This window comes from Haliotis asinina, chromosome 6, assembly GCF_037392515.1.
Source record: "Haliotis asinina isolate JCU_RB_2024 chromosome 6, JCU_Hal_asi_v2, whole genome shotgun sequence".
Lineage (NCBI taxonomy): Eukaryota > Metazoa > Mollusca > Gastropoda > Lepetellida > Haliotidae > Haliotis > Haliotis asinina.
This window is the reverse complement of record NC_090285.1, coordinates 62,514,292-62,586,380: the sequence shown is the minus strand read 5'-3', so window position 1 is coordinate 62,586,380 and position 72,089 is coordinate 62,514,292. Positions and strand designations below refer to the sequence as shown.

At 40.3% G+C, this 72,089-nt stretch overlaps 4 protein-coding genes across 7 annotated transcripts in view; all 4 read right to left on the bottom strand.

Moving 5' to 3' along the window:
- Positions 1-5,410, bottom strand: part of LOC137287742 (alcohol dehydrogenase [acceptor]-like) — a 12,803-nt gene extending 7,393 nt beyond the window's left edge. Inside the window, exons 1-4 of the mRNA XM_067820132.1 lie at positions 5,360-5,410; positions 4,167-4,316; positions 1,930-2,138; positions 1,057-1,246 (exon numbers count right to left, since the gene is read on the bottom strand). Of these exons, the coding sequence (XP_067676233.1) occupies positions 1,057-1,246; positions 1,930-2,138; positions 4,167-4,305 (538 nt within the window). The 5' untranslated portion in view covers positions 4,306-4,316; positions 5,360-5,410. The remainder of the gene's footprint in view (positions 1-1,056; positions 1,247-1,929; positions 2,139-4,166; positions 4,317-5,359) is intronic.
- A 24,274-nt stretch (positions 5,411-29,684) lies between these two features.
- Positions 29,685-49,118, bottom strand: LOC137287741 (alcohol dehydrogenase [acceptor]-like). 3 transcript variants are annotated; one of them, XM_067820128.1, is made up of 13 exons: positions 47,478-49,118; positions 45,985-46,362; positions 45,157-45,311; positions 42,571-42,779; positions 41,602-41,791; positions 41,086-41,214; positions 39,920-40,041; positions 39,509-39,676; positions 36,601-36,751; positions 31,761-31,903; positions 31,224-31,398; positions 30,546-30,768; positions 29,685-29,995 (listed from the first exon to the last, which is right to left on the bottom strand). In XM_067820128.1, exons 3-13 carry the CDS (start codon positions 45,293-45,295, stop codon positions 29,866-29,868), a joined length of 1,779 nt encoding a protein of 592 aa, XP_067676229.1. In that variant the 5' UTR covers positions 45,296-45,311; positions 45,985-46,362; positions 47,478-49,118; the 3' UTR covers positions 29,685-29,865. The 3 variants fall into 3 exon arrangements, with proteins under 3 accessions (XP_067676229.1, XP_067676230.1, XP_067676231.1); XM_067820129.1 differs by having other exon boundaries at positions 45,157-45,306; positions 45,985-49,118; XM_067820130.1 differs by lacking the exons at positions 45,985-46,362; positions 47,478-49,118 and adding an exon at positions 45,464-45,841.
- On the bottom strand, positions 48,806-58,585 carry LOC137287997 (uncharacterized). Its single transcript, XM_067820358.1, has 4 exons — positions 58,505-58,585; positions 55,148-58,170; positions 53,333-54,433; positions 48,806-48,823 (listed from the first exon to the last, which is right to left on the bottom strand). The coding sequence occupies exons 2-4, from the start codon at positions 57,305-57,307 to the stop codon at positions 48,806-48,808; spliced, it is 3,279 nt and encodes a 1,092-aa protein (XP_067676459.1). The 5' UTR covers positions 57,308-58,170; positions 58,505-58,585.
- A 2,398-nt stretch (positions 58,586-60,983) lies between these two features.
- LOC137287738 (microfibril-associated glycoprotein 4-like) lies at positions 60,984-71,888 on the bottom strand. Of its 2 annotated transcripts, XM_067820126.1 has the most exons (5): positions 71,844-71,888; positions 71,103-71,287; positions 70,112-70,879; positions 62,251-62,353; positions 60,984-62,022 (listed from the first exon to the last, which is right to left on the bottom strand). In XM_067820126.1, exons 3-5 carry the CDS (start codon positions 70,481-70,483, stop codon positions 61,367-61,369), a joined length of 1,131 nt encoding a protein of 376 aa, XP_067676227.1. In that variant the 5' UTR covers positions 70,484-70,879; positions 71,103-71,287; positions 71,844-71,888; the 3' UTR covers positions 60,984-61,366. The 2 variants fall into 2 exon arrangements, with proteins under 2 accessions (XP_067676227.1, XP_067676226.1); XM_067820125.1 differs by lacking the exons at positions 71,103-71,287; positions 71,844-71,888 and having other exon boundaries at positions 70,112-70,461.
- Positions 71,889-72,089: the final 201 nt, after the last annotated feature.

Here is a 72,089-nt window from a genome sequence, read left to right as displayed (position 1 = left end):
CTTTTAACCGTGAGTATGTCTTTTATATAAAATCTTTACAAAGTTTTCTACACTGGGAGTTACAATACCATGCAAAAATCTAAATTGAAAATTTAGAAGTATAACATCTTTCAACTTTTTCTATAAAACCTTTCCAGACAGCAGTTTCCGATAAAATGTTCTAGAGCCTTAGCTGAAGACATGAAATCATTTTGGAAAGAGTTTATATTGAGGGAATTTTTATACATATATACGTAGCCGTCGTCTAAGGTCATTTTGCATGAATCAGGTACAATGAATATATTCAAGATCTAAATATGTACCCCTTATCCCATATGTATTCCATATGTATTCCCAAGTCTTGAAAAGACACCAAACCTTAATAGTCAAAATTCCTTTGTTAAGTTATCATCTTGGATGGTGGTTTAGTACAGTATGTTTTTCATACTTACAATACATCATTCCAAAACGGATTTTCAACAACATAATGATAATTTGCGCCACACATTAGTATATCTCTCAATGGAACGTTGAATAAATTACTTACATGCTCCATTTGATGTAGTCAGTTTTATTATCCCAGATAAACATATTCTCTCTAGGGAAGTAATAAATGCATCTGGTGGCTTAGGTAAAGTATTAAGGGTATGCACTAATCTTGAAAGATCCAGTGTTTTAATAACGGTAATTTTGCGAAGCAATGTTAGTTTACTATTTTGCCATGTCGCTAGTAATCTATTAAAATCTTCTTTTTCTCGTGTTGATAACTCACAGAACATTAAAATCTGAAGTAAATTTAATTCCTAAAACTTCTAATTCCATTTTATATTCAAGTCTTGACAAAATATGTGTCCGTCTCCAGCCTTAGAGTCGATCCAGTGACATATTGCAGAAAGTATTTAGCATATTGGCGTAATGTATATTCTTGCTCATGAGTTACAATACCCTATATTCTATTATTCTGTCTTATCATACATCCAAGGATTTCAGCTACACACAAAATAATAAGCAAATATGGTGATAATGGATCACCTTGCCTGCAGCCTCGCCCGTTAGGGTACATGGCATAACTGTTACCTGAGTTTTTTAATCTCTCAATTTGTATGTCTTCCGACTTTTTGAAGTAAGGAAGAACATCTTTGTAACTCCATCCTTCACATCCATTGGCTGCCCAGCTATCGTAGTCATGGCGATGACCTCTGGCATACTGCATAAAATTTAACTGACTGGTTCCTCCCAAGACTTTACCGCGTGGCCATGCTCCCCTCTGAAAAGCAAATGTGTCTTCTTGAATACTGATACATATTATCACTTAATGTTGATAATGTTCACTATTCACCAGTGGATACAGAAGATAATATTTTCTCTTACCGTGTTGTCGCCAACGGAGCCATAAAGTAACTACATTTGTTTCACTCAATGGGAATGAAAAATAAACCACGTGGAATACAAATTAAAGAACCGCTTTAAAGTAACAAACCGCTTGACATACACAAAGAGTTCTCTATAAAAGCCTAATTCACTGTATGGTCCTGATTATGTCATCCAAATGTTTCTATCAATGGCAACATTACCACGGGTTCGCCAAGAGAAGAGCATATGCTTCAATACCTTTGCGCTCGAAACAAACACAAAGCAAGCCAGTTGTTCACTGATTCGTCACGTCTGGAAATGTCTTCCACTTATCTACCAAAATGTTTAAGATGCCTTAATGTAACGTTGCTACCTTGATCTCACAGATGGAATTTTTATCTCGAAATTTAAAATGTTTGTAGAAAGAGTGTTTCAACATCACACTAAGAAACATGGAATGTATTGTAAAAAATGTTCCAAAGTCAATGATTTGTATGAACTGTATTTTGCACGTATACATGATCCAGTAGTTACTGCATCGTGGAAATAGGACATCATTGAGATGCATGCTACCACAGACTTATTTGACGATCTTGCCTTTTCTATTAGCCCTGAAAGGGCGTGTTGCTGAGGTTCGGTCATATATGCCCAGTCAAATTTTCCTTTCTGATTCAAACCCGCCAGGAGAGGAACAGCCAGTGTCTCTTGGTTTCGGTCATCACCACCAGCCTCAATCAGCAGGACAGTCACGTGACCTTTCTCGGACAGACGGGACGCCAGAACAGATCCTGCAGACCCTGCCCCAACTGTGAAGTAGAATATACTAAAACCCTTCACAAAATGTAATTTTTAAAAACAATTAATAATTTTTCTCTTATTTAACATCGATGTATCCGAAATGGGAGTTGCTTGGTGTGGGGTGCTTTCTGTGGGAACAACCATTCCTGATTTCTGGTCATCCGTGGAACCCCACAGCTGCTGCTTACCGCGACCAGGTGCTCATCCCTGAAGTCGTTCCTTTCATGGCGGCTCATGGCCCATGCGTAGAGTTCCAGCATGATAATGTTCGGCCGCATACCGCGATGTTGACACGAAATTTCCTTCAAAACCTTACCTTAACCCAATAGAGCACGCTTGGAATGCACTTGGGAGAAGGCTTCGTGGTCTTAGGAACCAACCTCAGAATTTGTAGGAGCTTGGCGTTGCCTTACAAGAGCAATGGCACAGAATCCCCAACCACGTGTTCACAAGCATCAGGTAGTCGATGAGTAGACGTTGTTTGGCAGTGATGAATGCGCGGGGCGGCCATACACAATATTGAACTAAGAAATTTCGAATTTTTATTCTTGTGTCTTGACATTCTTTATACCCATGTTTTGGAACGGCGGTGTGACCAAATGGAACTGATTGTGGCACTGTCTGCGTATCGAGTACACCACACAGATCTCAGCAATGAAATAATAACAATTTAACCATCTTAACATCCCTTTGTCCTTTTTAGTGACCTGAAGAAAGAATGTGATGTTTCCTTTTTGACTCAGTATACAATGTTACAGTACCTTATACTACGGAGGTCAGACACGGCCGCCATCTTGTTTCCAAATGAAACTAATCGAAATTCATCACATAACATTAACAGAAATACAATATGTGCATATGTGCACAATATGTTTGCCAAAACTAAATAAACTGAGCTGTTGCTTTTGCTCTCTACTCATACTTAATTCGGAAAAAGTATATTTGTTACCATAGAATCTGGGCAGAAATAAACCATCCTCATACACGGAGATCTCAATCGGATTCTGTTTACAGGAAGAAATGATTATTACTTGGTCACAGTGAGCAACGAAATGTAAGTCAGCTGGTGCTCGCCCAGTGGTATCTGCCCTTAAATCCACACTTTGTTCAAAGACAAATTCTAATACGCAGAGGTCAGGTTTCGTGAGAAATAAAACAGAGAAGATTTTACTTGAAACGTTTTGTGAATGTCACTGAAGGAACTCTGATCATGGCATGGTAGCACATGTGTGTTAAGATAAAAAATCTCCACAGATGATGAAATTCTGTTCCTAGTCCAAGGGAAGCAGTTTTCTTACCTTTCTAGCCACGCAGGATTAGAGTTAATCCACGTCGCACTCACCAATGTTCCAGCTACATGTCTGCGGTCTGTAAATAATCGAGTCTGGACCAGACAATCCGGTGATCAACAGCATGAGCATCGATCTATGCAACTGGGAACCGATGACATGTGTCAACCAAGTCGGCGAGCCTTACTACCCGATCCCGTTAGTCGCCTCTTATTGGCAAGCGTGGGTTGCTGAAGGCCTATTCTACCCCGGTTCCAAGAGAAACAATTTGACGTTGCTCTCTCATTTCCCAAATACAGTCCGGATCTGAATCATATTCAAAACATTTGGGGGATGATGAAGGAGAGTGCCAAACTTGAAGATATGACGAAAAAGGTTATGCGACATTGGGACAGTAAGAAACCTCTAACCTCCATCACAGGGTGTATGTCTATCTGCATTAGTAAGACTGTTGCTATACAGTTACTAGAGTAACATACATGAGTCTGTGAGCGAGTTTAATTTTTCGTCGCTTTTATCAAGTCTCCTGAACTACACAATGCATCTATAATGTATAGATGAATCTGCACCCCTACACAAAACCGACTTATATATCAATTCACGTGATCTTTGAAACAGCGTTGATACAACTGAACATAACAGAATGTTGACATTATTTAATCCGACTATTATTGTTTCAACAATTCAGAACTGAACCAAAATGTGGGATACTAGTCTTTTGACGATGAAATTCAAAAATAATTTTACCTATTATGTAGTCATAAGACGTCCTCAGCTCGGGAGAAAGAACTCCTTTGTCGTCCTTTGGTAAGACTGCGACACTGGCGATGATGGCGAGGACAGCAACACTGGAGACAAGGAGCAGTGACGTCGTTGAAAAGTTCATGGTCTTCTTTTCTGAAAGAGGTTTCTCTTTGAGAAACTGAAAATCCTGTCAAAATAGACAGTGTAGCATTTCCGCTGTTTACACAGTAACCATCATTTTATGCTTTTTCTGTTAAAATGTAAAGCCACATGCTTTTCCTGTAAATCAAGCAATTTAGGAACAGCTTTTTGTATAAATGAGTGAGTGAGTTATTATTTAACGTCACATTGGCAATATTTCAGCCTTATCGTGACGACAACATGTTTGATATTGAAATGTCGCCACAGGACAGTAAAACAACTAGAGAATCACAGTTACAATTAAAACTGGTGGGGAAAGTTAAAACTAATAACACTATTTGGACAATATAATATAAAATACGGGCTGTAGATGGCCAACAACTGAAGGTAGATCACCATACGAGGGACCATGGGGATTTACAATACCTTTGCAACCTGCATGGACCCTAGGTGGATTTACACCATCCCCTCAGCCATTGGCGATTATTCTAAAATTTAACCATTATTAAAAACAACAAATATACTGCGGTTAAAAGTTTGGCCGTACTAAATTTACATAGAATGATTTGGGACTTACGTACTCTCTCAGGAGGACAATAATTTTACAATACTTCAAGCCCCTTTGAGCTCGAGGGTACAGCCACTAACAATCTCAGTTATTAATCTAGACTATCAATAATGAAACATTTCATCATTTACATTGTATAATGGAAACTAAGATTCATCCCTGTTGTCACTCTCAACAGACACTTCAGTTTCGGTCTGAACTGAACCCCGTCACCCTGTTTCAAGCCTTTTGGAAAGTTTGGCCGTACACACTGCACAGAAACTGACCGGGTCGTGTTTTAGCAAAATAAGGACATTATGGCGCGGGACCGCCGCACCAAATAAGGCTTTCGTGAACAGCTTGTTGATAAGCATTTTTACATGTTGATTCCCATGGAGAAACTAATGCATTTGTTAACAGTCAGTCAGAACTCGATGTCTAACAAATGAATACATGTCGAAAATACATGGCGCTCTTTTATATCATGAAGTGATCACGTAAGACTCACATAATCGTTGTGTGCTTCTTCGTGTGGACAGCAAACGACGAGATCTGTGTCACAGCCCTCAAGTCTACACCTAACTAGGTTATGTCAATAGGTCAAAAACTAGCACACGCAATGGATTTCAAAAGCAGAAGTAATACATCTCAAGTTCAAGGCCGTATGCAGTCAATATCGAGCTGCCCTATTTCAGCAAATCGTGAACGAATGTAACCTTGGTGGGTCTCCCCGACTGTTGTGTCACTGTTGCTGTTCCGCTGCGGTGTGATCTATGTCAGTTTCTGCTGTAGCAAAACGAGACTATGGTTGATCCTGTAGCATTCGTCTACCCAACTAATTAAAACTAGCTAATGTCTGTATTGAGATGTCATCATGTAGAAATAGGCCATTATATTTGCCTGACCTTCACTTTAAAGAAACTCTCAAGTATCGATACAAGACGTCTTTTAAAGACAGTTTACCTTCATGCTGGACCGGCGTGAATACAGAGATTACTAAACGGGTGTCTGTTATGGCGACGTTACTCGTCATTCGTCACAAGACAACAAACAAGTCCAAACACTCGTATTGATTGCATTAGAAATATATTTTCACAAAAATAACCCCGAGTCCTTCAATCGTTTATGGCACTGTGTGATGGTTTTTCAAAAAAAAGGCATGAAAAATGTTTCTCAGCATTTTGAAAGTGCAAAGAGCAAAATTGTGTTTCCTTGCGTGAGGTTTTCAATATAGGTAGGGTCACAAACCGTGTGAGATTCAAATACGCGTACGTCCGTTTGTTAACATAACGGTTCTCATGGACCCAGTTGTGTCTGTTTCTGACGAACTTGCGAGTTTGTTTTGGTGATTGTACGTACGCTTTGTGGCATTTTTATGAATTATGATTTCTATAATGTTATCTTATCTCACACATAAATGTCGTTTACTGATTGGCTAAGGGCTATTCTATTATTTTTATTGTCCCGCTGCCAATGGCAACTCTTTCCGTACTTCTTTGTAGTGTTTCTTTATCTTGAATAACAACTCATGATGCACGAAAATCACCAATATTTTGCGAATACAAATCGATGAAAGGGAGATAACTTTGCTTTTCTTGTGTCGTCTGCAAAATCTAGCGATGGCTAAGAAAATATTTGCCTCGCATTCCAATAAATAAATTTTGACAAAACATTCAAACGTTGTCCCTGTGAATATTAAGAAGGAGAATTGCAATTAAAGCAAGATGCGAAAATCGAATCCTTTGATTGACACAGATTGGCTGAAGTGTACAACCCTATACCCATGCTTCAAACTGTTAAGAATTAACATTGAGGTGTTCGGTAAGAGAAATACGTTGTTCACTGGTTCCTCGGGATCTACCCATTCGGGCTCAGGGAACATAAACCCATGCATCCATGAGCATGAACAACTTAAAATGGCGAGTGTTTTTTTCGAACACACCATTTTCATACATAAATAACCAACTTAATCTCAATCTGCCGATGGCTGATATTTCACATATCTGGGAAAATTTCATCTGACATTTCTCAGGTCATCCATATTTATTCTCAGTGTATTCATTTTAAAATTCCACCTTGCTATGGAATTTGCAACGTTACAGGAGTGTTCAGAATCTGTTCTTGGATTTAATGGAGCTAAAATTCACAATGTTCATGGACCAGTATGACATCCTTATGGTTGCTCGTAATACCAGCCATTAAGATTACAACACGTGACTTTGATCATCTTCAGATTCCCTTTCTCCACTCTTGTGAAAAATCTGGGTGTCTACTTGGACAACAGTCTCTCATGTCAATTCAAATAAACAGCTGTGCAAAACTATACACTATCATATCTATTTATTCGCTCCCTCATTCTGTCAAAATTGGACTATTGCAACAAGCTAATTGCACGTGCCTCCAAAACCCAGATAAAGTGTCTCCTCAAAATAAATCTGCCTGTCTTGTTGTCCTCTCTAAGCCCTCCTGTGACGTACATTTTATTCTGGATTCATTGCACTGGTGACAGATCCATTGAAGAATTGATTTCAAGATACTTACTCTTGCTTACCGGTGTGTTAACTCCACGGCTCCATCTTTCCTATGTGATCTTCTCACACCCTACAATCCTGCTCGTGCATCAGATCAAGTAACCAACACCAGCAAGACTTACATATAAACTATTGGACAAAGGAACTTATTATCTGATGTTTTGGCTCATTAAGAAGACACCAAGACATATATAATAGAAATGTGGTTTATTATACAAACATTAACCATAAACCAAGAATTAAACAGAATCGTCAAAGTCCAGTCAATAGTAATCCATTCACATAAACAAGCACAAGAAACACGTGGCAAAATGAAATGTTACCCATTCACAGATCATTCACATGATGTGTTTCAAGTCACATTATGGAACTGTCCAACCATTCAGTAGCGTGTGACGATCTCTTGAATCGATGCATGTTAAAACACGTCTCCTCGTAGATGACAACAGGAATTTAGATCCAAGAGAACTTGTTCGACGTGCTGTCTGTTTGCCGTTGGAGATTGTTGTTGTCTCAACTGTTTATCAAGATGATTTCAAAGACGGTCTATCGGATTCATATCCTTATTCCGTTAGTCACCTTTTAGAGGATAAACCTTATATTCTCACAGATTCCAACACGCGATATTGATGTAGTATTGCTAAAAGCGCCCTACAAATGCTCTCACTCACTCATACATGACGAGTCGACATTCGTGAGCTCTGCCATACGTCAGCAACATAAGAAATGACTCAATTAAAATAATCCTCTCACGCGGACTAAGTGGAACGAATGCCGTTTTTAATATTTTAACACAAAGTTTATTGAAAAAGAAATATAATATGTATCCATTTAACAAAAACATTGTCTGTTTAGTAAGTTCAAGATACGCTGTATGTTACATTTCCATGTTGTGCATGGTTAGAATTAAGATAATTAAGATAAACAATATGCAGCAGGTTAGTGTTTTGGAATTTCCATATTTTAGTGAGTCCTATTTTGTATTTTTGATCATGTCCGCCGCCTTCTCTCCTATCATGATGCTCGGGGCGTTTGTGTTTCCTGACACTACGTCGGGCATGATGGAGGCGTCAGCAACTCGCAGTCCCGCGATACCTTTTACTCTGTAAAATATAACATTTAAACAGACATTAGCACGATAGTTAAAACTTAGATTCAACACAGACACTCCAAGTCACAACGATATGACATGACAAATCGTTTCCTTCAGTGACAAGTTACGTCATTGAGAGTGCATGTTTGCGTAACATTACATTCAACAAATGCCTTATATGAACTGTTGGTATGTGACTTTAGACATAAAAAGTGCAAAGTTCGTGGTGGTTGGATGGTACAGCGTTGTGGCCACTGCCCTCATTTAACACTCTCAGTATACAGAACACAATCATCTGCAAAACGCTCCTCGGGTCATCGTCACACTCTGTTACCAGCAGTCGAGACGCAATACTGGCTTTCGTTGGAGAAGACAACAGTTCACCACTCACGGTGACTAAATTCCAGTGATGCGTGGAACGCTGGAGACGAGCAGGGCGATGTCAACAGTGATGATCGGAACCCGGTAAGACCTGCGGCATCGGGCGTTTCTCTGCCTCAAACACCTCCGCATTGTGTCGGCGCTGATTGGTCTCGAGTGATTGCCAATGGTTGTCCGTGCAGTTTCTGTAGCCTTAACGAAACGATTTTGCAGGTGATGACGGACAATCTGCCGATTTTACCTCAACGTTGTCACAGGCGGTCTTCCGCTGCGAGGACGGTCGGCTGTGCTTCCAGGAGGTTTATTGTTCGAACATGAACAGAAAAATGATTTCCAACAAGTCTTACAGTCTGACCAGCTAAAAGTCTTCCTTAAGCTTTCTTCCTCTTTTTACTTGATAATTGTGGCATGTCGCTACTGTCGGACAGTGAATAATTCGGTGCATGTATAATAATGATGACACCTCGGGATGCATGAGCACTGTCATTGGCATGAAATATGCGCAAAAACCTCGTCCAATCATTACTTTAGTAACTGCGTTTTGACGACGTTTTTGTATCAAATACAGAATCAGAGACCAAATGTGCTTGAACAATGGCTACAAACCATGCCTAGCTAACATTTAAAAAGCGAAAAATATTAAAAATTGAAATGAAACATAACTGGCAAAATTTCGGGAAGGGTGACGTTTCTTTTGCGGTTCAGTATATAATGCAAAGTGCCCCTACGTCCTTCGGAATAGAATTCTTAAGTGCAACAGAACAATATACCAGAAATGATTTCGTATTTAGTAAGTTACACATATTTGTCCCCAGCAGATTTAGCTGACGCTCACTTGTTCGCAGGCATGTGACATTACAATTCCAAAATTCCATGTGAAGAGTCAATCTGAGTCTGTGTATGCAGATGATGTGTACGTAATAGTGTCACGTCCACGTAAAGGACGTTACACCAACATCTAGAATGCCGATCAGTAAGACGTCTAGAGGGAGACGTGGCAGTCAACATCTAGAATGCCGATCAGTAAGACGTCTACACGGAGACGTGGCAGTCAACATCTAGAATGCCGATCATTAAGGCGTCTACACGGAGACGTGGCAGTCAACATCTAGAATGCCGATCACTAAGGCGTCTACACGGAGACGTGGCAGTCAACATCTAGAATGCCGATCGCTAAGACGTCTACACGGAGACGTGGCAGTCAACATCTAGAATGCTGATCACTAAGATGTCTACACGGAGACGTGGCAGTCAACATTCAGAATGCCGATCACTAAGGCGTCTACACGGAGACGTGGGGGGTCAACATCTAGAATGCCGATCAGTAAGACGTCTACACGGAGACGTGACTGTCAACATCTAGAATGCCGATCAGTAAGACGTCTACACGGAGACGTGGGGGGTCAAAATCTGGAATGCTGATCACTAAGACGTCTACAGGGAGACTTGGCAGTCAACATCTAGAATGCCGATCGCTAAGACGTCTACACGGAGACGTGGCAGTCAACATTCAGAATGCCGATCACTAAGGCGTCTACACGGAGACGTGGCAGTCAACATCTAGAATGCCGATCAGTAAGACGTCTACACGGAGACGTGGCAGTCAACATCTAGAATGCCGATCGCTAAGACATCTACACGGAGACGTGGCAGTCAACATCTAGAATGCCGATCACTAAGGCGTCTACACGGAGACGTGGGGGGTCAACATCTAGAATGCCGATCAGTAAGACGTCTACACGGAGACGTGACTGTCAACATCTAGAATGCCGATCAGTAAGACGTCTACACGGAGACGTGGCAGTCAAAATCTGGAATGCTGATCACTAAGACGTCTACAGGGAGACTTGGCAGTCAACATCTAGAATGCCGATCGCTATGACGTCTACATGGAGACGTGGCAGTCAACATTCAGAATGCCGATCACTAAGGCGTCTACACGGAGGCGTGGCAGTCAACATCTAGAATGCCAATCAGTAAGACGTCTACACGGAGACGTGGCAGTCAACATCTAGAATGCCGATCGCTAAGACATCTACACGGAGACGTGGCAGTCAACATCTAGAATGCCGATCACTAAGGCGTCTACACGGAGACGTGGCAGTCAACATCTAGAATGCCGATCAGTAAGACGTCTACACGGAGACGTGGCAGTCAACATCTAGAATGCCGATCAGTAAGACGTCTACACGGAGACGTGGCAGTCAAAATCTGGAATGCTGATCACTAAGACGTCTACACGGAGACTTGGCAGTCAACATCTAGCATGCCGATCGCTAAGACGTCTACACGGAGACGTGGCAGTCAACATTCAGAATGCCGATCACTAAGGCGTCTACACGGAGACGTGGCAGTCAACATCTAGAATGCCGATCACTAAGGCATCTACACGGAGACGTGGCAGTCAACATCTAGAATGCCGATCGCTAAGATGTCTTCGTGGAGACGTGGCAGTCAACATCTAGAATACCCATCGATGAGTAGTTAATTACATTCATAATGCAGTTGTCAATCAATCAATGCTTTATTGCACAAACGGTCATAGTCCCATATACAAAAGACCTACATGTATATGTAAGCATAGGAATATGCATGGGTTGAACAGAAATATAATTCAATTAACGAATCAAAGTTTGGCGTAATATCAAAGCATGGTGCATATATAAGGCAATATGAAAATTGGGTAGTGTGATTGGGTAGTGAGTTGATATTTCACGTCACATTGGCAATATCTCAGCCATATCGTGACGAGAACATTCAACAAGGAAAAAGAGCATATGTACATTATAAAAAACTGTCAGTGAGTGATTTAACGTCACGTCGGCAATATTTCAGCTATATCGTGACGGGACTAAAACACTGAAATGGAATATATGTGCATTATAAAAACCCGTCGACAAAGGACAGTAAAACAACTACTATATCACAATTTGAATTAAGTGAGTGAGTGAATTAATATTTAACGTCACATCGGCAATATCGCAGCCATATCGTGACGAGAACATTCAGCAATGAAAACGACAGTATGAAAACCTGTCATCGAAGGACAGTAACACAACTAGAATATCACAAACAGGAATAAAACTAGCGTGGAAAGTTAAAACTAATAGCACTATTCGGACAATACAATATAAAAACTGGCTACAGATTGCCAACAACTGAAGGTAGATCACCATACTAGGGACCGTGGGGACTTACAGTACCTTTACTACCTGCATGGACCCCAGGTGGATTCACACCATCCCTTCAGCTGTTAGCAATTTAGTCACATCTAGCCACAAATCAAAAATACACATATACTACGATTAAAAACAGTGGAAAGTCTAAACGTATATCGAATGTTTTGGGACTTACGTACCCTCTCAGGAGGACAATAATTTTACGGTACTTCAACCCCCTTTGAGGGTACAGCCACTAACAATTCAAGTTACTTATTAATCTAAACTACCCTGAATTAAAATGCAACTATCTACAGAACATAATAATCAAAATTCAGTTTTGAAATCAATTTCTTTTAAAAATGCAAGAATTAAATGAGAACTTATGGAGTTAAGAAGGTCCCTAATTGTTTTTACATTGAAATATTTATCCCTTATGATGGAGAATTCAACGCAGTCAAGCAGGACATGCTTCACTGTAGTTCTGTCATCACAAGGGATGCAAAACGGAGGATCCTCACCTTTTCAAAGGTATTCATGAGTATATCTCGTATGGCCAATACGACATCGCCGCACGATTACCTCTTCAAATCTGGACTGACAACCCAAGTAGTGTTATGGTTAATTATTTACCGTGACAACAACGTAAGAAATCCCCCTGTGAACCAGCAAAACAGAACAAAGACAAGTCATAAACGTTCAAATTCTGTATTATTATGCAACGAGAGCAAGGTATACAAAGTCACAAGTCAATATAACAATGCTGATTACAAATATAATTCAACAGAGACAAAATCTAAGTCAGTGGGTCACAAATATAATATCAAACTCACCAAAGTCTCAGTGCGGGGGTAATGAACTATGCAGAATGTCAACACAGCGATCGGTGTGACAGCAGATAAACGTCAGGCGTTGACGGGTTTTCAAGCGTTGACAGTGATGTAACGCCAGCAAATATGAATGAGTGTCCCTCTCCACACGGTAACCAGCCTTTTTATATATTCTAAGTCATTTCCCGAAAGTTCGGGCACACCCGAGTATGGTCAACACAGTAGAATGAGCTCGAATAAGTCTCCCGGAAGTAAACACATAATAGCAGATATATTCCGGAAAACCAGAATCCTAAAAGTGTTGACCAGCTATTAAAACGAAATGTGACCCATCATGATTATTATTCAAACAAGAAATGTTGTGACCCAGTAATAATTATTAGTCAATAACAAAGTATACAGAAAATGCACACTCGAAACAGTAGGTATAATCAATATACGGTTGTATTTCATGTAATTTTTTCATGCCTACTTGGGTGTCCCATTTCTTCTGCATCAGATCACGGATGTAAGTTCTAATGCTAGCTTTGTAATCAGTGTATGGCATAAGAAGTGGCGTCACAGATTTGTTGAGTGCTGCCTTAGCAGCAAGATCGGCTTACCGGAAATGCCAACGTGTCTGGGTAACCAACAGAAGACTATGTCGTATTGGCCAGTAGCAAGATTATTATACGATTCAATAATTTCAATTAAAAGTGGATGTTTACAAGATAAATATTTAACCGCCTGAAGACAAGAAAGAAAATCTGAATAGATTGTATATTGTTTACGTTTAGGGTGTCTTTGAATACATTTAAGAACCGTTAATATGGCGTTAGCTTCAGCAGTGAAAATAGAGCTATTTCTAGAAGATATCTAGAAGATACAGGCCACTGCGCCACCGTCCTTGGACCCATCAATGTATATAGATTTATAGTTGCTATATTTGGTATTTAATTGATGATATTCTTGTTTATATTGTAATTCATTATTTTCTGATTTTTAAATGAAGCTAATGTTAGGTCAACTTGTGGTCTAACCAATTGCCTAGGAGGAGAAGAAAGAAGACGGGGAGGAGCTATATTTTCCAGCTCAATGCCGGCAGAAGAAAGAAAGGGTTTAATTCTATGTCCTACAGGAGGAACAAAAGAAGTAAGGTTTCTTGTCGTACAAATCCTCATGAAGTGGATTGAACACACAGATATATGCAGGGTTAGATTCATTAGAGTATGATTTAGTAATGTATTGTAAGGATAACTGTATACGACGTTGTGTAAGAGACGGTTCATTGGCCTCAGTGTAAAGACTGTCAATAGGTGAAGTTCGGAAAGACCCAAGACAAAGTCTTAGACCTTGGTGGTGGACAGAATCAAAAAGTTTAAGGCTGCTTTTACATGTTCCACAATATACGATAGAGCCATAATCAATTTTTGAACGGACTATTGATCGATATAGATGTGAGAGGGTCGCTTGATCCCCTCCCCACTTTGAGTAGAAGTAACTTTCAACAAGTCAAGAACCTACAGGCATTTAGTTTTAGGGGACTTAATATGGGGCAGAAATGTTAAGTGGGAGTCAAAGATTCGGCCCAAGAACTTGGCTTTTTCGAGATCGAAAAAGATAGACACAGCATGTTGTTTATTAATTAGTGCGTTTTTCACAAATGATTCCAGTCGCACTAGATGATCGATAGTACTTCTGTTTTCACGGAAACCACACTGTATATATGTTATGAGGTTATTTGTTTCCAAGTACCAAACAAGTCGATTATTTATCATGCGTTCCATGGTCTTGCAAACACAGCTAGTTAATGAAATCGGACGATAATTGGATGGATCCGTATGATCAAGTCCAGGTTTAGGTATTGGTACTGTTTGTATCTGTTTGTTTTAAACATGTCTCTTGGAGACATATCACTGAAGGTGTAAAATCTTGGACTAATAGCTGTAATTCATGTAAAATAGTCCTCAATCCTCTGCAGTTCCACTGTACAATATTACTGGAATAATCTTTTGGGGGTACTTATTGGGGATCTACCCCACACTCTTTTGGAGGGCGACAAGCTATGTGCCCTAGAATGGACGCTTTCAGAAACGTCCGTGTCTTCAAGAGACCCATATTTATTGAACAATTGAATTTTATTTTGTGACCCTTTAGGAGCTCTGTCACTTTGTTGTTTTGAAGCATCAGGCTTAGGCTTAGGTTTACTTTTAGCAGTTTGTTGACTATCAGATGTCGACTGAGACTTTGAGTGTGACTGAGATGATGGTGATTTGTGATCAGAAGAAGACTTTGATGTATTAGGAAATGATTCCTCAGTCTGAGATGATATAGCAGGGTACAAAAGCTGTGGAGAGTCGCAATTTACCCAAGTCAAGGTAGTTTGGCAGCCTGTGGTTGATGTTGTTATTTTAGAGCTAGACTCAGACGATGTTTTTGCTACTGTAGCATAACTTTCTGGAAGATCAGATCTCTTTACCAGTTTTTGCCTCAAAAAAGAGATATTTTAGTAAGTTTGATTTTGTTTATCTCCATTTGTTTTTCCAAATAGGACACTGTTTAGAAAATAAAGAATGGTCGCCTGAGCAGTTGGTGCATTTTCAAAATCACTGTCACAATCTTCTGTTGTGTGTGTTTTCTCACCACAGTGAGCAAACACAACAGACAATGTGCAAGTATTTACACCATGTCCATGTTTCTGGCATTTAAAAGACCTGAGCGGGTTGGGAATGTAAGTGTCAACTTGAATGTTACAGTAGCCTGCCTTCGCTGATTTGGGTGCATTTGGATATGAAAAAGTAGACAGATTCGTGTTCGTTTTGATGGTTTCATTGTTTTTCCGAGTTGAAAAGCGCTTGACATAAAGCACACCTTGATCCTTCATTTTTAATTCTATATCAAGGACCGACGTATCATCAAATAATCACGATCTCTCACGATGCCTTTACTCGAGTTCAAGGTTTTGTGTGCAGAGACCGTGACCCACAAAAGATTTAATGTTCATCAGGTTGATTGCTTGTTGCTTTTCCAGTAGTCAGTTAAGGACGCACCCGAACGTAAGCGTCTAATGTTTTTCACATCCCCAGCAATACCTTGAATACCCTTGGATACGACAAAGGGGTTAAACTTTAATAGTGTCTTGTCAGGAGTCTCAATCACAAAGAAACGCGGCCAATACTCAATCGATGCACACGGTCTGAGGTCAGTATCATTAGGGTCAATTTCAAGAGGACGTTTTGTTTTTTGGGTGGAATTTCATATAACATGGTTAGTGTAATATGGTTCATCATCCGAGCTCCCCACCCACCATGGAGTATCACAAGGACAATGCTAAAGCAGGCGGGCCTCCAGCTTGCAGCACCAAGGATACCCGGATGATATACTCCAGCAGCAGAATTATAAATAATTAATCCACTAGATTGGCCCATGAGCCACTGCCTTCTGGGCATAAGACTCTAGGCAACGTTCAGACCTTCAAAAATACATTCTCAAAACAGAAAAATCGATGAATAATTCAGCCAAGACCTAAATTAAAAGTCCAAATAAAATTTGTGCAATGACATATACATATGATTATATATAATCAAAGCACAGGGCCTGGCATGACCAGTCGATTGGTTGAATTGAGCCCATTCAAACCCGTCTAGGTGAAGTAAGGGTCGAAGTGGTGTGTTAGGCCAATAGAACATGGTTAAAGGTCCAGTCCCGTCCTCCACCGACACGGGACGCAACCCACGACAAACAGGTCGCCCAATTCGGCCGCTCCTTTCGACCAGCAGTGGGGTGCTATGGACCTTGCAGGCCCGGGTCCACACGGGCGTTTGCGAGTTCTTAGCGTTACCCAGCACCCACCACGAGGAGGTGGCTCTCCACGGGTGCCTCAGCAAGATAAAAGCTTCTTAAAGTCATGTGTGGATATAGAATTAGATGTAGGTAAATATTTAATTCTGAGTTCATCATAGACAAAGGTAAAAGAATAGGGCAAAGGTAAAAGAATGGTATTCGTCTTATTGCCTACCTTACAGCGCCTGTAATGCCTTCCTTGTATATGTAATAGGTGAATCCTTAGTGACTGAACTGATGCACCATAAAATAAGTCTTTTTCATCATTATAATTATCTTTAAAATATCAGTTTGAGAAAAGCAGCATAAGGAAACACCCAATTTGCGTGTGTGCATGGTGCTTGTTTTAAAATCAAGCCCCTATACACGTGGATCCGGTTACATAAGGAAGCTCACTATTTGTTGAATCCCGAATGGGACACAATCCAACATGAGTAATAGAATCTCTAATTACTTTGGAAGAGTAATACTGAAAATATTACGTGCTAGATTTGACAACTTTCTAGACAGCGTTGAGTACTCAAGGTCCCGGTTACGTACATTACAAGTTCTTTCAACGACTTTCTTTATGGCCTCTCCAGTGCATGTCAAAGAAACTCCTCCTCGATGTTACAGACTAGAACATGAAGGAGCTGTCCAACATGACACTCAACACGTGTATTTTCAATGTGTAATACTGACTATAATTGTTTAGCTATCATTTGCTCATAAAATCACTTTAGTGAGTGTTTATGCAATGACACAACATGCCAAAAATTTCACGTTTACATGGCTACACTGCTATAAGGCATGGCACAAACAGTTGGCTGATATTGTAATGTCCACTGAAACAGCATATAATTTCTCTGGAGACATCATCTATTTTACGGCATCACTCATTTCTTGGCACATGTTGTCGTTTAAAGGTCACATGCAACTGAAAATTAAAACACATATCACTTGTTCATGATATATTAAATGCACTGGTGATTGTGAAAAGACGAATAAACAAAATTATAAGCATATAAACGCAAATCAAAAGTGCAATATTTTGTACTTGGGTTTACCTCTGTCTGCACCTCTCAGTCCCGCAATACCCTTCACTCTGTAAAATATAACATTTCAACAGACATTCACATTCATGTTAGATGAAGACACGCCTGACTGAGAAATGTCACAGAACAACCAGACGTCAGTGATTTGGGAATCTTCAGCTGTTTCCTTCACCAAGTAATGCTGGTTGGTAAAGAATGAGCGATTGGTTATTTGATGGTTGTTGAACGATATTTGATCATCGATATACCTGAAGCTGACGTTGAACGTCTTGGGCAAATTAATGTATAAAGAAGCAGACCCGCGAGGGGGCAATGCCCATGGAGATGCCTACTTCTTGTATAAATGAAATTGTGGAGGTTCAAGCATTTCCAACATTGTTTTCTCTGTAGACTTCAAATGAACCTGAAAATACATCTATATACGTGTACTTGCAAATACCACATAGATGAGGAAATAATGTTTTTCTTTAAGTTTGCCATGTTAGACAGTTTTGATCGATGGTGAAAGGTTAGCAAATTCAATCACGTCAGTTGAGAATCAACCACTGTAGTGGAGTCATTTGGCCTCCCCATCTTGCAGGTAGAGGTTGGATGGTTGACAGTTGTGGCCAATGCACGAATGAAACACTCCCAGTATGCATCGGTGTCGTACTTCATAGTGGTGCATGTCGGGAAGCGCCTGTCATTAAGCTTGGCTCCTATTTCTTTGAAAGCCTTGGTCTGATGAAGTTTTTGGACGACACGAACTCCTAGTAAACGGAAATGTCTGATGTAATCCACTGCAGATTTCCAGGTATTGTGTGTGGAGACCTGTTCTAATCTTACCCTCACAATATGTATTTTGATAATAATGAATGAACTGAACGAAATACTGTCTATGTGTGAGTTCAAGCTCATAACAGCGGCGCAGCCATATAGTTGGAATATTGCTGTGGCATAAAACTAAACTCACTTACTCACTCACTCATAACAACGGCAAAGTTACAGAGATGACACGAGGTGAGTATGTTATACCCCAATACACCACCTTTAGCATCTGTCATTCTTGAAGGCAAAAGTTTTGGGTTCACAGATTTACCGGAAACAATGACAAAGTAAACGTGGCAATTGAACCATATTGGCATGTATGAGTGCCGCACATTGGCGCTTGCTATTGTGAGCGAAGAGACCACAAGGTGTCCGGAATCAAATGAATTGCGATAGATAATGCGCATGGCCTGTCTCGAGTTCGACAGGTGCAATATAATGTGAATTTATAGCCCCTGATTATGTTTCCGACATGCTACACAGACCACGGGACAGCATTATGAGCAGCGTGTGCAGCTGCGCGCAGAATTAGTTTCATCGCCAGGAACTACATGTGCTCTAACTTCCATCTGATCTACCTTTCAGACACCAAATGAGTTTGCCGTGCACAGCCCACTTTTCTTGAACGAGTTCTCTGTGCCGGCCCAACTTATCCTTATTTGCAAGTATTCAGTGATGCTGTCTGACCTTGATCCTGGGTGAATGTTGTTACCAACATAATGTAAAACAGTAGCTGCTTTAGCCTTTCAGATTCTTAACAGCGGGTGTTGTTTTCACCTCTGATTAAAGTCTTGACGTCATCAGGATGCGACAGGTAGTTAGTGTCGATGACGTGTCACAATGACGTTGAAACACCTCAAGCCGAACAAAATTCTGTTCTCAGTTGCGCAATGTTAAGGTTGCTTGTCAAAATGCGGTTGCCTCGCAATTATGTACACCTCTCTTTAAAACATGGACATTCTAATTAATATCTGAACTGTTGTTTCATACTTTTGTCGGATGTACAGAGGATGGCTGAAGGAATTACACTTCGGACGCACAGCAAAAACAGAAGATGCTGCCTTTAAAGATGTTTCTCAAGTCCCCAGAACTGATAGAAAAACGAGAACGTTGATCAGTTTCCTGCACTTGAATACTTTTTGTCTCATGATACCAGCTTTGTGGTATATTTATATATAATACTTTAAGGAAATACGACATACCAGATGTCAGCACTCGATATTCCAGTAAAGTCAGCATTGAGTCTATTTTCTTTTCCGTAAAGGACACAGGCTTTTGAATTGTCGAGACCATGGGGACGAACAGGTGATCATGTAAGCTTTCACCAACAGGGAGGTTTGCTTGAACTGGTATATGTACATTTAAGGCAATACATAACATACGCTTCATAAAAAGTAGGGAACCTTCAATCCACGACTGTCGAGATTGGGAGATATATGGGATATGGGATACAATAATAATGGATGTTTTGAGAATGCCTCACCGCATAACTTTTAATTAAAAGCAAAGCTGTTCGTTCAGTTATGTCCCTTGTTAGGTGACTGGAGTATGACATGAAACTTTCAGGTTTACTATTTTCAGTGAGTAGTGTCTGATTTAACTCTAAAGAGTCAGACAGTCATCCAGACGATGCGACATACTGCGTATGTGTCTCCCTGTGAGTCTGTTCCATTTATCCTGTAGTGCAAGGCCGAGCTCATTCACCGTAGTCGGTGGCCTTTGACATTGACATACACATCTCCCTATCATGTCCCAGACGTTTTCGATGAGGGAAAGGTCAGGGCCCAATGCTGGCCATGGCATACGGTAGATGTTGTGTTGCTGGAGGTGATCATTGACGATATATGCACGGTATGCACGGGCATTATCATCCTGAGAGATGAACTAACGACAGACCTGCCTCGCAAAGGGGACAACAAAAGGTGTCAGTATGTTGTCTCGGTAGTATTGCCCTGTGACCCTTCCTTGCACAACATGAAGAGGTGTTCGGTCAGTCAGAGTGATACCACCCCATACCATTACTGGCCCACCTCCAAATCGATGGTGTGGTCTCATGTTAATGTTAGCATGGCGTTCGTTGCTTCTTCGCAAGACCCGCCCATGCCTGTGAAGGCAGTCCAAGGTGACTCTTGACCCGTCTGAAAGCATGACACGTGACCAACGACGATTTTTCCAGTGTCATCGACTACGTGTCCTACACCACTGTCGTATTTGAGCCATGTGACGATTAGTCACGGGGTTTACAACAAGGGCTGTCGAGCATGCAAATGAGCTGCATGGATGCGATTCGCAATCGTCTGACCAGAAACTCGAAAACCAGTAGCCTGATTCAGATTGCCTGCTGTTTGATTTGCCCTTTGACCTCGAGTCCTTAAAACCTGGTTACCAATGAAACGGTCTGGGTAGTGCCAGTTTGCAACACTCCAGTTGGACGTGAACGTTCATCATGTTGCATACGCCGCATTGCAAATTCAAACAGTAAAACACTAGAAGCATACACTAATCAATGGGTTTTCTTTCTCCAAACTTCAAAGTTTAAAGGGTATGCAACAGACAGCCAATTGTCACTATTATATGTACTCACTGGTGTCCACAATACAATTCGGACCATACACCATAAGGAGTCACTTGTGGTGATAGCAGTTGCTCGCAAAAAGTAACAATCTACCTTATTTCACCACTGTTTGGAAAGGACAATCGTCCAAGGTGTGTATTATAAAAGCAATTGGTATACGTAACATTATGACGCTCCTTATATGAGCTGAATATGTTAAGTGAGGATGAAATCTGCCGAACTGATGCATAACCACTGTGAACTTCTAACTTCTTTGATAGGCATGTTTAGAAGTTGGCGAATCAGATAAGGAGGTTTACTGAGATACAAATAAAGTGCAACATTTGGGATGTAAATGTTTTGGCAAGAAAAATTCTTCCGAATGTTAGGTATACCAAGTGCTTTGATGATGCACACCTTGCCCCGGTGGTCTGTTTTTTATGCTTGTGGGTACGAATTTCCGTACGGCTTTTCGCAAAATTATGACCTTGATGTTCAACATGGGAATGAGTTATACGGATGATATGATACACAACTGATTACAAAACGGTCAAATGGGCAATTTGTTTTCGCATTTGCACTCACCTGAACATGAAATCAACTCAAAAGCAAAGTTATTGTGACGCACAAACATCAAACACAATACGTTTTAGAACATTTCTGGCGTGAATGAAATGTTGTCACGTGGAAAAAATAAGGATTGGCAGAAGTCCATAAGAACATTATGGTTGTGCCAACCTGAGAATACATGTCATACAGTGCCATGGCGTCATTAAGAGCTTCTGTATAAGCACTATCTGGAACATTGGACGACAGGAGGTGGGTACCCAGTAGGAATGAGCTTTGTGAGGTAAACTTGATTTCAACTGCTACTATCCTGTCACTCGGTGTGTCAATCTGTCGCATAGACTGACATATACCAGAGCTATGAAGAAGCAGACGCCGCCAGATCCACGTCGATGACCTTCATGTTGTTGTGAGCATTTAGAGAACACATTAAAATCACCGTTTATGGATTCCAGGAAATGTTCATTATACGATTGCAGCCAGTGTTCACATACACATTTTCTTAGTTGTTCTGTAAGATACTTTGTTCCGTACATAACTCCTCTCACATTCCACGTAAGTAATTGGAAGGCCATGAGAAGGGAAGTCAATTTTATAAATAATGCCATGTTCATATTAGTCATGTCGACTTATAATCATTTCCGTACCATTCTCTGCTTGGAATCCATTCTCTGCATCTGACTCCATCTGGCCAAAACTTGCTGTCTTCAGTTATCTTTCTGGCATCGTCTTCAGATGCGTTGATACGGATGGTGAAGGTCGGGTTATATCCCTTCCAATGTTTGAGAAGCTGCGTGTGGGTAATGTTAACGCCTCGTTGTTGTGCATAATCACAGATGGCATCTAGCACTGTTTCAAACTTTTCATCAGCGCTGACATATGATAACACTAGTCTCTTATTCTTCATTTTAACTGAACCACGAAATGCTCTTTTGAAGTGTGTATCGAAGACAACGCGACGTTGTATAGGCGCTTTGTTTTGATTGGAAGTCCTCAGTTTCGCCTCTGTTTGAACATGTTGATTACTTGCATGTACCTGGAATGGAGGTGTCACGCTTGGTTGGACATCACTGTCTGAGGAAACAATAAGTGGGTCAGGGTGGAGATCAGTGTGTAAGCTCGAGGTCGGGCTAGCAGATGACTGGACCAATGTTGCATATGTCGAACTCAGCTTGTCTGTTGACAAGTTCGCATTGTCTGCAACCTTGGTTCGGATATTCATATAGTCTATTTTCTCATCAATTGTATTGGCCTTTTTATTGATTGCTAAGAGTTCATCGGAGATTGTTGCTTCTAATGAAGTAAGACTCTCAAGTACAGCTTGTAGATTGGCATTGTTACATGTTGATTCCCAAGGAGAAACTAGCACAGTAGTTACCAGTCAGTCAGAACTCGATATCTAACAAATGAATGCGTGTCGAATATACATGGCGCTCTTTTATATCATAAAGTGATCAGATAAAACTTACAGAATCGTTGTGTGCGTCTTTGTGTGAACAGGAAACGACGAGATCTGTGTCACAGCCCTCAAGCCTACACCTAACTAGGTTATGTCAATAGGTCAAAAACGAACACGCAATGCATTTCCAAAGCAAAAATAATATATGTCACGTTCAAGGCCGAATGCAGTCAATGACAGGTTCAGCTGCCCGATCTTAGCAATCGTGAACGAATTTAACCTTGGTGGGTCTCCCTGACTGTTGTGTCACTGTTGCTGTTCCGCTGCGGTGTGATCTATGTCAGTCCCTGCTGTAGCAAAACGTGACTATGGTTCATCCTGTAGCATTCGTCTATCCAACTAATTAAAACTAGCTAACGTCTGTATTGTGATGTCATCATGTAGAAATAGGCCATTATATTTGCCTGACCTTCACTTTAAAGAAACTCTCAAGTATCGCTTCAAGACCTCATTTAAAGATAGTTTACCATCATACTGGACAGACGTGAATACAGAGATTACTAAACGGGTGTCTGTTATGGCGACGTTACTCGTCATTCGTCACAAGACAACAAACCAGTCGAACACTCGTAGTGATTGCATAAACATTGTTTTCCCGAGTATCGTTTATGCCACTCTGTGTCGTTTATGCCACACTATACTCCTCTGATTTTTTTTAAAAATCATGAAAAATATTTCTCAGCATATTGAAAGTGCAAAGAGCAAAATTGTGTTTCCTAGCGTAAGGTTTTCAATATAGGTAGGGTTACAAACCGTGTGAGATTCAAATACAGGTACGTCCGTTTGTTAACATAACGGTTTTCATAGACCCAGTTGTGTCTGTTTCTGACGAACTTGCGAGTTTGTTTTGGTGTACGTTTTGTACCTACGCTTTCTGCCATTTTCATGAAATCTATTTCATATAATTTATATCTTACCTCACCCATAAATGTCGTTTACTGATTGGCTAAGGGCTCTTCTATTATTTTCATTGTACCCCTCGTACAATGCAATGTCGTTGACGTACTTCTTGGTAATATTTCTTTATGTCGAATAACATTGAACCACGCATAATGCACAGAAATTACTGATATTTTGCGATTACATATCGATGGCAGGGAGATAACTCTAAATATGTTTTTCTTGTGACATCTGCAAAATCTAGCTACTGATACGAAAATATTGGCCTCGCATTCCAATAAATAAATTTTGACAAAACGTTCAAATGTAGTCCCTGTGAATGTTAACAATGGGAATAACAATTTCACTCAGACAATACCTGCGGGGAAAATACAGTAAGATGGAAAATTCGAATCGTTTGATTTTCGCAGGATGGCTGAAGTGTACGATCCGATACCCATGCTTCAAACAGTTCAAAATTAACATTGAGGTGTTCGGGGTTCGGGTTCAGCGAACATAATCAAATATCGAGCGTACATCAACCCATGCCCCCTCGTGACCAGTGATCAACTTATAATGGCGCTTGTTTTCGAAAACAACATTTTTATACATACATAATGGACTTAGTCTGTGGGGCGACTTGCATTTCACATATCTAGGAAAATTTCATCTCACATTTCTGTGGTCATCCATGATTCTTCTCAGTGTATTCATTTTAAAATTCCACCTTGCTATGGCAGCAAGGTTACGGGAATGTTCAGAATCTGTTCTTGGATTTAATGCAGCTAAACATCACTACGTTAATGAACCAATATGAGATCCTTCCAGGTGAAACCAAATGTTTTGAAAAAGCATTAAGATGACATGTCACTGCGTTCATCTTCTGATCAGGGACACATGGGAATTCAAATAAATCAGCTGTGCAAAACTGTATCCGTAATATATGAAGTGTTCACCATCAAATCACCCAAGACGCCACTGCTCTGTTTGTTCACTACCTCATTCTATCAAGATTGGACTAGCTGCAATAGTCTGTTTACACGTGCCTCCAAACCCCAGATAAAGCGTTTGCAATCTCTCAAAAATAAAGCTGCCCGTCGTGTCACCCGCTTAGATACTTACTCTCGCTTACTGGTGTATTAACTCCACGGTTCCATCTAGGGCTCTGACGGGTACTCGAGTACCCGGCGACGGGTCGGATACGGCAGGACTCGAATCCGATTTCCAGGACTCGAGTATCCGATAAAGGGAGATAACTCTAAACTAAACGTGACTATTCGCGCAGTCATGGATGAAAAAAGATCGAACGTGTGGGCGCATTTTGATCTTGACAGTTCCAAACGAAAAAACAAGTGTCGCCTTTGTGGCATTATCTTGAGCTACGCTGGGAGCTCAACCAGTTCAATGAGACAACACCTTAACGTGAAACACAAGTTCGTCAGTGTGGACGTTTCTTCCCAAACTCCGGTCAAAAAGCAGGCCATACTGACGCAAGGATATTTTGGTGGTTACAACCGAAAAAAGCTCGACTCAAAAACACGCAAGGCCAAGCTGATGTGCGTTAGAGACCTCAGACCTCTGAACCTTGTTAAAGGTAAAGGTTTTCGTGATTTTTGTCACTCACTGAATCCCAGTTATATCGTGCCATGTCCAAAGACCCTCCATAATTATGCCGACACAAAAACCCAGCTTAAGGATATTCTAAAGCAGTCCTCTGGCGTATCTTTGACAACAGATATGTGGACCAGTTGTGCTACCTATGGCTACATCACCCTGACAGGGCACTACATCACAGACGAGTGGGATTTAAAATCATGCATTCTTGCCACTAGACGCGTGGAGGATCGCCATACAGGCAAGAACATCGCTGATGCCTTGGTATCCATCAAAACGGAGTTTGAAACTGAGTATGTTTGTGGTCTCACAACAGACAACGCAAGCAATATGCCTGTGGCAGCGAGGGCAACTGCCTTCCCACACGTCAGATGTTTCGTACATACCCTACAGTTAGCTGTCCACGATGCACTGAAATTGAATGCCATTGAGAACGTGATTATTCACGCACGAAAACTGGTGAGTTATTTTTCGAAATCTGTGCTAGCTACGCAGGAGCTTGAAGATGTACAGAAGCGTCTTAGCAAAACGGTGAAGCACGTAGTCACTGTGTAGTCAGATGAGTTGCACACGTCCATTGTAGCAGTTCTCCATGATGACAAATTCAAGAAACAAAAACATCTCAACCTCAAAGACAACCAATGGCTTCTTGTGGAGCAGTTGATAGTTGCCCTCAAACCACTTGTTTCTGCAACAGAGGTGTTGTGCAGCGAGGAGTTCCCCACTGCTGCTGGAGTGTACCCACTGGTGTTTGCCTTAGTCACAAAACACCTCGTTCCGTCCGATTTGGACACTCGCATTGTGGCTGACATGAAAACAACTATAGCAGATGGACTTAAATCCCGCCTTATCACAGCTGACTTATGGCTATCCCCAACCATGACAGCTACAGCACTGGATCCGTTTTTCAAAAATCTTCGTTTTCTTGATGAAGAACAGCGGAGAGGAACACAAGAACATGTTGTGACATTGTTAAGGGAAACATCTGGAGAGGGTCAAGAACCCACACTTTCCACTACACCAGCCACCGAACAAGTAACTGTCAAGCTGGAACCAGTATCACCAATGAAAAAACCCAAGTACTGTGAAACGGAAAAGGCTATGAATTTCCTCTTCGGAGACATAATTGAGATTGCCGATGACCAAAACGCTGACTTGTCTTCAAGAAATGCACAACAAGAATACCAGGATTTCCTTACTTCTGCTTCAAAGGTTTCTAACGTGCAAACAGTCAAATGATTCAGTTGAAGCTGGTGGAAAGAAAACAAACACTGTTTCCCAAGAATTGCAACCCTTGCACAACGTTTCCTCTCTATTCCGGGCACTAGTGTACCATCAGAGCCGGCATTTTCTGCAGCCGGGCTTACAATCACACAACAAAGAGCTTCACTCCACCCCGACACGGCTGATGCTATATTATTTCTGAACAAAAACATGCGTACTTCTTCCGCAAAGCCAGAATCCACAATTGCCCCAATGCCGGATTCTACAGCTTCTGAAACTGAGCGCGCTCCTACAGTCACAAGAACATTACAGGACTTTCCCCCAGGGAAAAGTGAGCCAGAACAAAAACAACAGAACCCGTCTCTTCCCGATCTGCGAGAAGATTTGCTTAACAATTAAAGATGACTCATTTGTGATGCGTGGATTTCCAAGTTGTTTTCCAGTTCGTTGTGTTCAAGTTAAATAACAGTAATATAATTTTTATTAATATTTGTATACCAATTGCCATAGGGAGATAAATTTACTTAAATTAAGTTCTGATTCAATCAGCGTTGACGCATATTGAAATGTCTAACATACTCAGTTGTCAAGTATAATGACACATTTTCGGGACATAACATACAAATGTAAGAGAGATTGTACTCCTGAAATACGAAGTGCATATATTATTTTTTATTACTACCTAATTATTTGTCGTTACTTCAGGGATATGACTTTTTCATTTAAATCGTTTCATTCTTCGACAATTTAACCAAATTTGACTATGATGATTCATGATTGATACAATGTGTTATCTTCAGTTTATTGAATTTCTAGTTTCAAATTACGTGCTTTCATCAACACGTACAAATGTGTTAAATGCTGTCAACTGCTGGTGTGGAAAATTCATTTTGTTACAATGCGCAATCTTTTTAAAAAAATCGTTTGGTTTAAACGAAATGTGCTTTAATAAATGTTTTTGACAATGGCTTGTTTTTGTTTTGTTCTCTGTATGGTTGGTTGAAACTCATTGTTATCCCAGTTTTTCAAACTCTCGATTGTGTGTGGTAATAACAACGTGTTGCGAAATGTGACCGTATGCTTCACATAAACTGATTTCTGCTATGGGCTATTTTTGCCATTGAGTCAGCTGAATAATGTGGCTCTGCATAGACCCATGCTAGTCAAATAAGTAAAATGATATTAGGTTTGTGTTTCGTCAAATTTGATAACCACGCGTTTTAAGGAAAGATTTCATGTAAGTACAGACGTTATAACATAAATGAGTCATTCTTGGTTCAGCTACTTACGACACACGCACATAGCTCTCACTAAAAGTGGTGCTATAATTTCCAAGTACTCGAGTCCGAGTCGGGGTTTATCCCTAAGGTACTCGAGTCCGATTTTTGCTACCCGTCAGAGCCCAAGCTCCATCTTACCTGTGTGATCTTCTCACACCATACAATCCTGCTCGTGCCTCAGATCAAGTAACCAGCACCTGCTGGATACTCCATCATTTAGCCTCAGGACATCCGATCGCTCATCCCAACTTCTGTTAGCACGAACTAGCCCATCATTTCGGAACATGTTGAATCGACTTTCGTTTGGAAACAGGACTCTCACCCAATCACGTCGCTGCCACCAACGTACGAATTGAGCCCACTGTAACCTGCGTTGTCAAGGTTATTCCACGAAAGGACCGGTGAACTCTGATACCAGCCATACAGGTATGTTATAGTACGGTTCTTCAGCTGATGGGGTATCCCAACGCCGTCGCCCCTGCTAATGTCACCATCAGGAGTCGGTTTCGCAAGTATGTCCTGATGTAGCGGTCTTCAGGAGCTGGCATGGCAACCCTTGATCTACCCGTTATTGGACGGTCTTGTGTCAGACCTGTCTGTTGGTAACGGCTCAACAAATTGCTGATTGTTGCTTGGCTTCAATTGAAGACTTGCAGTGTGATATTATGAGGCCTCCATTCTGCCTTACCATTGGCTCTTTCACGCTTGTGAAAATGTGGGCATTTGGTGATGTTCTCTTTGATACTGCGTGGTTGCACTATTCCACATCTGTATTTATGCAACAAGTGTGCAAGGCTATTTTCAGCACAGGGCATTTATGCTGCTTTTGGAATTTTACAATCACTTAATCACGGACTTATGCCCTGCTTCTCGACCACAGAATGTGTTGTGGCTAATGCTGCATGGAAACATTTCACTTTATGGCAGTATACGTCATTTCGGAAACGTTAATTTAAAAGTCATACGTTTCTATTGCCCGGTAGTTTATAAGTTTGTAAAAATCGATGTTTTGTCTCTTTTTGCCACAAATGGTGTTTTAGAAGTGCTCATCTTCATTTAAAACTAGTAATAAAGAAATATATACCGTAACATATACCCGAACATAAGGTTATCCTCGATTTTCAATTTCACTTCCGTTCCTTTCTGGTTTCACTGGGAGCAGGAATTTGCGACATTGCGAATAAGGTGTCAATTTTACACTGAACAGATGGGTACACCAAGTCCGTGGTCCAGAGTACTAGTTGCCCGACTTTCATTTGGTTGTTCGGTTCTTGTTTAATGTCGCACTCAGTAATATTCCCGCGGTCTGTAAATAATCGAAACTGAATCCGATATGATCCAGTGATCAACAACATAAGCATCGGTCTGCGCACTTTGATACGATCACATTTGTCAGACGAATTATTGAACCCGACTACCGGATTCCATTAATCACCTTTTACGACAAGCATGGTTTGCTGAAAAATGCTAACCCGCCCTACAAATACGCTCACTCACTCAAACATGACGAGTCGACATTCGTGAGCTCGGCCATACGTCAGCAACAAAGGAAATCACCCAGTTAAAATAATCCTCTCACGCGAAGTAATTGAAACTCATGCCCTTTTAAATATTTTATTGTATCAGACACAAAGTTCATTGGAAAACAATATACTATGAATCCATTTAACAAAAACATTGTCTGTTTAGTAAGTTCAAGATACACTGTCTTTTACATTTCCATGTCATGCATGGTTAGAATTAAGATAAACAATATGCAGCATGTTAGTGTTTTAGAAGCATTATTTTGTATTTTTGATCATGTCCGCCGCCTTCTCTCCTATCATGATGCTCGGGGCGTTTGTGTTTCCTGACACTACGTCGGGCATGATGGAGGCGTCAGCAACTCGCAGTCCCGCGATACCTTTTACTCTGTGAAACATAACATTTAAACAGACATTAGCACTTAAGTTAAAACTTAGATTCAACACAGACACTCCAAGTCACAACGATATGACATGACAAAGCATTTCCTTCAATGGCAAGCTACGTTACTTCTCTGTCATCTTACATTTACCTTACTCCTATATTGAGACAAGAAAGTGGTGCATGTTTGCGTAACATTACATTCAACAAATGCCTTATATAAACTGTTAGAAGACGAATTGGGAGTTTAACTTATCAGGCAAATAGGTATGTGACTTTGCACAAAAACGTGCAATACAATTCGACTACCCAAACAGCATGGATGGCAAAATCACCTTCTTCCATCAGCCCAGCACTGAATGCAGATAAGTTAAATCCAGAAATCAGAAAATTGCTGGTCTCTGATACAGGAAAGGTATGATACCCTATCCTTATATTACATGCACATAACACGAATCCTGTGATTATTTTGGGTTAAAGAAAATATGGACCATGTCGTATAATTGTATCTGTACAAACTGTCATAAATGGGTTAACTGCTTCAAAATTCATTCACCTCAGTTGTGGATCAACCACGGTAGTTGGGTCACTTGGCTTCCCCATCTTGCAGGTGGTGGTTGGGTGATACAGCGTTGTGGCCACTGCCCGGATGTAACACTCCCAGTATGCATCACTGTCATACTTCATAGTGTTGCATGTCGGGAAACGCTTGTCATTAAGCTTGGCTCCTATTTCCTTGAAAGCCTTTGTCTCGTGTAGTTTCTGGACAACGCGAATTCCTGGTAAACGGAAATGTCTAATGAAATCTGATCCAAAGAATAGTTCCAGGTATATTTTGGATGTATATGTTCTAGATTTAATCTGACAATATGAAAAACAGATTGAACGGACACAGATACATTATCAAATCGCTCGTTACAGTGATAACGGTGGGGTAGCCAAATGATAATGGGTAATGATGGGTAAGCAACCTCTCGTCACGTCATACACCTGGGTTCGACTCACTCACTCATTCACTCACTTACTCACTCACTCCACTGATGGCACCTGGTGACATTGACATGGGGGAAAGCATGGAGAGAGTCCTGGTTGTATCCTGTCAGCCATGCTGTAGTCTGGAATATGGGGGACCAACTTACATGATCCCTTAAAATGATGTTTTATAGGCTTAAGTACGCTCTTAAATGTAACTGCTTTGCTCTTGGAGGTTCTTGTGGACTGATATTATTTTCACCTCTAAGTAAGACCCTCATGTCATCAGGATGAGACAAGTAGTTGGGTTCAATGACAGGATACTCGAATGGGTTGGTGCTTCTTAGGCGGATTGTTCCAACGCTCTTTGGACGGAGCAGAGTTGGAAAGATCGTGAATCCTTCTTCGGCTGAGGTCCAACCGAAATGTTCGACTATCTAAACATAAAGCATACAACATGTTTGTATGTGTGTCTGTTTCTATTTGTGTGTGTGTGTGTGTGTGTGTGTGTGTGTGTGTGTGTGTGTGGTGTGTGTGTGTGTCCAATTTCCGGATGACCTGCTCAAATGCGCTTTGTTTGTGCTCATATTTGTGTCATATTTTACTACGTTTGTGGTATACCAGATACCGTCACATGGTGGTATACCAGATACCGTCACATGTTCATGTCTTTGTGAGGCATTTACAAGTTGATTGGAGAAGTAGCAATGTATGGATGAACAACTTTTCATTAGTGTGCACTAGATATTGGTGTATGTTCTATAAGAGTAGTCCAAACTATAATGTAATATAACCTTACCTTTTGGTCAATGTTAAACAGACGAGCCAGATGACTATCCATGCACGAACATACGAAATGAAACTGAACATCTGGACTTGGCTCATCGGATTTGGTCTTGACAAATGCCATGGCTTCCATACCACCGCTTGATGTGCGGTATCCTGCAAAAGGAAGCAAATAACTCTGATCTGAGTTGCGATAGTGATAGTGTATTGCAACCAACTGCTTTAATACTATTGCAATAGTTGATTTCTCTTTGAATTTTCTCATTTGAAGACATTTCCAAAATGAATTTATTCTCGCGAGAGTGTGCGTTTCTATAATTTGTATTATCATTCAGTAAGTGATAGTTATTATTGGGTCACAATGTTAGAATTTTGAGTGATAGTTATTTAGAGTCACATTTCGTGTCACGGTATTAGTATTTTAGCGGCATGACTTCAATGTAGCACTTTAGAGATGCTTCCCTTCAGCATGTTTTGACTGTTGGTAAACACGAGGCCGGTCGAGAACGTTCTAAGTTTATGACCATGTGGTGGCACAGTGCTCGAACGTTCAAGAATCAGTGGTCATCATTCGGCCTACTTACATCTGTATGCCTCTTCGTCAATGTTCAACCTACATTCAAGACACACTTGCTGTGTATCATTTAGTGTAACGGTTTCATGACAGGAGCACATGAGGTACTCCATTTATTTTTTTGGTGGTCTTCGTGTGACCTACAGGGAACAATGTCTTTCAGTTCTGGTACACAGACATCACGTATTTTAGCGGCACGCCTTTTAAGGTAGCGCTTTAGAGTTGCCTCCCTTTGGGCAGTCTTCCGTACATGAGTATGTGTTTTGGCTGTTGGTTAACACCAGGCTGATCGAGAACATTCTATGTTAATGGCGATGCGGTCGCACTGTGCTCGAATGATCTGCGAATCTGCGAGTGTATATAAAAGCTGGTTGTTGTGTTCTCTGTATGAGTATGTGTTGGTAAACACAGGCCGATCACGAAGTTTCGATACTTCGCTGGAATGCTCAAGAATCAGTGACTGTGTATATACAAGGCTGGTTGATGTGTTGACCCCATGCTCTGTCTCTCTCTCTCTCTCTCTTTCTCTCTCTCTCTCTCTCTCTCTCTCTCTCACACACACACACACACACACACGGACTTTCACTTGGAATGACTGGAGTTCTGTACATCATTCTGCCTACCGCCTTCGACTGGATCAACAGCATCAGCCTAAATCCAACATTGACACTTCTGTGCCTGACCACTCGCTGTGTAACTTTTAGTACAAATCTATCTAACTAAAAATCATGATAATGGTGATTTGATATTATATTTATGACCCATTATTTTAGATTTCACTCAGTTGCATTGTACTAAAATCTTCTATTGTGAATCGTTGTAACCTGCTAATTGTTTAGCTCAATATATTATTGGTGCTGGTTCAGAGAGGATTTCCTATACCTTTTGTCACGGCACATTATTAACGGTAACGCTATAGTTCAAATGAAATAGGCACAAGCTGAAGTACTATCGTTCAAAGTAAACTGAAGTAATAACTGACAAGAAACGTGAAACCCCGATCAAGTTTGTTTGAGTTTTAAGAGGGACAAGTAACTCCAAAGTGAACGAATCTGTTACTTCATTTATTTTGCTCTGCGCATTTATCAGCAGAAGCCAGTTACTAAGCTATCGACTGTCACACATACTATCGACAGTTTTTCGCTTCTTCTATCAATTAATTGCCATCGGGAGACTCAATAGTTGCAATCACTTGATAGTTTGATGCACCATTAAGCCCTACCTGCTACGGAAAGTGTGCCACAGTGTAAAGAATGGAATGGAACTGACTGTACATTTTGTGTATATGTATCTCAGTACCCCATGTCGAGATACCACATCGCAGTTTCACCTTGTTCATAAACAGTATATGGACGACGACCCCACCTGTCCTTGTTTCATCCCTAAACAATGACAATCAGGTTGGGTAACAACTAGAGTTACCGTTTTGACCAAACTGAAGCCCTGACCATTCATTCTAAGAGTAGACGCTCCTTCAGCTCGACTTTGGAAAAGGTCAAAGGTAGTCTGAAGTGTACCAAGAATGAATATACTTTTGCTTGACCTGATTTGTAGCATGTGTCTCTCCTTGATGAATTAATGCTTTTGACCATAAGACTAGGAATTTCTTCTCTAACTAGCAAACACATTTCCTGAGACTGAAATATACCCTCAGGTATATTGATGAACTGACATCTTATTGATGAGTAATTTTATTACTTTTCATGATGGACTTCCTATTTCGCAGCTTGTTTGTCCGCAACCGCCAAAGAAAACATTATTCATTTGCTAGTGATGTCACTCTTCTTCTGCCCAGGGATACTTGGTGTTGTGGTCATTTGACAAGAACATACATAAATTACATACGTAAATCATTAAATGACATTATGATAAATGAAACCCCGTCATTAAAACTATTCATTTCGATATATAATTTCCTTAAATGGACCTGTTCGACAACAGAGCACAACTATCTCCCGCGAGCGGAATTTCAACCAATCAGAGGGGCGCTTCTGTCATCTGAGGCATGCAGAATTATGTGAGGTATGTAGACTTCATGTACATTTCCGAGAGTAAATTATTTTGATTTTCCAACTTGATGAAAACACACCATTATCTTTCTGATTTTCGACCTAACTTCAGCCCGTGATACCACGATTTTACAAAATGGCGCCGTGCTGTCGCAAACATTAGCCCGTCTGAGAATATATGCTATTTAGGTTTCTTTTCACCGAGTTACAAAATCAAAACTACTTTCTACTGGTACTAAAATATATATTTGAAGGACAGCAGGATTTTGCGTGACATAGTTTATAACATGACAACTTCACTTTTGGAAACGAGATAGGTGTCAATATAATACTACGTACAATAGTATTGTCACTTCGACGACAGCCTCGTTTCCGAGGAAGAATTCATTATGTGACAAGTTGTGTCTTGCAAACTCCTTTTGTCATCAATCACTTACTACAACTAGTATAGTAATTTTTTAACTCGATGAAAACAGAAGAAGACTCGTTCCCTACTCGATGCTTGTTAAGTGCAAAAATATGAGAAACCAATCAGAACGCAATGAATGCTGTGCTTTGATGATAATAATCCCGACTACTTAAAGCGTTCATGGCATTAAGTTACGATTTTTTTTAAAAAAAAAAATAGAAATAGAGAAATATGTATCGTCATATACAAAGTACTGAGAATGTAGGTAACAAAATTGAATTTTTTTTATAAGTATCATGCGATTGACGGTGACAGACTCAAATACACGCACACGCGTTTGTTGACATAAAGGCTCTCATTTGAGTGTTTGTTCCGACGATCTTGCGGTTTTGCTGTGGTGATTGTACGTGCGCTCTCAACAGTTTTAGGAACGGTAAGTATAAATTGCTTGGAGTTTCAAAACAATATTATAGTCTGTGTAACTAATCAACCGTAATCTTCAACACTGGGCATATTTTTCACATCTCAGAGATTACTTTAGTCTGGATTCAGTTAAAATTCCACTTCAGGTATGCCCGCAAGGTTACAAGAATATCCGGTCTGAGAAATATTTTAAAGGCATTTTGGAGTTTCTGCTTTGGTAGTTAATGTAGCTTTTTGAGTTTTTTCTATAAAGTACATTTTACTTTCCATATTCAATAAAACAATTCCCATTTGTGATTTAACAAACCTATTTAGAAATATAATTGAAATTATTTTGGAAGCAAAACCGAAAACAGCAATACAATGAACGAGCACTCCGGTGATATTAAGTACTATTAGAATCGATAGATTTATCGTTCCTGTTTGAAGCAATATGACGCCAATATAAAATCCTTCAAGAGGGCACGAGTCACTATTCGGCTTGTCCCGGAATAACACGAGTTGGTCACGAATGGGGTCAGCTGCAGTGCTCTGGCGACAGAGTTACGTAACCTGTCTGTGGTTTCGTTAGCGGCGAGAGAAAAGCAGACGACATTTAGGAACGTGTAGTCGCGCGTTAGTAATTAACCACAAGTTGTTGGTTTTCGTGGGTTTTTTAAGAATGAATTTGGTTTTCCATTTAAGACTAACCACAAGCTTTCCATATGTAATGGCTAAAAGAGTACAAAACAGAAGTTTATTCTTTCTTTAAAAGGCAATTACCGATGACGCACATGGAACCAACAGATGCTTAAGTCTCCCGGTTGATAAAACAAAATGCCGCTATTTCCAATGAGATTGTGGTCGAATTGTTGATGAAGAAGATCCATGCTTTTGACACACACAACTCAGTAGTTAAGCAAACTTACAGCCAACACTCCATCTTAAAGTATGCCAGGATGGAAAGGAATTATTTAAAATTTCATTCATTTCACAAGGAAGGAACCGAAGAACGCTATTTATGCCGTTTTGTGTCTGACCTCACTTCTGCCCGAAATCTTAATGAGAGCATGTGGCCCATCTCAAGGATCCGAGTTGTGCCCATAGTCCGTACACGTGATGATGGGGGCAATATTGTGTAGAGGACAAAACTGTTTAGATCACAATTTTTACATAAAGCTATTTTCTCATGCTGACAAGCTTTTAGAAACTGGTTTTAAGTTCACACTGTGCCTTTTAGATGTCTGTTGACAAAGTCGTGGGACTGTCCTACTTTAACTAATGGCGAAGGATGCAGAGGCGTTTTAAATAATGGAATTACGTTTGTGAACATGAAAACTGTTTGACTCTATAACGTGTAAACATCCCTATATGTCTTTGTTTGGAAATGGTCTATTTAATGGTTTACTTGGTGATGTGCACTATCCTTCAATTGTCCCGTTAAAGAAAACGTACATACCTGATCTGAATGCATAATATTCGAGTAAACTAAGGAATGATTCCTTTTTCTTTTCTGTGAGGGAAAGAGGCTTCTGGATTGTTGACACCATTGGGAGACACATGTGGTCCTGCAAGTTTTCACCAACTGGGAGATTTGCAATAACTGGTATCTGTAAATCAAAGACAATATTTATTAAACATAACAGTACTATTTCCATAATTGTATGAAGAGTGTTTCAGAAAGAGTGTAAGATTCCGACCGTACCATTAACAAGAGTTCATGTTAGTCACAATCAAACAATAGTGGTGATATCAAGTCTTCGCGAAAAGGTGAACATGTCTCTCCTCAGCTGTGGTACAACCCTTTCTCAAACACATACCAAGAGTGGAAACTCTTGTTTAGTGGAGGTTTAGTGGAAACCTCACTCGCACCTTGACCAATGACTCGTAGTAGTTAGAGACCCATAGATCGTCATTAGAATTGATCATCAGTGACCCATGCTTGTCGTAAGTGGCAACTAACGGGATCTGGTGGTCAGGCTCGAGGACTTGGTTCATACATGTTATCAATTCCCAGTTGCGCAGGTTGATGATCATGCTGTTGATCACTGTATTATCTAGTTCAGACTCGATTATTTACAGACCGTCGCCGAATAGTTGGAGTATAGCTGAGTGCGGATTAAAACTAAACTCCCTCCCTCGCGGGATCGGTGTCACTGTCACTGACTTGGTTGACACAGGCCATCGCATCCCATTTGCATCGTACGATGCTTCCAAAACCATTTAGGAGTAGTATCAGCTTTTATGTGACTCAGTCCACTCTTTCTCCAATTCAAAACATGAAAGCAAACGTATAGCGAAATTCATGTCCCCAAAGTCATAACCATACTCTCTGATGTAGTGTAACAAACGATCATAGTGAGTGAGTGAGTTAAGATTTAACGTCATATCGGCATTATCGCAGCCATATCGTGATGAGAACAATTCAATTTATATCAATACCAAAATCAATAAATTGAGAATGTAAAACCCTGTCATCAAAGGACAGTAAAAACACGAGATACGAATACAGGTATATAACTAGCATATAAACTGAGATATGAATATATAACTAGCACATAAAACTAAAAAAATTTAATGAAAGAAGACAATACATTATAAAACATTATACAACGATCATAGAACCAGCAGGGTTGGTGTCTAAGATAACGCTCATTACGTACCGCACGTGCATTCGTTTCACTGTTCCAACTACTGAGCTTACCCCCTTGTAATACAAACCAATAATAGCGATATGAATCTGTGATTGTTTGCTAAACAACTTTTATACTAACTTGAACAAAATTCCGAGGTTTAGATATTCAGTTGTGATGACTCGCAATCATAATTTCACTTCATTGGATTTAGGTTTTGTTTAAAGTGACACTGATGGGCACGCTTCTACTGCAAATACACTGTAGGAAAAGTGGCAACACTTCATCGGGTAGATGCAACTGGGAAGCAGGGCTGTAGCAGATGCATATTTGGATACAACAAACATTTAGAGATAACAAAGGTGAACCCGAACAAGGGAATCCAGAAGTTAACTGGCGTCGATTGGTGCCAACTTGTCAGACTGCCTTAATCTTCACTCATTCGAAAAATTAACTGACATTCAGCACCCTGTCAAGCGCCATATATAACTCCTCAAGTACAAAACAAAGATGTCACCTTTTCTAACCACAGCATAATCAAGACACTGCGACTCCTCAGCATGAGACTCGAAGTACATTATTTTTGAAATTATGGGATATTCAAATCATGGATAATCCAGTGATCAACAGCATGACCATCGACCAACACAACTGGGACATGATGACATGTTTTAACCAAGCCATCGCGCCTGACAACCCGATTCCGTTAGTTGCCTCTTATGACAAACAGGGGTTGCTGAAGACCAATTCTAACCCGGATCTTCACGGTTGGCCGAGCGGGTAGCAGTGTCGGTAGAAAGTGTTTGTGAGCCTGTTCCCAAATTTTCAGGAGACAGCAATTTACCATGATCTGGGATATGAACAGACAATGCCGTTCATAAAGTGATGAAACGTAACTCATGACATGTCTGATTACACATTCTCAGCGAATACAGATTCTGGTACATGTACGTTTTGGGTTTAGTCCTTCCCCGAACTTGAACGCGTACCCTCAGAGTCCTGCATTTAACCGACAGCATACATACCTGACTAACGCTCTGGACTACTGATTTGACTGTCTTTGTCCCATTCCCTCCACCTCATGACTATCACTATCAGTGGCTTTAACATCCATTGTTCATTAAGTGGGATCATCACCATTAGACAGTGTTTAACATCCAGAGGTTCACAAAACAGTCGGAATCGCGTATTCACTCTGTTTTTAGCAGCTTTCGTTTGAATAAGGAACAGGTTTTCTCACTTTTATTTGGAATGTGCCCCGAATATCATGATTACGTTTGCACCATTTGTGTTTGACGAGCCTAGACAATACACAGATGTCGCACCATATGTGATTAAGACACTACAGTAATGATCATGTCTGTGAAATTTCATTATTTTCAAATCATAAGCAAGATAATGTCACTTTTCTACCACCTCTGCTGTGTCAGAAAACGGTATCAGGCTATATAAGGTTACAGTTTCTTTAAATGTGCTCTATCTCTAAGTTCCAAAAATACTCAACGTTATTTAATTACTGTGACAGATATTACCTTGAGAGCTTGACCAGATTCACGTGCCCTTTTCATGAACGTCTTGAGTCATCACTTATCTTCAAAGGTCCATTCGAATAACTTAAACAGCTATTGACCTATTATGTCAAATGGTATTCTTCTGATCACTGGTTATGCTCTTGAATTAACAATATTTATATGGATTCAATGAGTCAGAATTACTGATGCATATTACTCTCACCTTCATCTCTTCCAAATGTTTCTTTGGTCCTATCCCTGACAACAACAGCAGCTGTGCTGACCCAATTGCACCGCCTGACAGGATTACCTCCCCTGATGCTCTAACTCTGTAGAAGCGGCCATCTCTGACGTACTCAACACCAACAGCCTTTTTATTTTCAATCATCACCTGTAACAACATAGGGTATTATTTGACAAGTTCTGTTTGTAATTGCGGATTACCTTTTGCCTATTTCCTAAACTCGGTTGAATGATAAAAATCATTGGTTTATTTTTATCCGGTGGGAGCAAAGAGCGAATGAATTCGTTCGCATGCGCTGAGCAGGTAAAAGTAGACACTGGCTGGTTCCGGATTGCACTCAGCGAGTCAAAAATGTATGAATGAATGAATGAATGAACAGACAAACACTACCTTTGTGACGTGACTGTTGACCAGAACGTGCAAATTCGGCCTGTCTATCACTGGCCACAGGAACCTCTTGGAAACACTCATTCGTTCACCATTCCCGATTGAAACCTGCGATCTGCTAAATCCTGAAAAACGTCACACTGACCTTTGTAGTGTATCACAGTGGGTGGCTGACCACTGGTCTAAGAAAGCAAAGAAAGCAAAGAAAGCAAAGAAGAATTAACAGCAAATCATGAATGAGTTTCTGCAGTTGTAATGCTTATGTTGTTACCAGTAGTTGTGTTAGAGGGTTGTTCAAAACATTTCAAAACAACGTTCAAAATATCAAAATGTCAAGAAATTGCTAAATATGGTATCATTTTTTAGAAACCAGTGTTCCGAATCTAATTATGTGATCAAAATAGCAAGTCACCACGGCATTTGTTTGACAAAAGGCACCCCCTTGTGGCACCGTCTCTAAAAAGTAAATAAAAGTTTTCTTAAAAGTAAATTGTTTCCTTTTATTATTCGAGATGTGCTTTTATAAAGTTACTTCAGTAAAGTAGTAAAATCAGTTATCAAGGCAGTATGTAGGATTTGAAACATTATATTAGATTTAAAAAAATGAATTTAAAAGCAAAATATTGATTCATCAATGAGAAAAGACTTCTTTATAAACTGAATTTGTATATAGACTAATATTCAAAATTAAGAAAAAATATGTTACAAGAGTATATCAGCATTATATCCATTTAAACAGCACACAAGAATTATATTTGATAAGGGGAGATAAATCTTATCCAGGTTTACCTCAGGATAAATACTTGTGTGCCAAAAATATCATGAAGTATGATTAGAAGTAAGAAAAAGACAAACAACAGCGTAACATAAAGACGCGCTCCTGTTACATCTTTCGGAATGCATACAAACCACGGTAACCAAGCCCTTTAAATGTATTTACGAATTTAGACCCTTCGTGGTTAAAAGGAACACAATATTCCAAACACACAAACTGTCTCAAACACAGAACAGCAAGAACTGAGAGACTGGCACGCAGAGCTATAGGTAGACAGACGCACAACCACACAAACAGTTCGGTGAGGACATCCGGAAACTGACGATAAGACAAGACAACTATGCAGACACAGACAATCGTCACGTACACCGCATCATACACTTCATACACTTGCCTTCCTGGTTTTCTCCATTGAAGTCTGTTTCTTTGTACCCGAGTTCAGTCCCTGCCTTGACGAAGTAGTCAGCGATCGGAAATGCGTTCACTTCAGTCACAACCAGCGGACCACCGTGACCATGATATTCTTGAAAAGGATAATTCCTAACCGTCACGTTACTATCTACATTGCAAGCGTCTTTAACACACTGCCAATGATAGCCCGAATTACACAAACAATTACTCATGTGTAAAAGTAAAACCCAACAAGGGCACTACAATTGGACAATATTCACTCTTTAAATACAAGTTTGCGATTATATATTTTCTACATACATAAAGCAGATACGCTGTGTAGCGTGGCAATCTACGGCCTGTGTTTCTTTGGGCCTCCTGTGCGCGGATACATTGTGACATTCCGTGAACGTAAATTGTTACAGTTTCCTTTTGAAATATAAGATGCTCGATAGTGGTACGTTGTTGTAATATTAACACGCGGGATTTGTAATTTGTATTATAAATGTTTTCAAATTACCTGATTGTTTAAATCTCTCAATTTGTATGTCTTCCGACTTTTTGAAGTACGGGAGAACGTCTTGGTAACTCCATCCTTCACCTCCTTTGGCTGCCCAACTATCGTAGTCAAGGGGGTGACCTCTGATATACTGCATATAATTTAACTGACTGCTTCCTCCCAAGACTTTACCGCGTGGCCACGCTCCCCTCTGAAAGCAAACATTTCAGTCTTCAGAAATACTAACTTAAATATATATTTCATTTTGTTAACAATCCACAATTTTCTCTTGCCATGTTGACCATGTGAAAGGATCACCATGTAAGCATTCACAGAACAGGAATACAATCTGTGCTTGAAATTAAAATGAAAAACAGAAGAAAAGACTTTCACGTTTACAAAGAAATCTCAATCACAACCAGAATGTGCCTGTAGGATCCTAGCTATGTATTGCATAAGTCTACGAAAGTCTCTGATTCCATATGTCTGCCAAACCTTGTGTGTGCAGTGTCCTACCCGTGGCATACCTCACAAAACACCTATGCTAGTCAAGTTTTACTTACACCAAACACAGAAACACGTGGTCAACACGTGAAATTGCATCGGACAATGTCTGTAAAGAATGCGTCAAATATGGAGATGCCCTTTTATGTTATATCTAGCACCTTAAATATGTTTAAAGCCGTAATGACGTCTTGACTGTTGCAGCTTTGATCATACAACTTTAGAGAAAATATTTTTTTAAATGCTGGGAGAAGTAGCATGTACACCACGAAACTAGAAAATAGGTTACACAGAGTCACGAATCACACAAACTAAAATGCGCATGTGCAGTTACAAATGTTCCAAAGTCAGTGATATGCATGACCATAGCTGTATGTGCATGTGAATTCCTGGACACACGATTTAATGAAAACTGCGCCGTCGGCCTTCACAGAAATAGGGCAACGTTGAGATGTATTCTACCACAAACTTATTTGTTGACCTTGCCTTTTCTATCAGTCCTGAATGGGCATGTTGCTGGGGTTCTGTCATGTAGGCCCAGTCAAATTTTGATTTCTGGTTCGACGTTAGGAACAGAGGAGTGTCCAGTGTCTCTTGATTTCTGTCATCGCCGCCAGCCTCAAGCAGCAGCACATTAACGTTACCATTCTCGGACAGACGAGACGCCAGAACAGATCCTGCAGACCCAGCCCCAACTGTGAAATAAATTAGATTTCTTATACACAAAAAGGAATTTGCAGATTCCTTTGATCATTAAAGCCATAATTGAACTACATAATACAATGTTTTACTGGCTAGAGTCAATTTTATACCGACCCGTGAAGGTCCCGGGGTAGAATAGGCCTTCAGCAACCCATGCTTACCATAAAATGTGACTATGCTTGTCGTAAGAGGCGACTAACGGGATCGGGTGGTCAGGCTCGCTGACTTGGTTGACACTTGTCATCGGTTCCCAATTGTGCAACTCACTCACTCAATTTTAAACCATCAACAGTAGTGTCAGCAATTATAAAATTACCTTGATTGTCTTTTTAAAATTTTTGGATGTGAAATTCGATAGTGTTATTAAATAAAATAGCAACCTCCCTTGCATTGAATGTAAAAGGTGCGATAATATTTTGTAGGTCCCATCCATTTCTTATAATCAATTGAAAATAATGGGAAATGTGAATATTCGAAAGATAGATTACTGAGCAATTTCTTTTCCTCCACATGTACATACTGTCTTTCCGTTTCTGTTTTAGGCTGTTACAGTTAACGGAGGCTGGTTTGGTACATAGATCAACGTATGAGTATTGAGAAAAGATAAATTGATATGGAATTTAGAGACAAACAAGAAAGTGAAAACGTGTATAAAATAGAAATTGCTATCAGATTGGTAAGGATACATAGGACTAGTTGAAAATATGACTTAATCAACACACCAGGTTGAAAGATCAACACAACAAAATAATATGGTGTACCTGTGGCAGTGGGATGAACCACATATCAACATGATTAAAAATGGATTATATTCAGAAAACCCTGTACATAAACAAGCTGTCATAAAGGAGATACGTAGGTGAGACAAATCTGATCACGTGAGCCTGAAAGGTGATGTAAATTACTTACACTGATAAAGCACAGAGATGAGGCATTCATCGTACACTGAGTGGCGTAACAAAAAACCGATACAAAATAGCTACCGGCCCAACAGACCTGGATGTAAGATGAATACAACAGAATAATATATATGGTAAAGGAACTATTCATATATCAGTATGACTAAAAAAAACCCACAGCCATCGAGTCCTGTGCACAGACAGGCTTACACTAAGTCAAGTACAAAGGTGAGATAAATCTCTTCACCTGCACCTAAAAGGTGGCAACTCTTTATTCAGTACTGGATGCACTGATTACAAGCTTAGTTGAAATACAAATTTCTGTGTGGAATGCTTACTGCTAAAAGGTAAATTCTGATAGATTCAACGATAAAACATATAGAAATAGTTGTATCGTACTAGGAATTATAATTCAATTTATGTAACACATAAAATTCAATTCGAATTCCTTCAAAATATCAATATTTGTTGAAGATATAAGTTGTAGTTTTCCCCGAGAAGGATAGTGATGACAATATTTAGAATGAATTTAATTCTACTGATTATAGCAAGTACAAGCCACAAGTAAATGAAATTCATCATCGACATGCATATTGCCACACTTATCACCTAATTGTGCTGATCCGTCAACGCAAGATATACCTTTCTTACAACGCTGGTTCTGAATTATCAGCATACGAAACTCACTTTAACAAGCCACTGTAGTTTCATATTCCATATTTATGAACTTCATTATTTACATTTGATTCTAGAGGACGTCTGCTTATCTCAAACACACAAAAGGTATTTTTCATATTTTGTTTCCTGAAGATAGTGATGCATTTATTGCCGATTTTGCCTAGTTTTTTATTCTTTTTTTGTGTGTGTCTGTTTTGGGGGTTTTTTTTGGTTTTTTGTTTTTTGTTTGGTGTACCAAGATAAAAAGTCAAACAAAACAGGATCGTGAAGCTGGAACATGGCAACAACAATTTGTCTCAGCTTAACAAATAATATGTAGAAAAAATTAAACATGAAAACAGTTGCGTTTTATAAATTGTCCAGGTCAGGCCGTCCACATTTACGACACCCTTGTTGTAAGATCAACAATACATGATACTATGAATTATATATGGTAATTTATATCTCGTTATATCCGGTAATTGGATGAGAAGCTTATCAATATGATTGGAAAAGGCTACAACCTGAACATAAAAAGGCATACAAAAAAACAAATACACAAGTGACACAAGTCTTACGGATACATTGATATAATATATCACTGTGGCACTAATAGTACACTGAATTGCTTAACATAAAAACTGTCACAAAATTGCTACTGAGTCATCATCGTACATAAGACAATGTTAATATAATATTATTCTACAACTACTAGTCAATAATACAGTAAGTCAATAACAATTCAAATGTTGGTGTTCAATATAGTAGTCATTTGACAATATGTTTCAGACATTCTTGAAAATATGAATTCTACCTATGATGTAGTCATAAGATGTTCTCAGGTCGGGGGAAAGAACTCCTTTGTCGTCCTCAGGTACAGCGAAGAATCTGAATACGATGGCGAGGACCGCAACATTCACGACAAGGAACAGAGACGTCGTTGAAAAGGCCATGATCTTTTATACTGTTCTGAAACACGTTTATGTCTGAGAGTTAAAAAACGTATCTTACAATAGACGATCGGTATAACAAACATATTCCCATTTACAGCTGGAACATTGTTTTTGCTTTTCAAGAAAGAATGAATCAGACCTGTAAAACACTTCAAGATCGGTTCATACCTGAATGGAAATCTAAAACCACTCTTTATCTCCGTTGTCATGTTCTAATAACATTGTCAGAATGGGACCACGTAAGCCCGTATATGATCAAAAGGAACAAATGACGTAAAGGTAACGCCTGTGATTTTGTTTCCTCGATGATGTGGAACGTTGCTTGTGACAGTCAAACATGGACCTATGGAGACTAAATGGGAGATGCATGCTCGATCAGATAGTGTGGTTGTAGATTTCGGTGTGAGATTCAAAGATAATAATCCATGTCAAGATTCCTACCCTGACCTTGTTGTGTGGACTGATTCGCTGGCGCAAGGGCAAGCTGATGCAGGACTTATGGGTTTTTTATTGTTACCTTTCTATATAAATTGCATATGTGTATACAAACACTCTCAAATGAATACACGCTCAAATCTATGTTACATATATCAATGTTAGGCACAAACATCACACACATCAATAATTTCAGCAATTCTGCGTTATGGCACACGTTAAAACACTCATGAAAAGTTCAGGGTAAAACTTACACAATCGTTGTGTGGTTCCTACTGTGTACAGTAGACGGCGAGCTCTGTGTTACACACGTCAGTTTACACTGAGGTAAAAGAGCTGTGTTGATAAGCCAAGGTCATAAACAAAAGTCATACAGCAGCTCTGATGTTTACATCAAACTCTAATGGACTTTACTCTGTGATAAACATTGTGAACCTTAAAAAGGTCCAGATCTGAGGACACCTACGTGCAAACTAAAAAACCTTGCCTAAAATAAATTGTCTGTGCATATCAGTAGCAAGCCTGCCCCTGTTCAAGGCCGTCTGCAGTCAATGTCGAGCTGCCCCGTCTCAGAAATGAGCGAACAAATCTAGCCTAGAACAGGTGACTCGGAGGGTTACAGTTGTCAGTCCCTGGTGACAAAATGAGGTTGTGGGTGAAAGTGTAGTTGCATTCGTTTATCAAACTCATCATATAATGCCTAAATGCTGTAACTGAGATTGTCCGACTTATTGTTGTACAAGAATGGGGATGTATGTACACTGACATTTTCACGCAGAAATATAGCATACCCACGCCACCAGTCCACACCCATACCCCTACACACACACACACACGCACGCACGCACGCACGTACGCGCGCACACACACGCGGACGCCCGTGCACGACACGATACTTCTCCTTATACATTCAATACCATTCACGTTTATAGCCACAATCAAACAAACAACCAGAGTACATCAATACATCTTTTAAATAAAATTATGGAAATAGGCGTGAGTTCAAATAAACGATGAACATTTTATATCAACAGTATGTGCGATCACATTTTACTCGCATGACGGACGTTAGCAACGGGTTTTGAATTACTAAACAAACATCATCTAAAGAGGTAGATGCTCGGTAAGTGGACTTAATGCTGTGTTTCTTATCGACATTTACTTCCGGATACAGATAACCGGCCACACTCAGCAATATTCCAGCTATATGGCGGCGGTCGAGTAAAATACGAATTACATATCGGCGATATTTCAGCCGACTAAAACAAGTTTTAAATTCACCATAAATGCATTTACATTATAAACGGCCGAGGACAATATGAACAACTAGGATATCACAAAAGGGAACATAAAACTAGTACAAGACGACACAATATAAAAACAGGATACAGATTGCCAGCAGTTGAATGTCGATCACCATACTAGGTACTTGCAGTACATTTGATTCCTGCATGGACCTTAGCTGGATTTACACCATTCCTTCGGGTGTTAGCACGTTTAGACAATATAGCTTACGGATAAGCGAACAACTTCATATGTATAATGTATATGGTCTGTTAGGCAAGGTGTCTGGATAACCGAGGTTTGTATATTCTAATTTTGGATCCATATGGTACTAGTTCAGCATAATGTTTACGGTTTCAGGCAAGTCTGACCCCTGGAAAGTTGTAAAAGCCTTGACCGTGTAAGAATAACATGCTGAAACAGGGATATACTGTTCACGTGTACAATGTATGGGACGACTCACGCAGTGCAACCGTCCAATTCGGTACGCCTGATAAACAACTGCTTCGACCCTTTGAGTCAGTTACTGTAACAGCTAATATCTCGCCTACGTTGTGTAGCGAGTAACCTCCTGTAGTCGTTTCTTCGTGTGTGTACACCGTAGCACGTCTAACTGTGCTGTTCGTGGTGAATTTGGTTGGAGGACATGACTGTCTCATTAAACAACGACTAGAGAGTTTTCGCTGTTTTGTCAAGTTGTATCATATGTCAGAGGTGTTTAAGTGGTCCATGAGTCGAAAAGGTTCTTTTGCTTTTAACCTTGTTAAATTGAGTAGACAGTTGCTGTTATTTAGCTATCGCCGACCCCTGGTATAATTTCCCAAATATTAGTCAGTATAATCGTTTAGGTAGATTAGATGAGGAAAAGTGGTTTTCTGAGCTTTGTGACGACGCAGGCAAAGCTAACGGTAACAAGTTACGCACTTACAGGTTTCCAAGGAAAGATTGTAGACCAGAACGGTATGTAAGGTTATGTCTTGACATAGGCGAAGTAATCTCAATAAATTTCGCTTTGGTATCTTACTTCTTGATATTGAAACTGGACGCTATAGCCTATCCCTACACCATTAAATCAAAGATTATGCCCATGTTGTGATTCCGTAGAGTCTGAAGTTCATTTTCTTTGAAATTGTGCCTTTTACCATGATCTTAAAGGTAATTTTATGAATTAATTTACTTTTAGCCCAGATGATGGTGATCATTTGAACTTAATATTGGTAATGAATACTGCTGAAATCACGGTTCTTAAACTTTTAGCTGGTGATATTAACGATATGTTCCGTAGGAGGCAGTTACATTGTTAATATATTTTACCTATATACTGTGTATGTATGCTATGAACACAATCCGTCCAGATTATGCATTGTACACTCTTTTTAAGTCTGTTAGTGTCTCGTAAGCCAATGTTATGGTTGGATGATATATGTTACCTAAGCAACTGAAAACCTGTTTTACCTGTAATATATCATGTGACACTTTAATAAAATATTTCTGTCTGTCTCTACGTTGTGTAAAGGTATATTGTATATCCACAAGCTTGCTTCTTTCCAGTAACACTCAGGTGTTGACCATGACAACAACACACATGGCATGCCCTGACCAATGCACCAGACCAGGCAAACGTTGAAAACTGCAATGTACTCGGCCGTAATCTTCCTAAGGTTGTTACCTCTGATTCACTACCTCATGTCCTTGACTGAAATATGACGTCACCGTCACCTCTAGTGCCTCCCAACCGTATTATATAAGTTATCACGACTACCGGCTTGATTGTAACCTTGATCAATGTCATCATAAATCCAGGTCGTCCTGGCCGAGAAAGAGGAAGCACAAGGCTTCTACACTACAACGAATAACAGTATAAAACAGTGAAATAGCGGGCACAAATGTGCGTTCATTTAGGAGTTTTCTTCTCGATAAAACCATCCAGACGGTACACGACCAAGGTACCAAACACAACATTATTATTCATTTTTATAACATAAGAACAGATAGCATTATTTGTGAGTATTTGTCGGCAACGGGCCGAATATTCTGTTGATACATTTGACAGACATTTACATTTGTTAAGACTGATTATACAAAGATGCGTGTAAATGTGAACATGTATGGATATTTTAACATGTTTGTGATGTAGAAATACCAGAAGTAAAATGTTTCACAGTGGGAGCTATTTAACAGTTAGTCCCCAGCGGCGGATGAGTCAAAAACGATACAGTCTGTTTTGTCAGACAAAGCCAGTCTGGAGACCGTACTCAACTGGGAGATTATGTGAAATTATATTCCAGTTCAGCATAAGTTGCAGAAAGAAGGTTATGGTTTTAGGTATTTGCAATACATATTGTTAGAACGTTAGCACATGATAGGATATCGAGTTGTCAGTTTTCAATGTAATGGTTTTCCAGTGCATGAGACAAGTCGTGGCTTTCATAAAGAAAAGTCATCGGGACATTAGTCCCGATCCGTTTAAAGAAAAATTAAACTTGTCAGATTCCTTTAAAAGTAGTAGTCTTGTGATTGTAATTTATGGCTAAATTCGGCCTCAACCACGAGCGTCTGTAGGGATTATATGAATCCAGCTGGGGTCCATGCAGGTAGCAAGAGTACTAAAAGGTTCCATGGTCCTAAGTATGGCGATCTATATTCAGTTGTTGCCGAACGATAACCCATTTTCACATTGTATTGTCCACAAATAGTTTCCTACATTTAAAGATATATCTCACCTAGTTGTAACTCATTTTCTGATAATCTAGTACTTTTACTGTCCTTTCTTGCAAGCGTTTTATTATGACCCCACTTTTTTTCTGAACAGACGGGTTGATCCCTTCCACTGCCAGGAACAGACGAATAATTAGCTTTTACTGGTCGGCGCACTACATCGCAGTTGTCGGAACAGGCGACTGATTACCTTGCATTTCTCAGAACAGACGACTGATTACCTGTAACAGGTCAGTACATACGACTGATTACCTTGCATTTCTCAGAACAGACGGCTGATTACCTGTAACAGGTCAGTACATACGACTGATTACCTTGCATTTCTCAGAACAGACGACTGATTACCTGTAACAGGTCAGTACATACGACTGATTACCTTGCATTTCTCAGAACAGACGACCGATTACCTGTAACAGGTCAGTACATACGACTGATTACCTTGCATTTCTCAGAACAGACGGCTGATTACCTGTAACAGGTCAGTACATACGACTGATTACCTTGCATTTCTCAGAACAGACGACCGATTACCTGTAACAGGTCAGTACATACGACTGATTACCTTGCATTTCTCAGAACAGACGACTGATTACCTGTAACAGGTCAGTACATACGACTGATTACCTTGCATTTCTCAGAACAGACGGCTGATTACCTGTAACAGGTCAGTGAATGCGACTGACTACCTTGTATTTGTTCGTACATATGACTGACTATCTTGCAGTTGTTGGGACAGATGACTGATTACCTGTAACAGGGCGGTACATACGATTGACTACTTTGCAGCTGTAGGAACACACGACTAAATACATGTAACAGTCATTACATACGACTGACTACCTCGCAGTTGTCGGCACAAACGACTGATTACCTTTCATTAGTCAGAATAGACGACTGAATACCTGTAACAGGTCCGTACTTACGACAGCTACCTCGAAGCTGTCGTAAAAGACGACTGACTACCTTGCAGTTGACTTAACTGACGATTGTTTACCTTGCAGTTGTCGGAACAGACGACTGATTACCTTCATCTGTCCTAACTGACGATCGTTTACCGTTCACTTGTCTGAACAGTGGGCCGATTACCTTGCAGTTGTCATGAAAAATCCGGATCGCTCATTACGAGACTCGAACCTTCTCAACAGATTAATCTTTCTGTCATGATAACTTACCATTCCTGGTAACTTGCGACATTCCCTTTCCATTGCATTCTCAACCTTAAATCACCCATGAATATAACCACAGATCGAACTGAGGAATCAGAAGCCATTGTGCCATGATTAAGCCGTGAAGTTGTTGGTTATAACACTTCTTTCAGAACCCCCAGTCTATTGTCAAATTGGTGATTGCATTAGAAGCGATCTGCTCCAAGAATACAACAATATACCAATCCTTTTGCCTTGCGTTCAAACCCGGAAGTAAGCAATAGTACAGTTGTCTAGACCTTCACTGAAGCCACGACCTACTTTAATGAGTAAATATATGGAGTTCTTTGAGACCCATTTAGTAGTTGGCTTAGTAAGGTATGATAGCAATATATGGATGAAAAACATCTGTATTATGGTAAGAGCGACGTTTCGGTATACGTTTTAACCACGTTATCATGTAAGTGATAAAGAAAACTAAAGCGTGGTTGTCACATACTAGAGTAAAAACCAAACCCCAGATTTAAAAGTTAATGCCATTTATTAACTAAATCTATCTTATTTACAAGAAACCATTTAGGTTCGCCTTCACACCTGCATTCTCACCTCATCAAAATACCCTCGTACACTTTCCCTGCACCCTCACGCATGCCCATCATACTTCACTCTTCAAATATACACACATACAGTCATACCAACACTCCCATCAACTCACAATATCACAACACTACAAATATCTTTAAAGAAATACAGCACAAATCATATACTTATATTATTCACACTAAAGATGGAATCGACAATAACCATTCATTGAAAGCACAAATCAGTCTATTATGGTTCACTGTTCCCATCACAATCGATGTTGTTGTTCTGTCACCATATGTAGGGGTTCAAACAGTTTATGATATCGGTGGTATATTAGGGGTCCTTCCCCTGCGTGTTACTCTTCACACACTTGGTTGGCATGTCACTTTGATCCCTAATGATCAAACGGTGCAGCCTTACTGGCGGGGCACGGCACGCTCCCCAGACACCCAGGTCAGTTCAGCTATACACAGGCGACATATCGATCTCTCACGATCGGCGAGACAGCCTTACGGGGTGTAACACCTACCCCGGACACTGAATACAAGAAGCACACTATGTACATGGTATCTTTACACATACACAACATATGGGTTTTACACATACAAAATGTGTTTACACGGCTGTTTTACAGTACATAATATACCACACTATCACTGTACTTTACACATAACTGTTGTCTGAACATCATTATTACCCCATCATACTAGCTTAGGAACATTCTAAATGCTTTCATTATAAATCACAATTCTTTCACATTCCAACCTTCAGCAATAATATGGCACATATTACATATTATAAGGTGAAAGCTAAACTTCAATACATATACAAACAATTCAATCACAAGATAACACAAAATCATAATACTCACACCAGCTGAATATATAGGGAAAACAACCAACCTCACACACATACACTTTCCAACTGGCTGCCAACTCACAATCTTCAAATCAAACCTTATATACCCCCCAAGCTACATGATTGACCCCAAGCCTACTACCCAGCCACATACAATAGTCTTTCCTACTGCACACCTCAGATCCGAACAATAGCTCAACGCTTGCATCACTGCCCTCGCTCACAAGTCCTCACTCCACACTTATCACCCTTCACATTTAAACACTCAACCTATACTGTATACATTATAATAATTGTGATCTTGACAATACCTCCCCCCTTAGATAACTGTTTAGGAAACAGTTATAACACTCACAAGATCACATGAACTATGTACAGTTGCCTGCCTCTACATCACAGAGTGTACATTTGTGAACATAATTCAAAAGGCATAAATCGCTTATGGTGGACATCGACTCAGCATGTCAGCACCAACATTCTCAGAACCTTTCACCGCACGTATCAGGAATCGGTATGGTTGCAAAGCTAAGGCCCACCTCATGACTCGCCCGTTCGTCAGCTTAGCTTTACTCATCCATACAAGAGGCTGATGATCAGTTTCTAAAACAAACTCCCTCCCATACAAATATCTCGTCAACTTTTGTACTGCCCACACTATTGCTAAACACTCTTTCTCAATAGTGGAGTAAGCTTTCTCTCTTTTCAGTAGCTTTCTACTCACAAACATTATGGGAAATTTCTCATTCTCATGCTCCTGCAACAATATTCCACCTATCCCTACATCAGAAGCATCTGTGCGTACTAAGAATGGTTTATGCAAATCTGGAAGCCGTAAAATTGGAAAAGTTGACAAATACTTCTTCAGTGACTGAAAAGCATTCTCTTGAGATTCGGTCCATTCAACTTTGTTTGACTTACCTTTTTTTGTCAAATCAGTGAGTGGTGCTGCAATTGCTGCAAAGTTAGGAATGAACTTCCTATAATAACCAGTAAGTCCTATCAGGGCTCTTACCTGTTTCTTCGTCTCTGGTCGGGCCAGATTCAGAATCTTGTCTAAATTGTGTGGCTTTGGAGCTAACTGACCTTCCCCAACAGTGTGACCTAGGAATTCCAAATGTGTATACCCTATCTTTACCTTGGAAGGGCGCGCTGTCAAATGATGCTGCCTAAGATGATCAAACACCATTCTGAGACTATGTTTGTGATTCTCCCAGTCCTCTGTTCCTTCTATGATGTCATCAATATAATTATCAACATTGGGAATATCTTTTAGGACTTTTCTCATCAACCGCGAAAAAACTGCTGGAGCATTCACAACCCCAAATGGCATAACCTTCCATTGATACAGCCCATCAGGGGTGATAAAAGCAGTGTACTTTTTGCTCCCTTCCTCCATGGGAATTTGCCAATAGGCTTTACTAATATCAATTTTGGTCAGATATTTGCACTTACTCAACTTGCTGAATACAGCCTCAGCCAATGGAATAGGTTCCGGATGAAATACTGATATCTGATTTAACTTTCTGAAATCTGTACAGAAACGGTAACTCTCGTCAGACTTTTTGATTAGTACTACTGGAGCAGCATAAGGAGACTCTGATGGTTCTATCACATCCATACTTAACATGGATTCTACTTCTCTAGCAACCACCTCCCGCATATGATGGGGCAAAGGATAGGGCTTGGACCTGATTGGTTCAGTAGAAGTTAACTTGATTTTGTATTCTATAGAGTCTGTCCTACCAGGTAAATCTGTGAGCACATCTTGATATTCAGCAGCTAGCTCTCTCACATCTTGTTTCTGCTCTGGTGTCAAATCCGGAGAAATGTCCACGTCCAAATATGTTTCTTTAGCAGTAAGAGGAATTGTCATGACATCCAACTGTTCTGAACCTGAGCTAACCTCGTCCATTGGTTCTTGAACATCAACTAACCCTGCTCCTACGTACTGTAAGCTGGCAATACTTACATCACACATCATTGTATTCACAGCAATTTCCCTGTCAACGTACTTCTTTAATAAATTTGCATGGTAAGTTTTCAACTTATCCCCGACTCTCACTCGATAATTGCCAATACCAAACCGTTCCTCAATGATGTATGGGCCTTTCCACTGTAGCAATAATTTGTTCTGATTGGTTGGTAACAATACCAATACCTTGTCACCTGGAACCATCTTTCTATCTTTTGACCTGGCATTGTAATATTTCTGATACCTTCCAGAAGCTTTCTTAAGTTCTTGATGCGCTAAACGCATGGTATCTTCAATCCTGTTTTGGAGATCTACTACATATTCATAAGTAGTCCTGACCTCATTATTTGCAATGTCTTTAGTCCACAATTCACGTAAAATTTGTACTGGACCTCTAATTTTCCTGCCATACAATAGGTCAAAAGGAGCAAATCCTAAACTCTCTTGAGGTACCTCTCTATAAGCAAACAGAAGTGCAGGTATATACCTATCCCAATCTTGAGGACGCTCAGTACTTAGCCTTTTCAACATGGTTTTCAAAGTGCCATTGAATCGCTCAACTAGGCCATTACACAAGGGTTGATATGGTGTAGTGGTCAACTGTTTCAATGATAACAAGCGGCTAACTTCTTTCATCACCGCAGAGGTAAATTGGGAACCCATGTCTGTCAATATTTCCTTAGGGACGCCAACTCTACAAAATATCTCCAACAATGCTTCTGCCACATACTCGGTCTCAATCCTAGGCAATGCTACAGCTTCAGGATATCTAGTTGCATAATCTACAACTGTTAAAATATATCTATTGCCTCTATCTGTAACTGGGTATATTGGGCAAATCAGATCCACTGCTACTCTCTCAAAAGGAGTCTCAATCAATGGCATTGTACCTAACGGGATTTTGCTGATCTTCCCCTTGGGTGTAGTACGGTGACAAATATCACAGGATATGCAATAACGTCTAACATCCCCCTGTACACCAGGCCAGTAAAACTGTGAGGTCACTCTATCCAAAGTCTTCTTGCTACCCATATGACCACCCATCAGTGCCTCATGAGATACTCTCAGAACATCCCTTCTCAAACTTATAGGTACAACTGCTTGTACAACTGGTTTACTGTTATTGACTTTAGCAGAAACATGCCTTCTGTACAACAAGCCATGATCAATGAAGTAACCAGATGTACCTTGAGTAGTGTTTCTGACCTTGTTCTCTTCCGCCAATTTCCACATTTTCTTCAAACTCTCATCCTGCTTCTGCATTTCCATAAACTCATTTCTACTCAAAGAAACACCTACTGACTCCATGGTTTTCATGGGGATTTTACCTTCTTCTCTCACTCTTTTCTGACCTCTAGTTTCTACTGCTAAAACTGGTTCTGTGAGTTCTGGGAAGGGATTATCAGGGGCTCTAACTCCAGGAATATTACCCAAGATCAAATCACACAAAGGAGTCTCAAGACACGCTGCTTTAACAGTACCTCTGTAAAAGGGAGTGTCAATGGTAATCCAGGCTACTGGGATTACAACTGCTCTACTATCTGCCATGACACACGTCTGGGTATCTGAGGTAAAATGCTGTTTATCCACCAAAGCTTTCCTCACAATAACTCCACTACAACCAGTATCTCGTAACACTTGCACGGTGTGATCAAACACTTTACCTTGACAAATGGGCATTGTTCCACACATCCCACACATTGTGCCTGAAGTTACCTTCCCCACATTATTCTCTGAGATCTTATTCTCCTCCACATGTGCACCCCCTTGATCGTCATTTATGTAACCATCCTGTACCATCCCGACAGAGTCCTCTTGGCAAATACTAGCAACCTTCATACCTTTTGCGTGAGGTTTAGAACATCGAGACGCCATGTGACCTACCTCACCACAAGTAAAACATTTCCTCTGATTTATAGGAACAAATTTATTAGATTCTCTTTTGTCATCTGTGTTCTTAACTTTTCTACTGTCCTCATAACCTTTCTCCTTACTTCTATCTGGGTGAACATATTTGTTACTCTTGCTATACAAAGGATTCTGAAACTTGCTACATCCTGTGCCACGTGCTTCAACAAACTGTTCAGCAAGTTTAGCCATTTCCATGGCTGTCTTAGGCGTTCTTTCCCTCAGAAATATGCTCAAATCTCTCCCTGTACTATTAAGAATCTGTTCCCTCAGTAGGAGATCCTTTACTCCCTCAAAAGTCTTCTCCGTGCTACTTAACTCTATCCACCTGGTGAAATAATTCTCGATTCTTACCACAAACTGAGAAAATGTCTCACCTGTTTCTATCTTACCTGTCCTGAAACGTTGATGGAATCCATCCTCAGTCATATCATATCTCTTCAACAGAGCTGCCTTCACTTCTTCATATTTCTCAGCATCATTTTGATCTAACCTGGAGTAAACTTCTAACGCCTTACCTTTCAGAAGTGTACTCAGATAAGGTGCCCACTGAGACTCTGGCCACGCCTGCGTCCTAGCTATACGCTCAAATCTGTGCAAATAGGCATCAATGTTATCTTTCTGATCTTCAAAAGGAGGCATTTTAGGCATTTTAGGCTTACCTGAGAGAGAAGGAGTACCATTTTCTGGAACCTCACTCATACTATTTTCTTTCTTTATTTTCTCCAATTCTACTCTTTCCTTCATTTCTATTTGAGCTTTTTCTTTCTCTAACTCCACCTGTAGTCTTACTTTCTCTTTCTCTGCTTCTATTCTGGCCTTTTCTACCTCCATTCTCTCCCTTTCTTTCTCTCTCTCCAACTTAGCCTTCTCCAACTCCTGTTCAAACTTTTTAGCTTCCCGTGCATTCGCTCTCTCCTCTCTTTCTCTTTCTGCCTGCTCTTTCGCCAGCTGAATGTCAATCTGTTCTTTCACAAACAACTGTAAGTCCTTTCCCGTATAACCTAAACTTTCACCAAAATCAGCAATTTTCTGTAAGTCCATGGTAACAAACAAACCCACAGTCCCAAGTAAAAACAAAACTGTCACTAAAATCTGACTTCCCATGTACCCATCATTTACGTTTCCTGGCAAAAAAAAAAATTACACTACTTCACAATTCACTGCCAAGTTAACGCAGGGGCTCGAACACCTTAGAGCCAACCGAGAGCCAACACATGGTTGAAAGCCGAGAAAGGCTGGATATATCTCAAGTCCACAGCATTATCACTTATGGTCCAAACAATTTTTACTCACGATGTGACGGAAGATTTTACATCCCACCGCTGCCACCAAAATGTCACATACTAGAGTAAAAACCAAACCCCAGATTTAAAAGTTAATGCCATTTATTAACTAAATCTATCTTATTTACAAGAAACCATTTAGGTTCGCCTTCACACCTGCATTCTCACCTCATCAAAATACCCTCGTACACTTTCCCTGCACCCTCACGCATGCCCATCATACTTCACTCTTCAAATATACACACATACAGTCATACCAACACTCCCATCAACTCACAATATCACAACACTACAAATATCTTTAAAGAAATACAGCACAAATCATATACTTATATTATTCACACTAAAGATGGAATCGACAATAACCATTCATTGAAAGCACAAATCAGTCTATTATGGTTCACTGTTCCCATCACAATCGATGTTGTTGTTCTGTCACCATATGTAGGGGTTCAAACAGTTTATGATATCGGTGGTATATTAGGGGTCCTTCCCCTGCGTGTTACTCTTCACACACTTGGTTGGCATGTCACTTTGATCCCTAATGATCAAACGGTGCAGCCTTACTGGCGGGGCACGGCACGCTCCCCAGACACCCAGGTCAGTTCAGCTATACACAGGCGACATATCGATCTCTCACGATCGGCGAGACAGCCTTACGGGGTGTAACACCTACCCCGGACACTGAATACAAGAAGCACACTATGTACATGGTATCTTTACACATACACAACATATGGGTTTTACACATACAAAATGTGTTTACACGGCTGTTTTACAGTACATAATATACCACACTATCACTGTACTTTACACATATCTGTTGTCTGAACATCATTATTACCCCATCATACTAGCTTAGGAACATTCTAAATGCTTTCATTATAAATCACAATTCTTTCACATTCCAACCTTCAGCAATAATATGGCACATATTACATATTATAAGGTGAAAGCTAAACTTCAATACATATACAAACAATTCAATCACAAGATAACACAAAATCATAATACTCACACCAGCTGAATATATAGGGAAAACAACCAACCTCACACACATACACTTTCCAACTGGCTGCCAACTCACAATCTTCAAATCAAACCTTATATACCCCCCAAGCTACATGATTGACCCCAAGCCTACTACCCAGCCACATACAATAGTCTTTCCTACTGCACACCTCAGATCCGAACAATAGCTCAACGCTTGCATCACTGCCCTCGCTCACAAGTCCTCACTCCACACTTATCACCCTTCACATTTAAACACTCAACCTATACTGTATACATTATAATAATTGTGATCTTGACAGTGGTACTTTTAACCCACGTGCATTGCAATGCACAAATGGCAATGCAGTCAAAGTCAAAAGGGCCCTCGGTTCACATACCGATATGCATTTGCAAATAATACACAGTATAAATAAATAACAGTGTTTCAGAGCTACAGGTGTTATTGAGTATTTGATCCCCCGAAAATAACATCACAAAACCACAACGTCGAACTTGTTGAGACAGATGTTGACAAATGTAATGACGGTACAAGCAGCTATCCATTTGATCAAGGCAAAAGCACGTGTATTTCTAATACCAGGGCATAAATATACACCTGCACACAAACTATCAATATCAGTCTTTTATTCAGGACACAAAGGACATTATCAGGCCTATAATACACATCATACACAGTACGCCTTCTTTGTACAAGTGCATCGAAAAATATACAAGGATATGGTTTCATTTTCTTTAGAATTTGAACTGTCAAGAAGTATAATTGTAAACCAAAAGTCACTGTGTTCTGTAATCTGATTGGTTGAAAAACATGATCAAATGGTATTAGACTCCCGGAAACTGCAAGACTATTCACTGCGTATTGACACGTAAACAATTGTTTTGTTGTGTCATCAACAGTGGTGACGTCGTTCAAGTCATATTGTGACGTAAAGTTAGAATGACGTCACAACTGAGCAACTCCAGATGCTACCATGGGAACCAGCTGAAACGGCCAGCTGATGACACTTCACTGCGGTACCCCTACTCGATGTAAACGAGTGCAGACAGTAAAACCCCTTTGGTTTACTTTTTTGTTTACAATGTTGATAAACATCATGTGTTGGCCAATTTCCGGGTGTTATTGAGTATTTGAAGCACGGGAATATTTCATATGAAACCACCGGCTGACGCCGTCGGTTCCAAATGCAGTCCCGTGCTTCAAATACTCAATAACACCCGGAAATTGGCCAACACATGATGTTTATCTCCTAAGTGAAAATGTAAGCTTGTTTGGGCGGACATGATATTTTTCTGTTATGCATTTGCTTCGAAGATTACTGTAGTTAGGGCATATATGAAGTAAATGATATCAGTTTTCAACTGCATTTGAATTACATACTTGACACGTTCAGTATTGTCTCCCTACGTTTCTCTAATAATAGTTTAATGAATTGAATTTGGTATTGATATTGCTTTAAACATTAGGTATTGGTATAATGTGGTTCATACTACATGACAGTTGTCGGAACAGACGACTGATTACCTGTTACAGGTCGGTACATACGACTGACTACCTCGCAGTTGTCGGAACAGACGACTGATTACCTGTTACAGGTCGGTACATACGACTGACTACCTCGCAGTTGTCGGAACAGACGTTGGTTACCTGTTGCAGGTCGGTACATCCTTCCATACATCCATGACATTTTCACAAGGACAAACAATGAAACTGCTGTGAGACGTGTTATCAGATGCTGTTGATTTTGGTCAGTGTGAAGTCATCCCTAGGAAACGTTCATGAACGAGATAAGGCAAGATTCTTGATGCGGATGCGGTGTGCGGAGATGTGTTGGTGGGCTTGTCTATGTGCATAAGTCGCATTTTTCATCCATATCCTCTCTCCTTCCCGCCTCTTACTGTGATTGACAGGCCCAGTGGACTTTGTATTCATGCTTCGCACTATTGGCTGGCTACTTACTTTGTGGACATGTCAAGTTATCTATGTAAGTATAACTGGAATGTTTGTCAGTCTCGTAATATCATTATATGTTTCTTGGGTTTCTAAAACAAATATAGATATTTTTTATGCTTTTTGTTATTTAATCATGCAGATTCATGCAGATTGAGAGTCGCGTTTTCAATCCATACCTCAAAGAAGACACAGCCAGTCTCATAATTATGTTGTGTGGGTTATTTTTCGGTAATTAGAGCCGCATTCAGCAACATTCCACCTGTAAGACGTCTGTCTGTAAAAAGATCGAGTCTGGACACGAAAATCAAAAGCATGAGCATCGACTTTCGCAAATCGGATACGGTGACAATCCGTTCACCGAGCCTGACCACCCGATCCACCGACATGGGCAACTGCAATTTAATTCCAAGCCGTAACTTAACACATACCTTAATTAAGTCAAAACCATATGACTAAACCTATCGTATTATTCAAGAGCCTATGAGTACCCTTTCTGCGGACAATCTTCAGTATTCAACACATACGCCCAAAGTACGGACATTTATGTTCATGTATTCAGTTGTGACATCAAATTAGACAGATTGTGTGAATGTGGAGGTTTAAAGTATATAGGCTATTTCACAAAGGCGAGTACACATTACAGGTGCAGATCCGTCTGATGGTTGTGATACAGAGTTTATTGACGCACTGACGCATACTCCGACTTACCATGGCGTTGACGCAGCGGCATCTAGATTTTTTACATCTCTGTACTTACTCATGGAATCATTACAACCCGAGAGAAATATTAGGTTTGCTTACAGGTGAATGCTTTAACAATTAATTAACTATTCATGTACAAATGGTGTACATATGAACCGAATGAAAGGGTCATTGCAGGTAGGGGATAGCGTTTAAGATGGTCACGCAACGTCATTAACAAGATTCGTAGATGATATAGAGACAGATTTTGGTGACAGCGTCTCCACCAATACCATCCTGCCAAAATACGTCAGTTTTGTCCCCTCCCCATGATATGTCAGTTGGCCTTAGCTGTCCGGTTGGATTACATGCTGGGGGGTTGGCATGCCAGAAGCCAGACTGCGTCAAACCAGCTGCTCCGGATGAGCGGTCCACATCGGGGGTACTAAATGGCGTTGCATTCACAAAACACCCTGCCGGACTCTGCACCCACTCTGTGTTAGGCGAACTGGAGGAAAAGGTCATAACATAGTCGTCTACTTCCGGTCCAACAAGGAAGTCACGGTAGAACCGTTGCGCGAGTATATGAACGATATCAGTACCTGGTGTCCAAAGTTCAACAATGAGATTCTGTGATCTACCACTAGTTATGTAATGTACATTGTCGTTGCCCAGCCAGTGGTCACCTGAGAGACTGCCGAAACCTGTTTTGTACTCTTCCCAGGTTCTGGTAAAGTTCTCTTTTCCTGAAGTCTGGGTCGTGAGTACTGTCCTTCCCCCGAATTCCATGTTACAGTGGACCTTGATCGGCTTAGGGGCACCATTTGGGTGGCAAAGGAAGTTACCCTTTTGGTTGACATAGTAACTGTAGAGATTCCCCTCGGAGCAGTCTGCAAAATACAGTGTGAATAGCATGAGTATACTTAAAATACTGTTGTAGCGACTAAACTGCTACTAAACGTAACAGGAAAATACTTGAACACCTTCCCGTTTGCACAGACGGTGCTACTGATACAACAGGTATAATGCAATAGACGTGAATGCACTAAAGCTAATGAAATGTAATACTGTGAAGTGTCCGAAGACTGTTATAAACTCAGATATTGACCTGAACGCACCTTGCATGAGTCTTTCGCAATAGTCACCAACGTAGCCACCATAACAGATGCAGGTCCTGTTTGAAACGTCATAATCTCCGCCATGGAAACAAGGGTTGTTCATCTGGGAATGACAAAATGTCTTTAAATCTTTTCAACTGCAATAGTATCCATGGACGTGCAAACGCGTTAGAATAATAACAGAGCAACGTATCCAGGAGCAAGATGTATTTATTCTAAGGACAACCCCAATTTCAAACAATAAAGTACTTAACAGCTATTATGTTTTACAGATTAAGATAGATATGCAGCAGAGAGGGTTTGGGTGATCCCGGCACAGACAGACTGGTAAAGCTCATCATCAGCTCAGGGCCCTCGCCCCCTCTACACGCAGCCCAGACAGCGAATGGGACTTCTCCCAGGAAACACTGCCTTGTCGAACCCACCAAGAACTTTCCGGAGAATATGAAGGCTCCCCAACACTGCAGTCCTCTGCATCACCCAGATTGTCAGTAGGGCTGTGCTCTCGGTGGAGAACCCGGGCATTCACCTGATCTGCGCCAAGAGATCCGGAGGTACCAAACCCAGGACACCGAGAACAATGGGGAGCCGGACGACAGTGTACTTGGGGGATGCAAGCGAGACATTTCAAAGGCGAGGTCCGCATATTTACCATGCTTTTCCTGAATCTTGCCAATCACACTGCTGTCAAAAGGGACAGAAAATTCAATGATATAAATAATTTCATTGGCTTTATCAAACAGTACAACATGAGGTTTGTTGGCAGGAATTCGTCTCAGGCTGTATATGGGCCTATTCCAGAGAATTTTAAAAGCATCATTTTCCAGGACTCCCTGGGCATGTTCAGGGTCGTACCATGAATGGACCTCGGGGTCAAAGCCACAGGCATGACGGGGACGATAGTAAAAGCAGCGATCCATGCCATCATGTCTCTTAAGATATGCTGTTTGTGCCAAGGAAGGGCATCAACTGACAGGATGTTGGACAGTCTCTGTAAACTCATTGCAAAGACGACATTTCATGCTCACATTTTGATTAAGAATGACATTCTGGCGATTGCGAGTGGGAAGTGATTGGTCCTGAGCAGCAAAAAAGGAAGCCCTCAGTTTCACATTTGAGACCAGCCGACTTCATCCGGACGAAGGACTCTGCTGAATTGCTGTTCTGCCCCACACACTGCATGTACTCACGATGAAATGGCTTCTCAGACAACTTCTCCACAAAGGACCAACTCTGGGCAGACTTGGTGAAGGACTTCACCTGGTTTACTCCCATCGCTCCACCGTCTCGCAGTACATCAAAAACAAAATCAACCTCAAATGTCAGATTGTGTCCAACAACCTTAGGACGCTTAAAATAAATATTGTGTAAAAGTGCACAATAAAATTTTATCATGAAGAGCCTCCACATTAATCAAACCCCGACCTCCAGAATTAATTGGCCTCCTGATCAGGCGGTCAAGACTCTGGATGTCTTGTTTTGTCCAATCCACTACTCCCAAGGAATAGGAGGGGACTGGCACAGCAAAAGTATTGGTGGCTTTGACATTGTTTCGAGCATTTAGCTCTGAACTCCAAATTTACTTATATTATTGATGTTGGATATTTATATAGCGCACATATCCAGGCAACTAGTGCTTGCTTAAGGCGCTGATATTTGTTTCCCTCGATCACTGGATGTCAGTCTCAACGTCACATCGCGTCACCAATGTCAAACTCCCTGGGGAGTATACAACTCTTGCTGCCACTAGCAGTTTATTGTGGCTCTCTCATCCTAACGAGGTACCCAAATCACAGCTGGGCGGACTTGGACACATAGTCACAGCTCTTTCTCAAAGTTTACTGCACGTTGCTGTACCTGCAACTGAGTGTATGCACGTATTCATGTGGCCACCATCTGGTCATATACCAACGGATTCGTGGGTTCTTTTAAGTGCACAGGGGTTGTGTCAACACGGAACGTGTCTGCACACAAAGTTGACTCCAAGGTTTCTGCACCCGGTCACAAGTGGGCTCGATCCCGACACCTCAACCTCGCTGGATCACTAGCCCGGCGCCTTAGCCAGATCGCCCACCCTGCCCCAGTTCATAATACATAAGTCATATTTTGATTCATATAATCATATAATACTTATATATTGACTATTGAGGTGGTCCGTTTTGGTTGAATATAATATGCAATGGATATCTTTGGCTTTGACATCATCCAACCTTGAATTTGAATCCCGAATCTGAATATTTTTCCCCGAATCTGAAAAAAAAATATTCGGATTCGGGATTGAAATGCCGAAACCCGAATATGAAGAAAACTCAAACTTGAGCTTCAAATATAGAAAATTACACCTTGGTTGTTTATGTTTTTAATGTATTTATGCAATGATGAATCTAGAATCATGTTCCCAATAACAACCGGCGCTGAGTATTCCGAATGCTGTATACAAGGCAGCTGCAAACCGTTGTCCCAATGGTCTCTAATATGATGATCTACTTTCAGTTGGTAAGCTGAGGCCTGCTTTCATTATCTCGTCATGCATACTGAAATGTGTCAAATTTACTGACTAGTCTTTTTATATCTGTGATAATCTAGCTGTTTTACTGTCCTTCGGTGACATGGGATTATTATAATATGTGACTTAAAACCTTCGCTCACTTACTCACCTGTGTTTCATCACTGCGAATGACTAAACAAGTCATTGACCATTAAGACAAAACCGAGGACAAACTTAAGGCAGAATACAAATATACAACCTAAGAAACCCCGGATTTCAGAATCTTTCACTTGGACATCCGGCAGATCTGGGTTTGCATCTTGCAGTCAATTTATTAATTTTGATTTCGATATGAAAATAAGATATAGATTATGCAACGTATTCCAAGAAACTGTGAACACCTTGTCGGTACAAACACAATATCTTAAGCGGTGTAATACCTTTTATCGTCCCTTTTATTCCCTTCTACGCCATGTATGTGTCTTTAGCCCAGCATATGTAGAGGATGTTACGGAAAATAACAATGATGGAATCATCTGGCTCTGCTGTATCCAAGCAACAGGACCTGACATTGTGATTATTTATTAAACCAATGAAATTAGCTGACATTGCATTCCTCATTCCTTTTGACACTAATGGTAGTGAGCTGTGTGCCTCCGACATGTTGACTGATATTTGGAGTATTGCTAGGCAACTTCTTAAAGAAATAAAGAAGTGCAGTTTTTACATTTTTTAAATGTACTTGATGGGTTCTACTGGGCGGTGGCTGGGGCTGTTTGTGAAAGAGGCGAGTGTCGCGATAAGATAATGAATGCCAGGCTGTTTATATATTGAAGCATATTTCAAAGCGATCTCAAATTACTGTAATATATTGTATGAATATTTCATAGTTTTATTTGCTGACTTGTGGAGGCTGACCACATAATCACAAAGTTTATTGTAATATACAACATAGCATGTATCACATGTTTGTGTTCTCAGTTACCCTGCTTGTTGGAAGACGCGACTAACGGGATTGGGTGGTCAGACCCTCTTACTTGAGGATATTGGTTTGTATTGCAGTGTGGTAAGCGAAGAGTTGGGATTGTGAAACAAATATTAATGCACGTGCAGTATACGTGCTGAGCGTTACCTTAGAAAAAAGTATAATTGATATGAGGCGAAAAATGAAAAACTCCACTCTCTTATACGTAACGGCTGTGAGGCAAAAAGGCTGAGGAGTCAAAAAAAGTGCAGCGGAATGTAATGTGTTAGTCCGGAGGCTATTCACCGCAACAATATTCAGTTGGCCAAAATATTTATGGAAAACATTTATCACTGAAAATGAGTGATGACATCAGGTACTCTCAGAAGGTGTAGGCATCCCCTGCTGTACCCTTCCTTAACACAGTTTACATATAAGACGCTGCATCGAACAAGGTTCCTTACACACATTACAAAGGAAAACCAACAAAGACAATTGGCATGGAAAAGCACTAAGTAAGTAGCTTCAGGTCTCCATCTTTCAATATTAGTTTGGCTCAAGGACAAACATATGTTTCGTGTCTTTGTGTCTTACAGATACAATGCTAAAAGGTTTTCGAAAGTCATGTGTATATGGTCATTAAGGAACAGAAATATTCCAAGTTTATACAGTATTGATGTAATCAGTGTTCCTCAATGCGTACATATTATACTACTTAAACCACAAAACAGTAATACACCTAATGTCTTTGAAAATAATACCGACTCAAAAGCTTTTGTTGGTCACTAAGGTGTACATTTGCCTTTGACAATAGCTAAGAGTCTTGGGAAAATGCTAGCTTTATTTAAGCAACTATTGATCGTATAATGGCAACGTGACCATACAAAAACGTACACTGCTGTGATTGGTTGTGCACTTTACAGTCATATGTATCTACACAGAATGCTGTTACTAACTGGATCTGTCTTGGAAACCTTAACTTGAATGTGATGAATTATTGTCTTCCAAGAACAATACCCTCTTCAGAGGATACGTTAGTCCCGAGACATTGAAAGTAAATTTAAACTTCATAGATTCTGTGAACATAGTACTTTTGTTACTTTCATTTATGGCTATAACTTTCATTTATGGCTATAACTTTCATTTATGGCTATAACTTTCATTTATGGCTATAACTTTCATTTATGGCTATATTCGACTACAATCGCCAGCGACAGAAGAGATGATATAAATTCAAGTAGGGTCAATGCAGGTTGCAAAAGCGCTGTAAATCTCCATGGTGCCTCGTAATTTGATCTTCCTTTTCCTGTTGGCGATCAATTATACTACTTGCCGATGTAATCTTATTTACTCATCCACTCACTCAGAGGTTAAGGACTAAAGCTAATTGAAAATTGCTGATATAATCTGTAGATAGATGTATGTCATTTACAGACAGGTAAATTCAACGAGACTGTTTGTGGCAGTAAACTTAAATGTTTCCCGTGAGCATCCACCTTTGTGTGAAATCATAGAATTGAATACATACTGCTCCAAACGACATCGCCATTTTGGGGTTACCAAGCCATGTAGGAATTATTAGTAACACGATGGCTGCTACTGCTGCTGAGGCAGCACGTTTAACCTTCTGTTACCATTAACTGATTGCAAACTGGCTTTTGGATATTTCAGCAGAGATCTATACATAATTGGGCTGTCTGTCCAACTGTGAAGAGATCATCATGCGACGATTGAGAACAGTAGATATATGTATTGATCCTCAGTTTTGTATCCGTTGTGATGAAAAGATCACGATCAAGCATATCTTGCTCGGCTGTGTTCATTTTTCCATCAAAAGGGACCAACAGTTTAGTGTAAAAAAACTAAAAGATTGTGTTTAATAATGTTAATTATCGCTTAATAATTAGAGGGGTTTTTTTAAATATCGTGAATTATTACTTATATTTCCATGAATATGTGTGTAAGCAGACGGGTTAACGGGTTTTCATTTTCTGATTGAAGGGACCTGCCTGGAGTATAAATGTCAACTGCTTCCCGAAGATAAGATGGCGCAGTATGATGAAGACATTTGAAAACGAGGCAGAGGGTTTGAAAAGAAATTGTGTGGTCAATTAGGAACCAGTGGAGCTGGAGGAGCCATGTGTCACTCTTGCGTGTTACTGTCACCATTCTAACAGCAGTTTTCCGAACACATTTGTGTGGCAAAACTGAGCTTCAGGTGCGCCGGAGGGCAGACTGTTGCAATGGTCGAGTCTGCACATTACCAGTGAAAGGACTAAAATAACATTAGATAGAGTTAGATATTTTCTTAGACATTCAATGTTTCGTAGCTGGAGGAAACTCATTTTCAAAAAATTGTTGACATGACTGTTCAAAGAAATATCCGAGTCAGTTGAGACACCCACGTCTCTTGGACTGTCAGAAACTGGTATCTCCACGTCGCTAATATCACAAGTATAGACGCAAGAGACAGGCGGGCATAAGTTCCAAAGAGAAGACATTCAGTCTCAGTTTCACCCAGTTTCAACATGCTGTTGAACATTCAAATTTTTATCTCACTGCAGCACTGCTGAAGTGTAGAGTCTATCTCGAGAATACCTGGTGTGAAGGCATTATGTGCTTGAACATCATGTGCATACATATGGCGGCCAATCACGGACTTGTCAATGCAGGCTCCACCCTGTCTGACGTGCAATGTGAACAGGACTGGCCCGAGTATGGAACCCCGTGGGACTCCACAGGCAAGATGGACTTGGTCATATTGATAACGTCCAGGGAAGTAAGACTTGAAGCACCGGTGAGGAGTATCTTGTATCTAAGAATATGTAGCTGATTGTGACCTATATTGTCAAACGAGATACTGAGATCAAGGAGGATCAGCAGGCCAGTGATGCAATTGTCTACCATTACGAAAGTGTATCACTATGAGATAAGCCGTTTCCGTGCTGTCACCAGCGCGATATGCAGATTAGGAAACCGTCTTGGGGTTTTTGCTCAGATAGATATTCTGAGTCGTTTACAAACAGTCTGGTCAATCAGTTTTAAAGCGAACGAGATGTGGGACACAAGCCTGCAGTTTCAACAAGTGTTGGGATCTAAGTTCGGTTTCATCAAATGGGGTTTGCACAACACCTGACTCAACGCAAATGTTAGTCATGCGTGTGAACACTGGGACATGAATATCTCAGTTTTTCATTAGAATCTTTGTTGGCACTGCACCAAGAACTCATGTTGTGGGTTTAGGTGCCTCAGTGGGTTTCAGGGTTTCTCTTCAGGATTGTATGTCGTGAAAGAACCGAGGGGGTCACAAAGATAGAAATAGCCTGTTTGAGTCCTTTCCCATGGGTGATCTAATTGCAGCGATTTCTCACTGAAGAAGACGTGTTGGAACATATTTCCTAGATGGTCCATGAGGTATTATTGGACATGATACATTTGCCTGTTGATACAATGTCATTGCGAAAAATTTTAAATTGCGAAAAGATACTTGCAGTCATTTCGTAAAGGATGTATACGAGTCGACACTGCATGAGGGCTTCTTCATTTCTACCCGTCACTTTCATAACTTGACGCAACTGAACGACATCTTGTGAAGGACATGGTGTATGCGTTGCCCAGCCGTGTGTATTCATGATAGTACATTGTAGATACACTATTATGACAGGTGGTTGAGCAGTGACTGCAATGTGTTCCAGTGTTGGTGGTTTAGTGATTTTTCAGTAATTTGTCAGCATGATTAATTATTTTTTAAAAAAATCACTTTTATTATTGTTGGTTTCAGTGGGGAATGTCCCTCAGTATTTTTTAAACACAGTGCACTTTCATCTATCTGAGAGTGAATTGAATGCGAACATATACATATCGTTCGCCAAGACTAAAGTTTCTTTGACAGTTCAGGCACATCTCATGCAATCCCTCGTGATGAGAGGGAATGGGATATGAACATTAGGATTCGTGTTTACTTCTCCGATTTAAAAAGATATCTGACTTTTGTGATATGGTGTTTGGTATGGAATATTAGAATGTACATCTTTGCGTTTCTTCATTGACGAATTGTGTGCTTTAACCAAACCATTCATGACCCTTTTCACATTGCCACCTTGAGACTATCTGGGTTGATGCAACAGCAACAATGAGACTTTAGAAAATGTTTCTATATCAAGACATGTCATGTTGTGGCATTGTCCCATTTCAAAATCTCTTTACAAATGTTCGGATGAGTCACCTCGTCGTCCTTTTACTCTAGTGGTGTCTGTTGCAAAATATTAACCTTAGAAGCGTAGAAATCGTATGATAAGATTACTTCATTTGAGTGAGTGCGTCCGTTTGGTTTTAAAACACAAACCTCATGCACTCACTCACACATTTAAAAAGGCTGGATTTTTAAAAAGTGTATCAAATAAACTTACGTCATTATAGTGTCTGTGTTGTCCTTCGCACACGCCAGTCTTCAGGTATGCATCATGCAAGTAGCAAAGTCGCGGCACTTTCGTCGTCACAGAAAATGATTTACACCAGTCCTGTCCGGCACAAGCTACGGCACATTCTGTCTGTGTGAGCACCGTTACTGATAGTGATGTGGTAAAGTCGTCACATGTTGTAACTCGGGTGAAAGCTTCTGTCACCATCGCTGTAGAGACGCCAAGGGTGACTGTGGGGATCAGAAGGATAACTGATAGTAATTCCCTTAGTGACATTCTGAAGATCACGTTGTATATACTTTTGCATATGTTTCTATGGGACAAGCCTCGTCGTTGTAGACCACCTGGAAATGCAGGCATGAACGTCTTTACTCGAAAGCGTGCCTCGTTTAATGCCGACTGTCGCGTCAGCCAATACACATCGTTCCATTGATTATTTTGCTGGCATGGTTGCTGAAGGACACAGCAAGAGTTAATGACTCGTTACTATACTTCACATTTAGAAGAGAAATCTAACTTCAAGACTGCTTTAACGTGGCACGTGTAGGATGGAAACCTCAAATCCAGACAAGTAGCACATGTATCTCACACTCAAACTAAGGTTTCTTTCATTTAATGCTACTTGAAATAATAGATCAGTGATGTCGATAGACTCTTTGTCTTTTGTTCTCTGAGTCCATGTCAGTCTCAGTCCTCATCAGTGAATGACCAGTGTGAGCTTAACTGCCTTGTCATCAAGTTACAAACTGGAAGGATCTGCAACATTACAAACTGACATCAGCAAACGTGTCACAAGGATACACAACGCACATACAATGAGTATTATGCACATCTTGGCCTGACTACCTTACACACGTCAAAGTCAACTGTTATCTGGTAAAGGAATTGTCTTAGACAACGAGCAAAAACCGTTTCCGATGACAGCGGGGTTCACCGCCGTGGCGATTCTACATTACGACTGAAATACTATCTAACTTACCAACTTCAATCTTCGTTTAATGAGGTAGTGTAATCCCATCTGAAACAATAGCTTCACCAGGGCGTACACACGTCGACTGTACAGGTCAAACGGTAAGCAATGTTCCACTGTCTGTATGTGTCGAGAGGTCTGTGTGTATAGCAGTAAACCGGGCCGAGTGGAGACCTGCTGTCTCTGTGACGTCTCTGTGGAAAACATTACTATATAACATTTAGTTTTCCACTGATGCTTTGATGGAAAGAATCCCCTATTGAAGCAGATATTGATACAGTTCATACTTCGTACATATGGCATTCAAGTCATGAATAGCAGAGTTTGTGTTGACGTTACCACTTACGAACTGTCCACATCCGAAATAAAACGTGTACGCAAGGTTGTGTTATAAATGTTTGAACTCGATGCTACAACGAATCCACATTACGTTTTAGAACGCTACTGTAGACTACATTCACAGATGTATGAAGCAAAGTCAGTTCGTCCATTTGTTTTATTATCTGCATCCATTCTTATTCGGTCTACATTCTCAATGCGTTCTGAATATTTCTGTAGCATATGCTTGGCAACTTGCGCGAATATACAGTTCAACTTCAAACAACTACTTTCAAGACAAAAGTCGTAAAAAAGGCAAAGGAAAATTGCCTGCCACAGAAATAATAAAAGTAAACATATTGTCTCCAGCTGGTGCTTATCAAATAAACATAATTTACATGTTTGCTTTGAGAAACGAAAGTCTTTCCGTACCATTTTGTATCACCTCTTGCCCTCACCTGCTCCGACATTCTGTCTGCGTGCGCGTGTGCCACTACGTTCACAAACATAAATTAGTGCTACCTGCCATGATCTTAGTGGGAAACTATACAAAGCGCTCATAAAATACGTAATCGTTTTGGCTTCGTTAGCTTTTTTCAATCTCTCTTTTTTCAGGCTCTACCGTATAGTTACATTGTATACGTAATAATGTGTAGCATGCAATGTTAACCTCCGTTG

Excerpts from the sequence above, each read along its gene's own strand:
- LOC137287741 (XM_067820129.1), bottom strand. The coding sequence starts at position 45,295 with ATGGCCTTTTCAACGACGTCTCTGTTCCTTGTCGTGAATGTTGCGGTC. Across the intron at positions 31,399-31,760 it reads TGTTTAACATTGACCAAAAG|ATAGTCGAACATTTCGGTTG; the intron begins GTAAGGTTATAT and ends CTTTATGTTTAG. Across the intron at positions 29,996-30,545 it reads GTGGTTGATCCACAACTGAG|AGTAAAAGGTATCGCGGGAC; the intron begins GTGAATGAATTT and ends TATGTTTCACAG.
- LOC137287738 (XM_067820126.1), bottom strand. The coding sequence starts at position 70,483 with ATGCCTGCATTTCCAGGTGGTCTACAACGACGAGGCTTGTCCCATAGA. Across the intron at positions 62,354-70,111 it reads AACACAGACACTATAATGAC|ATGAACAACCCTTGTTTCCA; the intron begins GTAAGTTTATTT and ends TGTCATTCCCAG. Across the intron at positions 62,023-62,250 it reads TTGCGAAAGACTCATGCAAG|ACTGCTCCGAGGGGAATCTC; the intron begins GTGCGTTCAGGT and ends TGTATTTTGCAG.
- LOC137287997 (XM_067820358.1), bottom strand. The coding sequence starts at position 57,307 with ATGGGAAGTCAGATTTTAGTGACAGTTTTGTTTTTACTTGGGACTGTG. Across the intron at positions 54,434-55,147 it reads TTGAGACTCCTTTTGAGAGA|TGGAAAGGCCCATACATCAT; the intron begins GTAGCAGTGGAT and ends TTATTGCTACAG.